This window comes from Choristoneura fumiferana, chromosome 9 (assembly GCF_025370935.1).
Source record: "Choristoneura fumiferana chromosome 9, NRCan_CFum_1, whole genome shotgun sequence".
NCBI classification, from domain to species: Eukaryota; Metazoa; Arthropoda; class Insecta; order Lepidoptera; family Tortricidae; genus Choristoneura; species Choristoneura fumiferana.
In genome coordinates, this window is record NC_133480.1 from 1284530 (window position 1) to 1356618 (window position 72089).

General features: G+C 44.0%; 3 protein-coding genes across 3 annotated transcripts; all 3 read left to right on the top strand.

Moving 5' to 3' along the window:
* The first annotated feature begins 24251 nt into the window (after positions 1-24251).
* LOC141430924 (uncharacterized) lies at positions 24252-50310 on the top strand. Its single transcript, XM_074091812.1, has 2 exons — positions 24252-24445; positions 47147-50310. The coding sequence occupies exon 2, from the start codon at positions 47150-47152 to the stop codon at positions 48884-48886; it is 1737 nt and encodes a 578-aa protein (XP_073947913.1). The 5' UTR covers positions 24252-24445; positions 47147-47149; the 3' UTR covers positions 48887-50310.
* A 3808-nt stretch (positions 50311-54118) lies between these two features.
* LOC141430930 (uncharacterized) lies at positions 54119-57049 on the top strand. Its single transcript, XM_074091819.1, has 4 exons — positions 54119-54229; positions 54731-54800; positions 55819-56023; positions 56658-57049. The coding sequence occupies exons 1-4, from the start codon at positions 54179-54181 to the stop codon at positions 56944-56946; spliced, it is 615 nt and encodes a 204-aa protein (XP_073947920.1). The 5' UTR covers positions 54119-54178; the 3' UTR covers positions 56947-57049.
* Positions 57050-67555: 10506 nt separating this feature from the next.
* LOC141430921 (apolipophorin-3-like) lies at positions 67556-70793 on the top strand. Its single transcript, XM_074091811.1, has 3 exons — positions 67556-67667; positions 67943-68152; positions 70428-70793. The coding sequence occupies exons 1-3, from the start codon at positions 67626-67628 to the stop codon at positions 70737-70739; spliced, it is 564 nt and encodes a 187-aa protein (XP_073947912.1). The 5' UTR covers positions 67556-67625; the 3' UTR covers positions 70740-70793.
* Positions 70794-72089: the final 1296 nt, after the last annotated feature.

A 72089-nucleotide genomic window follows, 5' to 3' on the forward strand; every position in this document is an offset into this window, starting at 1 on the left:
GCGTGGAGAGCAAGACAGCCGGTGAAATTACAGGCACTTGAGGTATCCCATCTTAGGCCTCTAGGTTGGCAATCCCCCTGGTGTTGCAGGTGTCTATGGGCGGTGGTGATCTCTTACCATCAGGAGACCCACTTGCTCATTTGCCATTCAGTCGAATAAAAAATAAAATAAAAATAAAAACTTCAATAAACCGGCATACACCGTTGTGACTTGATTAATTACCAGCATCGTTAGCCATTACTCCATTGCTGGACATACACCTCCCTCAGAAAACACCACATGTAACGCAATTGACCATAATGTCCGTCCGGTCCTGCGGCGCCCACATCCATCGGATTCCAGCGACCTTCATTAAATCATTGTTCTATCTTGCGGAGAGCCTCCCTCCTGCGTCTTCCTGATAAGTATGATCGCCACTCAAGAACACATTGAGCCGAGCGGCCATCAGATCTTCAAGCAATGCCCCGCTTACTGCTGCTTAAGTTTGGAGATTCCCTCGGGGTATTCACTGAGTAACTAAGCTGTGAACTGGAGGCCAGCTGGTGGCGGTGTAGCCATCGTTTTCTCTGTTCATTGCGTGTGTTGCCAGATGACCACTGTGCGGCGAGCCTCTCGGACGCGCAATGAACAGAATGAAAACAAACAAACCGGCAGAAAATGGATCATTATCCGTTTAATTAGCTTACTTAATTAGCTAGGTGTTAAGTTTGCGATGTGTGTAAGCGACTGACGAATGATTTGTGGGATTGAAATGTCTTCTTTCATGATGTCAAAGCTGCATAGTTTTCTAGCTTTTTCAAATAGAGGCTTGGGCATTTAAAATTAGGGACGTTAGACTCCAGAGGCAAATGATTTCCAAACGTCAACAAATCCACACACACACAGCCGGTGAAATTCCTGGGACGTGAGGTATCCCATCTTAGGCCTCTAGGTTGGCAACGCGTCTGCAATACCCCTGGTGTTGCAGATGTTTATGGGCGGTGGTGATCTCTTACCATCAGGAGACCCACTTGTTCGTTTTCCATCCAGTCGAATAAAAAAAAAAAAAATATGCACTAGGACAATATTACAAACTTTAATTATCTAAGATTACAAATAACAAAAGATTTTATGGCCTGGAAACTGCGTCCTTTAAGCACAGAATAAGTAATAGTACTAGCCTGGATAAAATACCTGGGGCGATGGGGTCGTCCGTCACATTTCAATTACAATTATTATTGCGTCTATCGCGTCACTGCAGCCTTGTTCAATATGCTGGGCCTTATTCCCACAATGGTCATAATAGATTTAAGTATAGTAAAGCGTCTGCTTCGTATTCAATAGGCAAAATTAGCTACTTACAATACCCACAACGTCTGCTGGTAAACATGCTATTGTATTTATTGGTTCTCAACAAAAGTTGCAGTTGTATCAGCACGTACATTATGTAAATGTGTGTTTTGGCGCGGCCTTACCAGTACCAGTATACACACTCTCATCTATGGCGGCCTGTTTGAGACTAAGCGGTGTCATTATCGCGGCGTGTCAGTCAAGGGGGCGCGGGCGCGTGATGCGCGTGCGTCGGCTGCGGGTTACGGCTTGGAGCGACCCTGCGCTGCGCGGCGGTGGCATCCTGGCGGCGCAGCGACGTAGCGTACCTAATACTTAACATAACTAGTGAGGAACGAATAAATGGAGATCGTTCTTTCAAACTACTGTCGAACAAACTGAATCATGTACAGGCTGGAACCTTTGTGCTACTAATGTCATGTTGACTCCATACTTTTGTCAAGGAAATCATATTTATTATTGAAAGGTTCATCCTGGTACATGAATCTGTTTGTTCGACTGTACCCTGGACCTTCCTGTGTACAGGTGGCGAAGATATCGATGGACGCAAATAGAAAAAATAGCCCGCCAGGTGCATCGCAGTCAACTGTCGCGCGCGCGTAGAGAGTGGAGTCATTTTAGATAGGTTAATTACTGTCGCATTTAGGCAGACAGACATTAGAAATTAAGATTTTCGAACCTATTTTATTGGTTTGTGCTATAAGGCTACCTCATAAAAAATGACAAAATGACCACTGGAGGTACCGTTGACTTTTGATCGCGTTGACTTTGTTTGTTACTCTGCTCCAACTCCAAGGGGTAGCAGACTTGAGTAATTTCTTGCCAGATTGGTACCTCCACGCGTTCCAGAAATGAGCGTCTTGACAGAAGGACAACATATATTTAGAAGCCTATAGAGGTGTCCCACTGCTGGGCAAAGGCCTCCCCCCATGTCCTCCATTCTACCCGTTCTTGGGCGATCTCTGACCAGCTGCGAAGAAAGGCGTCCAGATCGTCCCGCCATCGACGCCTGGGTCTGCCACGCCGCCGAAGTCCGTTTTGTGGTATCCAGTCTGTGGCTATTTTAGCCTACCTATTGGGTTCCATACGACTGACGTGGCCTGCCCAGTCCCATTTCAGCCTGGCAGTCTTGACACCCACATCAGCAATGCGTGTTTTGGACAACAATTCAATTTTTTTAAGGTAGGTACGGAACGTTTAAAAACAGTCAGTTTAAGTAGGTACCAGCACATTTGGTACAACAGAGCGTGCATAAATGTCTGATATATGACTCTATGTAGAGCCGGTTACTGGTTAGGCTTGTCAAATATTTTTGCATGGCCGCTGTGGCAGGTGATTGTACCCCCTTATTTTTCTGACATTATCCATCTCATCTACGACGACGTCGCGCGTCGGATCGGGTCGGGCGGCGGCATTAATCAACTGTTCGCGTATCTTGCGAGACCAAATTACTATGTATACAAGGTGTATTAAAATGGTTGAACATTTCAGAAGATTAACTGAACACCTCTGAAGGTTTTTCAATCGATTTTTTAATTTATAATAATAAATAATAATTTATTGCATCCGTAATTTGTTAGTAACTATAGGACAGAATCAAACTTATACGTATGTTATTATGTAGGTATATTGTGTGAATATTTTTTATAGGTACACTTTTTGATTTGGGGTACTTTGAAAGTCGACCATTGTATGGAAATATTTGTCAAACATAATTAAATAATCATTCCTGAAAAGAGTTTAAATGACGTTTAATCAATCTTCTGAAATAAACCCACTAATATTATAAATGCGAAAGTTTGTTGGTCTGTTTGTTTGTTTGTTTGCTACCTCATCACGTCTAAACCGCTGAACTGATTTAGATGAAATTTACTAATACAGATAGTTTGAATCCCGGGAAAGGACATGGAATAGTTTTATCCCAGATAATTGCATAGTTTCCGCGGGATAGCGATAAAAGTTCTACGCGGACCGAGTCGCGGGCAACAGGCTAGTCCAGATTAATTTAAAAACAGCTTGTATATAGATTAAGCGGCCCGGGTTAGTTAGTAGAGCTAGTTAAAGTAACCGTGAAGTGGTCGTGGGGGGGGGCGCCGGGCAGCGGGGGCCGCGGGAGCAGCGCCCGCGCCGCCGCTGCAGCACAGAAGCCCAACAGAGACCTAGCTTCGTACAACCGCTATGATAGCATACTGTTTCATGCCATGCTTGCAATGGTTTGACCTATGGCGTCTCAAGCAGAGGGTGGCTTCAAATCCGGGCTCGCACCTCTGAGTAGCATTTGAAACTTACCATGAGCTTTATGTTGAAGGAAAATATCGTGAAAAAACCTGCATAGCCTGCGAAGTAATTTACTTCCTATGTGGTAGGTATTAAATGGGATATCTTAACATTTAAGCGTATATAGGTAGTTCAGGTGACAATACACATTAGGTAGTACAATATTATCGAGCTGATCTAATAATGGAGCCAGAAGGTAGGCACTAGAACACCAAGACAGAATACGAGTCTCAGGGTGCTTTGACCAAGAATGGTACCCAGGGTCTGATGATGGAGCAGTCAGGCAAGTTTACCATTACAGAGTGTTTTTAATTATTCAATTTAATTGTCCTGTTCCAATCCCATCAGAATATACAGGTACCTATAGGTAATTTATGCACGCTTTTAAAACCTTAGTCCTGTTCCGCGTCTCCACTCGTGCGCCGCTATAATTATAAACATAGGGAAATTACATTGCTTACCAAATACTTAGCAAATACCGGTGCTTCACATGTGATCAAATATGTGTTCAAACATTTGTGCTATATGTGGCGCCGGCTCTAGAGTGAATGAATAAACACATACTCGCACACACATACCCACAAACTTTCGCATTTACAATATTAGCAGGATGTAGACATATCACTGTTTACAATTTATTAATTTTAATAGCAGCTATAAAGCTTTAATTAAGTTTTGGAATGCTTAAGTGTTAGTTAACATCAAGTTTGTCAAAGTATACGAGTTACCTTTGCAGCGACGCGTTGCGAAACTCGCGTGTCATCACACGATGGGCTCATTAGCATCGGTCCCGTGTCAGCTAAAAGTTCAGGGGGCACTGGGCAGGGCAGAGCAGACGAACACGCTAACTGTTCCAACAACCAAGGAAGATGGCAATAAAAATCGTGTTACACCTGCATTAATATCTGCCACATCGGAGCGGTAAAAATATCTGACACCCCTACCAGCCCTAGAAATAGTCGAATCTGATATTTATGCACGCTGTGTTGTGTCAGATATTGGTGCTAACTGTACCTGCCAGAGCAGGTTGTTCGTGATAAATCTCAAACACACCTTTTCCTATGATAAAACCAAGCTAAGATCGATTGTTCGTCAAGAAGATATTTAAGTAAATTAGTTAGTTGTGTCTTTTGTGTCAGTTATCGCTACTGTTTTTGTTACTAACACGATATGGATCTCGCATTTTAAATAAACAACAGTGCCCTAACAGGGTAAATGTTGAGCGTTCATACTTTTTAAGATATTATCATAACATTGAGCGCAATAAAGAGTTTGAGTTTGAAATGAGTTTTTTTTATAAAAAACCCAGTACCGTAAACTGCTTCAACTTTGCCTTCTGGCCCCAACATTGCCTGATTCGATTTAGAGTCGATAACTTAGCATAGGTTTTAAACTTTTATTTACACGGGAATTATCATTACGGGGGATAAAAGTTTAAAAACCTAGAAGGGTGCTAGTTATCGACTCTAAATCGAATCAGGCAATGTTGGGGCCAGAGGGCAAAGTTGAAGCAGTTTACGGTATGAAATTTTCAGTATATTGATTACACCTTGTATAGACGTAGGCGCAGGCGAGGGCAGCTTAAATGTATTCGTTTAACAAAACGTGCGCCGCCGCATCAGGAAATATCTGAGACATGTCTATTGAAAACTAGAGCAAGGTCCGTCTCAATTAGATTCAAGGCGCTCGCAATCATTGCCGATTTCGACGGAAGAAAGTGGCCGTTCCCAGTACATTGACACGCGGATTGTAATAACGTCGTTATAAATAGCACATGTGTGGATTGTGCGTGGCGGCGGCGGCGCACTAGCGGGGGCACTGCCCGCCTGCCCCTGGCGGCGCCAGCATAAACAATAGGATAGTGTCCCAAAAAATATAATTAGTCAGTCAGATAGATTCATCACCATCATCATCTTAGCCGTAGGACGTCCACAGTTGGGCATAGGCCTCCCCCATAGACTTCCAGTTGCTTCAGTTGGAAGCGGCTTGTATCCACAGTGAACCCGCGGCTTTAACCACGTCATCCGTCCGTCTTGTTGGTGGACGCCCTACGCTGCGCTTGCCGATCCGTGGTCTCCATTCGAGGACCGAGTCATTTAGATCATCAGAGTCATTTAGAGACCGAAGATTCGATTACTAGAAAATATTCAACGCGTATTTTTTTCCTTTGTCAATTAAACAAAAAATATAAAGAAAAAAAATACGTCGATTATCTGGTCTTCAAGTTACAAAACATGGCCTGGAATTCAAGAGACAATTTATTTATGAGGAGAGGTCATGCGGCAGTAACAAAAATATCAGTAGGTCGTGCTCGAGAGTTAAATGGATGCCATACTCGTAGCAGCAGCAACACTTTATTTGACAATTGCTTGATGTGATGACACATTTTTCTAGACCTCTTAGCGCGAATGGAGGCCTGCGCAGTAGAATAGTAGTTGTATTGACTGTCAACATTGCAAAGGTGCTTTCACGAACGCAATAACTTCGCACCGACAGGCGAGGTGCGTTGGGCAACAGACGTCTTTGTAGAGAAATATACAAAGAGAGAACCTTTGAATTTATGCCGGGAAAATTTCCAGTCTCAACGACTCACCCATCTGTTTATACAGGACAATAGAATGTTAATGTCGCTCGGGAGTCGTCGGTTTTCTTCGTTTTCTTAATGATTGAAATGAGAAAGAAAAAGGAAACCGCGATCCTTTGTTTCGAGTTCCGAATGACATTAGCAATATATAGACATTAACAATATAATAGCGACAGTGTATAAGAATATACTTACATAGAATTTGGAGTTAGATAGAGGCACGGTAAGGAGAAAGTTCTGAGAGAATCGAATAGAAGTTACGTAGCTACATCGCTCTTTGAGGTAGCGAGGAGTTGCAGGGTTAAAGAGAATGCCGTAAAGAAGGTGGAGAATGTGAGAGTTACGGCGAAAGCGGATGGGAGCCACTTGAGCTATATTATGTTAAAACGGATTGTCATTAATAAGAGCACATAACCGTCGCAAGCACTGTTACTGATACATAGTAATGAGCGGTGGTGCATTTGCATGTCGCCGGGTCCCGCGGCGGTGGGCGTGGCGCGGGGGCGGCGCCCGCGCACGCGGCGACCGCGACCTGCGGGGACGAGTCCCTTGCAGGGCAATTACAACTCGGGAAACTAAATAAAGCATACCATTCTTTATTGGAAATCTTTGAACACCCTGCATTCTTGAGGAATAAACTAATAGTTATTTGTGTCACAAGGGAGCAAAATGGTGTATTTACGGCGAGGGCGTATATTGAATCCAGAATGTAGCGAAGGATTCTACAATAGAATCCTGAGTGTAGCGAGGGATTCTAAAGTAGAATCCTGAGCGTAATGAGGGATTCAAGTGTTAACGCCCAAGATGAAAATAATTTTGCTCCCGAGTGGCTCATACAACTTTTCACACCAAGCATTAAGAAACTTCAAAAAAATGTCTAAATATAATTAAAAAACAACCAGCATAGATAATGGCGTGGCTTTACAATTATCAACTTCAAAAAATGGCATTTGCAATAAAACACTTAGAAAAGCCTTGAACAGAAAAGTTGCACTTTGCTCCCTCTCAACAGGGAGGAAAAGTTACTTTTCTGAAGGAGAGGTGTGAAATAGTTGTAGGTACACTGAAAAAAAAGACTTACTAACAGTAACAAAAAAAAAATGTTGCTTGTAACATAATATTAACTTGAGTGACTACAAAACTAAGACTTACTATTTTTTGCATTTTTTTTTATTTCTAATAGCTGGCAAACGAGCATGCGGGTCACCGATGGTAAGTGATCACCGCCGCCCATGGACACCTACAGCATTATTAGGACTGCGTGTGCGTTGCCGGCATAAAAGCGGGGCTAAAGCGAGGCGGGGGGAGAGGGGGGAGGGTAGTTGGGTCCTACTAGTAGCTAAAAGTTAGGTGATGTCTTACAAATTCAGTTTTGCAATATTAGGATTATTTTGGTTCCATTAGTAAATTTTGACCGAACGTCAAGTAGCCTAACTATCCTTTTTTTCAGAGTAAATGTGTTGTTACTCCTACGAGCTAAAAGGGTAGTCTGACTTATAAGAAACTTGGTATGTAGCTGGGTACATCTCGAAAATGATACATAGGTAGGTACGCTACTTGTTATCCCGGTACTCCAATGGGATCGGAATCGGAATGTGCGAGGAACTTGAGTGCAAGAGTTGGTCCCCGCCCCGCCCCGGGGGCACCCCACGCCCCTCGCTGCTTGCCGGAATCAAACCATCTGACATCAGCATCAAACGGCGCCTGACGCAACGCCACGGCGCGTCTCCGGCCACTTCAGAACTTCCGACAGCATCGTTATATTCGATTGTACAATCCATTCGCTCACTACATAATCCAGATTATAATCATTTTCATTTCCTTATTTTTAGGGTTCCGTAAGCCCTAACTATGAACTCTTATTGCCACCATGTGTGGCTGTTTGTCCGCCGTCGTCGTCGTACCAGAAAGTTGTTATTTTGCAAGAGTAGATCCATAGACAATAGAAGGAGCTAGAAAATTTGATGCGGATATGTCCAGTCTGTTAAATATCCAAATAGGACCAATAAAAATCATAAATTGTGTAAGTTTTACTTGATTTGAAAATTATGTTGTTCCATACAAAAGTAACAATTTTATTTACACTTAAAAAAAGCGATTATAACGCAAGTGATTAGAACAATCAACCGATAACTGTACGTGCTAATTCTTCAGGGTAGGTAGTGTCCCGTCGCCCCTGACAGGGGCTTATAACTATCGCTTGGAAATTTCTCAAAAAAATAACAAGAGTCTGTCTTAATTTAAAACACCTTGCCGGTAATTATTACGGAATCCCACTACGCACGGCTCGACACACACTTGACCGGTTCTTTCAGAGCTTTTAGACGTAGGCGTGCCTACTTTTGTTTTGACCTAATTTAGAGCACCTAATGCGAGTTGAGCAACTTGCCACGCTCCAAGTGAAGTAACAGTTAAGTGTTCGATACCGCTCACTGGCGATAGTCTCGACGCTGCACGATAATTGCAGCGATTATGGCCATTCATATAAACAATTAAAACGATGAGTGCGATATATGCCTTCTGTGAGATATGTCGTCAGCTAGGCAAGGCCATCTTGGAACTATCAGGGGACTCTTGAGCCCTTTACGAGTAGGGTAATGGGGCCAAGATTTACACCCGCACCCCCTCCATCCCGCTATGCGTAACATTGCAGAACACTATTATAGGATACATATTCTGAGAGTTTATTTTTATAGTCGCTCGCAGGGCGCGGACCACGTGCGTGCAAGCCCAGAGTGCCCCGAGGAAGAGTGGACCTAGCGTATGGTCCGTCTACGCAACGTCCTGTCAATAATTCAACCCCCCCCCCCCCCCCCTAATGTTCTCACAGTAAGTTTTAGCATGCTTCCGCTTGTCTAGCAATGCGAATGTCACTATGACTTTTTATGTGAAATGATTTCATAGGTCACGATTCCGCGTCACGTCACGAGCTTTGCACAAGAGGTGTCACCCGCGACACTATTTACTTACGACATATAACATGGGTCCCGAGGCCTTAGGCTTATTGTCTAACACACATGGACCCACAACCGTTTTCACAACTTTTTTCCCTCACACGGTGTAGGATGGAGGTAGAAAGAGATGGTGAATGCGAGCGTGAGCATCAGGGGGCTACTACGAAATTCGAAAATTGAAATTCGTATCGTAGGTAAGGTAGGTACCGTAACGTCCCTCTCACTCTATAAATGCGAAAATATGTGTGTTTGTATGTTTGTCCGTCTTTCACGTAGAAACGGAGCGACGGATCGACGTGATTTTTTGGTAGAAATAGTTTATGGGCCAGAGAATGACATAGGCTACTTTTAATCCCGGAAAATGCACAGTTCCCGAGGGAACAGCGCGCGATAACCGAATTGCACGCGGGCGAAGCCGCGGGCAAAAGCTAGTTTTAAATAATACAGCGTCAGCGGGACGGCAAGATTCGAAATTTTCACTCCGTAGTAGGTATAGTATAGGGCCAGAGCATTAGACAATACGGGCACCGGAGTCATATGCCTGTCCTGGTAAATAATGACAAAGGTCAGGACCGCGGCGGCGACGCGAGAAACGTATCGTGTCGTGCCGTTGTTGCATAAATACCATATACCACGTTTTGTCTCTTTCTCTTATGTCGCAAAGTGAATGGTGCTTTGAAAACGTTAAAAGCTGAATAAGCACTAGGCTTTACCCGTGACTTCGCTGGCGTGAACCGTTAAGTCTGACAGTTGAATTAAAATCTCGGGATAGTACTGAATTTCCACAGGAATTAAAAAAAATACATCATGAAATTCGTGAATCTAGACCTAGCGGTTAAGGTTTTGTAATACGAAAATCACAATCCCACGTGAATATCGGGTTAAAATCAACTTAGGTACCATTCCAGGAGCCAAAGCTATCTAGAAGCCAAATCGGCTCGGGAGAAGCAGCTTTTAGAAAAGAATACCCACTGAACTGTCTTGTCTTTCAATGATCTAATTTGATATTTTATTTATAGTAACAGCGACCAGACCAAATAAAAAATGCTACACTGAAGCAAACGGCAAAATGAGGCCGGTCTAAACTACGCCTCGCGTACGCGTGTGCGTATCTCAACTAGGTTCGGTTACACTTGTGTGTGTGCGTGCAACTGCGTGTACAGTCGCGGAATGAAAACGTTAACCACGTTAAGGTCTGTTTTTGCTTGGTCAATATAATTTGTCAGTATCTGTCACACAGTTCAAAAAGCTAACATGCTTGCAACGTGTAAATGAATGTATTTGAAAACTGGTCAACCTTTTCATTCCGCCACTGTACACGGCCGGCAGCCTCACTTTGCTGTTCATAAAAAATCTTATTTACTTTTTATTAAGTCTGAGAACGCGACGCAAGGCCACTGACCCGGCTGAACCGAACGGAACGTCAGCACTCTGTCACAATAACATATTGTCAGCCAAAACCGCCCGCTCACTCTGACCCACATAATTTAGCTAACTCACAAATTTGAGAAGCAGTAAATAAACCTGTGCTTACATCATGTGAGTCATGTGCTGACGTAAACTGTGCACTGCAGCGCCAGCTTTGGAAGCTATAAAAGTGTATTTGCATTTGTATTGACTGACAATAGTTTCAACACAATAGTTGCGATGTGATGTGTCCTTTCTGATCCTTTGTAGCGTTTGTCGTGAAAGGCGGTGTCGTGTTGCACAATACGTGTTACATTTCCGACAGCACTCGCAGTAATCTGCGGCCGCTCTCAGTGCGATAATGTCTTAATGTAGAGGTAGGAAGGAGATCTTGTGGCAACGAGGGCTAAGTATAATATAATCCAAAGTAATATTATAAATGTGAGAGTGTGTGTGTTTCTGTGTTTGTATGTCCGCCTTTCACGTCGAAATGGAGCGACGGATCGAAGTGATTTTTGGCATAGAGATATAGTTTATATCCATGGGCCAGAGAGTAACATAGGCTACTTTTTATCCCGGAAAATGCAGTTCCCGAGGGAACAGCGCGCGATAACCGAATTCCACGCGGGCGGAGCCGCGGGCAAAAGCTAGTATTACATATTGGCAAAATGAGGTAGGCTTTTAATCCCTACATTCAGCCGCCGCTATAATCACGATCCTTTGTTTGATGATTGGTTTTTTATTGCAAATAAATGTTCGAGATGATGGAAAACCGGTTTTATTTACGTTAAGTTGACAAAAATACCTCTCTACGAAAAATTTCTTTTTGATTATTGTGTTTAATCTTGCGGGTTTCCGGTAAACAATTAAGTATCTTACATAAATATACTGTGACTGAACACATGAACCGTCTTCATGGACTCGAGACGTGTGCTGTATTCCTACACTATACTTCAAAGCTTACCTATTTCACAATGAAATTTCTCAATGTGCTCTCGAAACAGGTATAAAAATGTCATTACATAGTTTTTTTGTTCATATTTGTTATTTTAGATGTCCGAATTCGGGAAATTAATCTGGGGCTGGCCATGACACTCAACGGAGCTGTTTTTGCTGACGGTAAGTTTTAAATATGTGCCGACACCCGAAGGTCGGTTTAAAGAGTTGTAAGTATTCTTCGACGGAACCACTCTTTTCCAGTTGCGCAGCCGCAGCGTGTAATAAAAGTACAGTCGAGCAAGAACCGCAGCCCATGAATGCTGCCAACGACACGACACGATTACACTGTATCTAGTATCTATCTAAACACTTTAAACCTTATTGGGGAGACCGCTTCCAACCTCTATAATTTACTGAAGTATCTTGCGGCAACTAGGCCACTTACATCGCTGTCAACTGATTCTAAGTTTGCAAATACTAATTACTCCGGTGTCAAATGCGTGCGCGCCGATTGGCCGCGAAGGTCACCGCGATCAATTGCGCGTGCCACTGCTCGATAAAGTGGCTTGCTCACGCGTTCCAAACGACCGACGACCGCAAACGAATACCAATGAGTAAGCAATGCTAATTCGCGGTAATTATCCCCATTTAGTTTGATAAAAAGCGTTTTTTTTTAGAATGTGACTTCGATCATCAGTCATTCATATTCCATACCATTAGCGTGAGGAAACCTGCAAACGCGCGGCCTTCAGAGGTTACGCGACACGGCGAAGGTCGCACGGATTAAAAAAATAAAACAATGCTATCTTATGTTTGGAGACGTGTCGTGTGCGTTACGCGGCGTTAGGGCGACAATGCGCGCGTTCACGGGAGAGCGCTTCTCAAGAGATTTGCGTCTTTTGGCGACCGGACATGACTGACATTGCTGTTACTGGCATGGCTTCGTGAAACACTGCGGAGATACAGTGTGACAAAGTTCTTTTAATATGGCAAAAACGTTTTTTTAGTTTACCGCGAATGTCGTTATTTGTACCTATGTTTTGTCCATGTTTTTATTTTTTGGCATATTTTGAGAGTAAACGGCTGATAGTTTAAAGCTTTAAACAACAATTTAATAAAGTTCTTTGTCGCACTGCGGTTAGATCTCTAGCGAAGCGACCGGCAGAAACTTTAGCCAGCTGCAGTTGCGTTTTCGTGAAGCACCACCCGCACCCGCACGGTGTTATAACATAACCTTTGGCATTACTTGTCATCACTAACGCCACGTAAAATAATTGGAAATAGGCAATAATTTTTTTACTTGTTCCAAATCCAATATAATCTTTATTTCTGTCAACATTGTCGACAATTCTGTTATTTTTTTTTCGGTTTGTTTTTCTTTATTGTTTGACAAACAAAAATATTTTTTGAAATATCTTGAAAAAAGTACGAAAATATAGAAGTTTTCAATTGTCAAATTAGACTGAGATCCTAAAACGGACTATGACGTCATGACACGCCAGCCAAGTCCATACTAAATTAAATTTTCTGTAAAAAGATGAAATGCTAAATGGGAACGCTAATGAAATCTATCTTTGTAGGTATCTCCATGTTTTTCAAGAGATAATCATGATCAAGCATGATCTAATTCCTCCGTCTCCATTTTGCCAACGGACTGCCAGGCGGGGGAGCGCCTTCACCCTTATGTAGTTAGTGTTCCATTGGCCCGCACGTCATTTGTTTTATTTTTTAGTTTTGTATCACGAAGTTATTGAAGAGATTATTAGGAAACTCGGAGCGAATCAGTTGCTTGCTCGCTCGCGGCCTAACTTCCCAATGTCACTGTTTAATACAGAGTAGCTTAATACAAGAAACATTTTCTCATTTGGTTGGGTTTTGCATATCACAGGTCAACACGGCACAGTCAAGACAAGTTGCCTAGGATTACAATACAAGGCTCGCAGCGTAACCGTCACCCATCCCGAAGGTTACCACTTGCGACGACACATGATACGGAGCGCAATTAGCCGCGTAAAGCCCCGTCCACACTCCGCTTGTAGTTACATAGTTATACCTCTGCCTCCATCGCGAGGCAGTGAGCTGGTGGTACTGGTAACGGTCTTGATCGCAAACTTTGACAGGATGTAACACTTTGTTCATGTATCATTTTAACATGATTATTAGCCCATGTTTGGGTTCTCGCTATCGTTAACGTATCAATAAACGAAGGATTTCTTTTTTTGAACAGTTGGTTAGGTTAGGTTAGGTTAAACAACAACAACAATATCACGCCTGTATTCTCAAATGGGATAGGCAGAGCACACGAAACTTGACCGCTTCGGAGCCACTTTTAGCAATTTTAGGTTTTAAGGTTAGGTTAGATATAGATAAATGAAAAATTAAGCAACAAAAAGTGTTTAAAGTAGACGTCGAAGTGCTTATTATTGTCGCAGTAGTTGCCATATCTAAATGACTGGACGGATTTAGATGAAATTTGACATGCAGGTATGGAACTCCGAAATAACATACACAAGCTAATTTAATTACTTAAGATTCCTGGTCTTGCCATCACTGCGTCCTATTCAGTGGACTGTTACTCTGCACACAACTTGCTACGCACAGCTCTCTGGTGAATCCACAGACCGAAGCGGGGTCGGATGATAATGTTAATAGAGCAGACGCACTCCGACCGCAAAGCTGCTGCCGAAACCGCAGATCCAGTGTGAATAAACAAATAGACAAATAGATGCCGTGCTAGTGCAGCCATTTAGGAATAAGTCTAAAAAGTGACTCATAAATTAATCACGTTGCGCTATGAGAAGTTCCTTTTATTCAGTAGTGCTAAAGACTAAGGGGCTGTTTCACCATCCATTGATTAGCGTTAACCGACGGTTAAATGTGCATTCGAACAAAACAAATAGAGACGGCATCACACCTAACCGCCAGTTAACACTAATCAATGGATGGTGAAACAGCCCCTAAGTCTACGAAGTTTTGTATCATTCGGGGTTGACACCTGGAGTGACACTAGTCAAAGAGACTGACGACGACCACGGGAACCGAAGAGCTGACTTTGCGCTACAGCGAGGAAACGCTGCGCTTAGCATCGGATCGTTGGGTCCATGGTCCACGCCGCAGACGAGTTCTTTTATAGGTGTACTCGTAATGTAATCTATTCATTTATCTTATGTTTATCTTTAAGCAGGTGCAAGGTAGCAAGAAAGTGAAAATTATAGGTACTTAATTTTCTAATCTAGTTTATTGTAAATTTATTTTCTCAGTAAATGAATATTTTATAGAGCGTGTATTTTCGATACAAACGCAAATAGTAACCAGACGATGATTTTAGTGCAGCGAAGCGATATTGCAATCATTAACTCGCACGTCGTAATAAATTTTTGTTTTTTTTTCGAGCAGTAAATAAAGTGCGTACAATAATTTGACACGAGAAAGAGAAAAGTTAAATAAAATAAATAAATAAATATCATCGGACACTTGACACCAATTGATCTAGTCCCATTGCCCAAACTAAGCAAAGCTGTGTTGTTGTAGCTTGTGTCGTTGTTGTAGAAAAGAGTAATAGGGGCTGCAGTCCCATCCCAAGCCCAAATCGCTGCCACGTTTTAAGTATCAATTGAATGCCCGCAGCTGCCAGTCAGCGAGGAAAGTATTGACTCACGTGTCGGGTCAGATGTTATGGTTTACCTTGACGACTTTGTATGAATGACGGCGCGGCCTAACGACGCATTGTCCGCCGTGTTTACATGCGCATGCGACGCTCCGCGGAGACTGATCCTTGATGACAGGAAAGGTTACCACGACGCAAAGATACCTGCTTGGGAGCTATTGTTATTGTTACGTTTTTCAATTAATCACTAGTATTTTTGATGGTTGGTGAATAGAAATGCCTATCTTATATACCGTCACAGACAACAACAAAAAGCTTGAACTCCATATTTTGTGGTTGACGAAATAAGTGCTTCAGTATTTTGTGAAATTTCCTGCATCAGAAATAAAACAATACCTATGACTGATTGCGACATTGACTTGCCCGGAAAATGGAATTTAAAAATTCATTACCTGTGCTATAATGTATTAAATATAACATATATTATATTTCATACCAAGAACTTTCAATCTCTGTGTTATATCCATTACAATGATCAGATGAAATGGACCTGCAGTGGTGTGCTGCCGTAACCACTCAATCCTTTCCAATAATTAATAATCAATAACTTTTTAAGATCTTCATCAAGTCTTCATCATAACATTTAACGCAGAGTTTGAGTTAATCGCTATCGAGTTCCCTAAGTATTACTGATGGGTGCACATGAGTACAGAAGTGGCATGGCGACGTCTTCGGCTGACGGACAACGGCTGGTATAGGGGCCGGTCCGATGGCGGCGAGCGGCACTGGTCAAGGGCGAATATTCACCGTTTTCCAGCCTTTTTTGTCATAAGGGTCTTCTCAGGTGTTATAAAAACAGGTAATGCCCAGGGTTATTTTTTAAGAAACTTTAAAACCATTTTAAAACAATACCGATGCTGAATTTAGGGTTGATTAAAATTCTTGTTAGATACTTGTCTTTCCGTTGTGCCAATAAACGTGGAACCGGCCGGACCGGCACCTGATCACGGCCTGTCCGGCAACACCGGCGAATAGCAGCACTGTTACTCTAACCGGTCCGGCACCAACGCCGACACACCACTCTGAGTCTTGGCGCTATCATTCCCGCTTCCAATTAAACTTTCCGAAGGTTTATTGTCCCGGGTTTCAAGATAACTCGATTGAATCGGCGAACGCTCATGCGGCTCGCGTTGATGTCTTTTCAAGGAGAAAGCTTGAGATTTTTGTCGCACTTTGAGATGGAATTAAAATTGAGATTTAATGAGACACAAACGGCAGTTAGTGAGTATAGTGAGTCGGTACACAGTCAGGCGGTGGGCGGCAACGGGCGCTATTCTGGTGCGCGTTGTTGTGATGCGGCGGGAGGTAATGAACTCGTCGCCAAACTGTTTATAGGTCAGTGCGGGGGCGGGGGGGGGGGGGTGGCGGCGCCGGCACAGACGCCGCGACGCTCATCCATCACTCAGCCGCTAGATCAACTAGATATTATTAAACATCGACGCACGCACCCACGCCGCTAATGTCGTGTGTTGTAAGACCAGGTCTAAACCTCAGGAGGCATTTAATTATAATCGTAGCTGTTGATTTTAAGGGTCAATCTGTATGATTTAGCTAAAATAAGACACCTGCGCGTACGTTTAAGCGGACTTGAACAGATCACATTTAACAATTATTTTTTTAACCTCGCCCCATCCAAGCCACCCTCATAATCAACTTACCATCACTTAATTTATTGAATCTGGCGTTACTTTGCGGAGGTCCATATCAATGAACTAAATGAATTTCCTTGCTATCGTAAGGTCGTGGGTGAGCAAGGAAATTCATTTAGTTCATTACCATCACTTTCTTTTTATTAGACTGGCTGGCAAACGAGCAAGTTGGTCTCCTGATGGTAAGAGATCACCACCGCCCATAGACACCTGCAACACCAGGGGTATTGCAGATGCGTTGCCAACCCAGAAGCCTAAGATGGATGGAATACCTTAAGTGCCAGTAATTTCACCGGCTGTTTTACTCTCCACGCCGAAACACAACAGTGCAAGCACTGCTGCTTCATGGCAGGATTAGCGAGCAAGATTGTGGTAGCAATCCGGGCGGACCTTGCACAAGGTCCTACCCTACCACCTGCAAAAAAAAACTTGTCACCAGAAAATCTGATTCTCATATTAAGTGTTCCGATGAAGGAGTTTCGCCTCTAATAATTCTTAATTCAAAAACGGCGGCAACACACAAGTTGAAGCAGTAGGTATCAACAGCGCACAGTGGCGGAGCGGAGGGCATCGTATCGGCAGATTGCGCGACCCACTTCACTGCGGATACAGATTATCCTGATAACAGACAAGCCGCCAGATAACGCGTGTCACACAGTTCTAGCTCAACAAACAATTACCAAAAAACGTGATGATGATGTAACGCAAGCCAATTTCGGCTACACGGCGGCTGCTGCGTGATCTGTGCCCTAATCAGAACAGCTCTATGGCTAATGCAATTCTTCTGGATAATTTTGGCTGGGAAGCACGGGGATAATGCAGACACGTGTACGGCACCTACGAGTAACGGATGTTGGCTGATCTGCTTGTTGTTAGTTCGCCCTTTGCCATACAATTTCACTTCTCTCTTCTTCAAACGCGGATATATTTTCCCGTTGCATTTCTTCGTATGTTGAACGTCCTCAAATCTGAGAAACAGCCTCCTAGCTTGCAATAATACCAACCCAGGCAAGTGAACCTCACTACTGTGACTATTTCTATAATGCACAGTAGCACGCGCTTGACACCATGCCGTCGTAAACAAAGACATTGGTCGGTCTATGTTGCTGTTTGACAAAGCACAGACTAATTGACAGATGTCATGTTCCGGCGACATCCCGCGACGCTTCCGGCAGCCGCCGCGCGCCGCGCGTCTCACGCGTCTCGTGTCGCGTGTCGCCGCGGCGTTGAGTGACAACCGGCACACGGCACACGGCTCGCTCCATTTGCTTTGAACTTATCCAATCAACCCGTGTATTCTTTTACAACCATGTAGTTCAAAACGGCCAAACCAGGTCACTATCTTCAAATCTACAGTGACTTTCACTAATGCATACAAATGGTTCCCGCTTGATTCGTATTAACATCCGTCACGCTCAATTGATGTCGTTTGCGAGAAGGTCAGCGGAGTGGGCATAGATCACGGGGACGATTGGACGCGCCGCCGCGAGCCCCATCGAATAAAGTATAGCTGTTCAAAGTGCCAGATAGACCTACGATACGAGCAAGTTCACGTGGCTTGGCAAGCTTCTCGCGAACTTAGGTTTGTCACCCGTTTCGTTCGTTTGCCTGTCGCGAGCCCTCCACACGCCGCGACCTCCTGTCGGGACCAAAACGGATCTATCACGCGTATGTTAGGCATACAAAGCAATGATAATTAATGTGATGGCGCAGATATTTGTCTCGCAAATGCCGCGGCCTCGGTCCATTGTCTCGCTGCTCTAGCGCCGAATCGCGCTAATAAGTGCGCGTTGTCAACGTGTTTCTGCGCCGATACACGCTTGCGCAACATCGCGCGATGCATGCGGCCTTTGCTGATTGCATTACGCGCGGCGCGATGGGTATTATTGGACGACGCGAGTGGCATCAACAACTGCGTGTCATCATTGTGTGCACTACCAACTGGCAACTCAGTCTGAACGCGAGGCTGCTTACTTTAAATTATATTTTGAGAATTTTTGCGACAATATGTTGATTTGGTATGTTGATGTTGTCTCCGGGCGTTCAGGCATTTGATCCCAGGCTCTCAAATGTACCTTAGGTAAAACGTTATTTACTGTAATACCACTAGTTTGCTAAAATTCTTAATGCGCCGGAAGAATATAATAAAAGTATTGTTTTCCTAAATATTTGCATGTCCCATAGCCAAAGTTCTTCAAGAGCTACTTACACCTTCTTAAACTACTCCTTAAGTATTTTTTTTTTCTAATAATGCTTGGTCCCTTCATTTACAAATTTGTCTTCTCCGTAGTTGGCAGAGCACGAGTGCATTCTTGGAACTAGGGCATGAATTTTGACGAACAGATTCCGATGGAGCAGGGCAGCAAACAGTGGCTGATTAAGCTGGATTATCAGATTACGTCGTATAAGCGTTAATATTAGCACTGTAGATACCGCGCCGCGGGTGTTTGCGCCGGAGATGTGCCGCTCTCTTACGAGTGCCCATTGTGTTGGTCGGAAGACCGCCGGTTGTGGTCAGTAGGTATACTTCCAGCCGTAAATTCCAGCGAAGTCTGGATAAACTTTCCATTGTTTGCTTCACAATGTATGTCCTATTGATGTTTACTATGTCATGTTCGCTGTAATTATCCTACGATTTCTCCGTATGCTACAATTTCTACGATTATGTTACTGAATGAACGAAGAATTAGCCAACTTGTTACCTATAACAATACACAGCTCAGCTCAGGTTAGAATTAGAAATCATGTTAAGATAAATAATTTACAAGCACACAAGTAATAAAGAATAATACCTACTAGGAGAAATAGAAAAGTTATTTTATGTACCATCAGCGAAATATGTGGTCTATCCATTTTTAAACAAGTTCATATCAAATAAATATGTCGCTTAAGTCGAACTTTCAAGTTGACAGACACGTCTATTGGCATTGTTGTTTTATGACATGCAAACGATTATCACCTTTAGGGTGGTAGACCACATATTTGGCTGATGGTATCTAGTTACCTACTACTTTTTGCCTACCAAGTTTTCGTCTGCCACAAATTCGTTTGTTTGTACTACATCGATAGAAACTATCTAGTAATAATATTTTTGACAAGACTAAAAAAATTGCCTTTGAATGCTTCAGCGGTATGTGCCTGTATATGCAGCGCTGGACGTGCAGGTTCACCTTTTAATGTTCACGAGTTTTAACTCGTGATTAATTTTGCATTGAATTGAAAAATTCAGAGTAATTGTAGCTAAGAGTAAATATCGCAAAAAATAAAAAAAATACCTAATTGCACCTAGTTGTAAATACTAGTTTGTTGTGATCGAGGCATGAAGCATGGACGGTGAAACAATAGACAAGATTTTGTTTACAAAAATGATTGCGCAATGATGAGCGCAAAGTGTCGACTTAGGTACTGCTTGCTCGCTATGCCGCAGCCGCAGCAACAACTCTATTCAACTGAATTGCCTAAATTTAGGTGATGTTGACTACGGCAATGGCGGTGTTAACCTGCGCTGCGAGGTTTCTTTCACACTCCGAGTTGTCTCACGAATATTCTGCTGGAACACACAAATTTTAACATTTTCGAATGGTTGCCTAGTAATTTGATTACAAAAATTGGTCCCCTGTTCGCGCTTGATCACCGATCATAACACTACCAACTACGCCGAACGAATCTCATCAGGGCTAATCATATTTGATTAAGGCACAATCGGCAGGAAGTCGTTAGCAGCGGCGCGATGTTGATCGCAGATGTTTGCGGGTACACATGTGATGTCTTTTTGTAACCGAAACGTTTATTAACAAAGACTTATTATGAAACATAAAAGAGAGAGGCAAACTTTGAACTCTCGAGTCACAACACGGGAGACTTCTAGGACACGACGAATCATAAGCAACCTCGGCTTATTTTTGGTCACAGTGCCAGTGCTTATTCGCGAATAACTCGACGCGTAGAATAAAGGCCATCCATCCATCTAGCCACCATTTACCTGTCTCCACGCCACACCAGCCGGCAGCGGCTAGACACGATTCGTGCTAAAAATACGATATGTTCGAATGGTTCCTTAGAGAAGATATATTCAGTGAGGCGAGAATCAATATCGAATTCCTTGCGTTTTATTTCATTCAATAATGTCTTCCACGTTCACGAGACTGCTGTGGGTTCGTTCGGCGCTTACATTGTGTGTCGGTTCACGCGCGACATGTTTCCTTTCGGTGTTTCTCAGTAAGCAAATCTTTTGTTTTAAATTTTAACAATGGCTCATTTAAAACATAGCGGCGCTGCGATCACTTCCTCATAGTGCTTATTTAATGATGTTTAGTACAAGCGGCGGCGCTGTCGTTCTCCTACCGCGCCCGTTGGATTATACTCGTACGTAATGTCCAAGCGCCGCGCGCGCAGCACACGATGAGCGCGGCGCCTGCGCACGCCACGCCGCGCCGCCGCCGCGCCGCCAGCGCCGCCCGCCCGCCGCCCGGCCCGCTCCGCGCTGAAGACACGGTATGGGCGTTTCCATTAGCCGGCCCGGCACCGGCACGGCACCGACATGGCCGTGCACCGGCACCGGCGCCGGGGCTTCGTTTTTCCACTGCGCCGGTGTCGATGCCGGTTTACGCCCGGTGAGCGGTACAGTACTGACTAGGGCGTCCAGTCTCGGGAATAATTTTGAGTCTCGGGACTGAGACGAGACTTATCTTCAGTCCCGACTGAAAAACTTTAGTAAACATTTTCAAAAACTTACTAAGAAAATTTAGCATGTGTCCAAAACCATGACATTTCTCTTTATGATCTCTAAGATCGCATAATCTTCTTCTATCCGTTTTTATGGTTTAGTTAGCGACTGCAATGCAATGAATCCGCTTGGGGTACGTAGATTACGAAATACAATTTCTTCCATGCATCGTCGTTAAGTACTATCATGGAACAACATAATCATCACAGTATATATAACTTCACCTAGCTAACGTATAGTGGATTTTATGAGGTACTTACATTTGATTTTGCTTATGTCTGTGTGGCCTGTACATAAGTTAAAGTGTCTTGATTCCGAATTTTCAAACAGATACATACTAGGTACTGTCTACTGCCGAATAACGCATTGTCCGTCTCCGCACAATCGTCCGGTCTTGCTGGACTGAATATAATAAGTCTCGAAGTCTTCACCGGACTGGAACTTCAGAGTGGGACCGATGGTTCGAGACTCTCGGAACACCGAGTCTCGATTCCCGGGATGGAAGCCCTAGTACTGACACGGACTTCAGCACAATTCATACACAATATACAGTTTTGCCGGGCCGGCACCGACTGGGAAGCTTGCTTATGCATGCACGAGTGCTCCCGTCAAACCTTCCTGACGCTGCCAAAACCTTCATATAACTCTTTAGCTAAACTAATAACTACTAGACCTGGTCTGTCCAATTCAAGCCTTCTATGAGTATATACTTGATCCTCTCAAGAGTAGATTTTGTAGCTCCAGGTGTCGCCTGTATTAGTTCATAATTTATTTCTTTATTTATATACTTTTATACCATACATACTTGTCACTTCTGGGGATTGTATTTTTCTGTAATGCTAATCATATCAGTGTCTCCAGGAGTGAATATTTTCCGCGAGTCACGACGAATCGACTTTATTATTTAGAAGTCGTCCCCTGTGCGTGCAGCTATAATTCTATCGTAAGCAAAATGTCAGCATCTCTAAATAATCCCTCTTATGATAGATAACATAATCTGTTTTTTCCCAGTAGCACTCCGTGGTTGGAAATTAGAGTACTTAGGTACACCTGTCAATAAATACACACACCAATGAAATTTTTCATTTAATCCGAAGTCATTTTTTCATCGTTTAAGCCGCAGAAATGTTTGTTTATTAGTCATCAAATCAGTTATCTCATCGTCAATGATAGCAGTCCATAAATCGGAATCAGCTGAGAAATTTTGAATTTGTCTTAAATGGTCAAAACCAGTAAAGAAATCCAAGCGGAAGGCAACCGGTTATTTAATTTTGCTGTAGGCGATATTATTTCAATACCTTTGTCCCTTTGCGGAAATGCAGGTTCTTGTAGCTGTAGCTGAGCACAACTCTTTGTGCTGGCAACTCTGCTGACTGTTGAATCTGCGATGCAACACTTGACATCGCCAAACCTTCAGGTTGTCGAACGTCGGATGTTTAATTTGGTCTTCGCAGCACATTCTCCATTTACAAACAGGCGGCAAACCTGATTCAGGCGATGACTTTACAAGGTTCTTGAAAACAACAGAATATCCAGTTATGACTATAGGCTCTTCAAAATAATCGTGATTGATAAAGTATCTTACGCTATCAATCGTCTCTTATCTCAAGGTGGAGTAAACTCGATACCTATGTTAGAATCCTTTTAATTTGTCAATGGCGTATTCTCAATTATTTTATTACACAGGGAATGTGTTAAGACAGTTCTGGAACCCTTACCTCGCATTAATTTGCTGAGTGTGCCTACAGGCTAGGTATACATAGACATTAGTTGGACCACATTACCTAGGCAGAATATTGCTTACCTACGTCAAGTTTCAGGTTCGTGTTGATATAGCACTTTTTATACAATTGTAAGTTTTGCAATAGAAAAAATAAAATGAACTGAATACTAAAGCATTCTTTCTTAATTTTTACACCGAAAAGTATACCGCAAAAGGATTTGAACCGAAACACAGAGATCTTTGCATTTTTGCGAAGCGAAGCGTTTCTTACTGAGAAGCCGCAGAATGTGCCGCCGCGTTGGTCCTTTGTGCGGCTGCGCCGGAGTCGCCGCTATAAATAAACGAAGCATCCGTCAAGGAGCGCGTCCCGCCGCGTCGCCCGGCCTGACTCATGCTCCTGCGCATAGTCCGTAGGTACTTACGCGGACAGGACACGATTCCCAATCCCAATGCATATTGGCCTTATTATTGTATGCAGTACCTTGTTTAATTACAGCGTGACCAAACTGTCGTGTTCAAGAAAACTCATGTTTTGCTAAATACCTATTACTCACCTATCTGCAGGAAATGATCTTAAGTTGGCGGTTTTTTTAGCCGTTGCTAATAATCGCCAGATGGAAATTTGCTGAGTATGGCAGGGTAATAAAACATACGTTACGCATCGGAAGACTTGCGACTTAGTTTAATAGTCAATAGTGTCACTAGTCAACAGTCGTCACTTACGGTAATGATTTGGTAATCTTTCACATAGATCTACCGACTGCTCGCTCTCCCATGAGATAAGAGTAACGTCGCACATTTTTTTTCATTGCCTCGTTCTGTCTCGGAGATGGGGCGAACGAAATGAACGGAGCGCTAAAGGCAAAAACATATCGTTTGTTGATATCTCGTCATCCGGTCGGGATGGAGGAGCCGGTGCCGGTCCGGGCGCCGGGCGCCGGGCGGTCGGCGGCGGCGGGGTGCAGCGCGGATGCGCCCGCGCAGGACGCAGGCAGTCTGTCCCGCGCGCCGCCGCAGAGCGGACGTCCCGACCGTGCACAGTGACAGTAAGCAACAGTGCAGTGCGCCCGTGACAGTGGAGTGCCCGCAGCCCCCGCGAGCAGGAGCCGCCGCCCGGGTCGTCGACCGCGGCATGCGCGTGCCGCGCCGCTGCAGCCCCGCGCACTGACAGCGCCGACACACAGCCACAGGTGAGACCGCGGCCCGACTCCCGACACCCTCGCTCCCTGACGCCCTTTCGTTCGCGTCCGGCCACCTGCCACGTACCGGAGAGCTAACATTACCACAAGATATCAGAGGATAGTTTCCGAGCACATATTTTCCTATCGCCGATCGCGAACGATCTAATCGCGGGCCCAACGGGTGACTAAAGAGATGCAAAGTTATTCCGATAACGGTAATATTATCTTGGGCTCGAATTAACGTCGCACTCACCTGGTAGAATGGTGTTGACCTCCGCGGGCGCGGTGCCGGCGCGCGCGCCGCGAGGCCCCGCGCCCGCGCGACGCCGGACAAGAGCTGGAGCCGCTTCAACACTTAGAGCTCGGCGGAGGGCGTAGACTTCTGATTAGAATTCAGATAGGCTCATCGACCTGAATATGCGCATATTCTTGCGACAGCCGCGGGTTGCTCCACCCGCGCCGCGGAGGCTGCGACGCCGAAACCGCGGCGCGTCGTGATGCGCTCCCCCCCCCCCCCCGGCACCCGGCAGCTGCAACACCTACTGCCTGGTCTATTTCATAAATAGGGAAGTTCTCGGACTCCGAAGGCAGGGCAGGCGGGCTGCGCGGCTGGAGACGGGTGCGGGGAAGGCGACGTTATGGCAGGAAGCTAACGAGTCGTTTTTAGGGTTCCGTAGCCAAAATGGCAAAAACGGAACCCTTATACTCGTAGTTTCGCCATGTCTGTCTGTCTCTCTGTCTGTCCGTCCGCGGCTAGAAAGCTGTAATTTTGCACGAATTATATGTAAACTATGCCGACAAAATGGTACAATCAAAAATTTTATAAAAAAAAACAGATTACCTCCCATAATAGACGTAAAGTGGGGGTGTTTTTTTTTTTCATCCAATCTTGTAGTGGGGGGTATCGTTCGATAGGTCTTCTTTAAAACCATTAGGGGGTTGCTACAACAATTTTTCGATTCAGTGATGTGTTTGCAAAATATTCAACTTTAAGGTGCAAATTTTCATTAAAATCGAGCGTTCCCCCCTCTAAAATCTAAACCGGTGGGTGGAAAAATTTCAAAAAATTCAGGATGGTACGTATATCAAATTTACAAGGAAAACTATAACGGTAAAGTTTGCTTGAGAATTATTAGTACTTAGTTTAAGAGTAAATAGCAGCCTAAGGTATAAAATATACCTAAAGCCATACTTATGTAGATCATTCAAAACTGGTATCTTACAGAAGAGTTAATTGTTTGCTAAGATACCTAAATAAATAAATATACCCATGTAGAGCACTCATGTCAATTAGTAATAGTACAAGTTTAGGTACTCTAAGGGCACGTATTTAAACTTGAACATCGAAATTTAAAATATCTAAAGTTAAAACATCGACGGTCAAAATATCGAAAATCAAAATATCGAATGATCTAAACATCTACTATCATTATATCGACGTCTGGAATTCCTAAAACCGAAATATCGAACGGCTAAAATATCGAAAGTTCAAAATATCTACAACCCAATGATCGATATATGTTAATATCGAAACACAAAATATCAACCATCAAAAAACCAAATATTAAAATATCGAAAATTGAAATAGCGATGTATCTTAAAATCAAGAAAAATGCATAGAACTCTATTCTGGCGTACTTACCTATCTGCTGTATCAGTAATCGACTATTGTACCCTTCGGTATTATAGACATTCGATATTTAGAATTTCGACCTTAGAATCGCTCGAAATTTATACTTTCGACATTTTGAATTTTGACCTTATGATCATTCGACATTCTGATTTTCGATATTTTGACCGTCAACGTTTTAACCTTAGATATTTTAAATTTCGATATTCAAATACGTGCCCGTACTCTAAATACTCTAATTAGGCGTGGTTTGAACAATTGCTAATGGAAGGAAAACTATTCCGAAGAAAATCGCACGCAAAAGCTAGGTACCTATCTACCTAGTACCTATGTTTTCAGAACAAAAGATTATTCTTAAATTTTACTACATCATCTCTCGCTCAGCTCAATGTAATCATGTAGAAACCCGATACTAAACTCATTAACAATTACATGATTACGAATTTTATTCTTGTTATCACAAACGCTTAACCATTATTACTGCGTTATGACTAATGTCTAATTCGTCACGGATGCAAACGCGCCGCCCGCCGCTGCGCGCGCATAGCGAGGGTTCAATCAACCTTGAAATATTTACGTCGAAAGGAAATTTCGAGGAAAGGCTTTTGACGCAATACAAAGACGAAATGGATGCGAAAGGATAACTGTTGTGATCTGCGCACGAGTCGCTCGGCGCTCCAGTTGCGGCGGGGGCGGGACTCCGAGCGCCGTTAGCCGCCGCCGCCGGCGCACTCACAGTTATCTTCTAGTGCCAAATATGTCAACCGGTTACCTAAGATGCGCAACTTCTGCGCCATTCCAATCCATCTGCCCGCCGCGCGTATTCCGTCCAAGTCCGACTGAACAAGGACTTTCACAAGCGGATTGCTATAGCCTCCAGCTAAATTACAGAATTCACACAGACCCTGGCGGTTATTCTTATGTGCAAAGTTTACTTACATGAAACTATTAATATGCCCCTCCAAACATAAATTGAACAAAAAAATGAAATGATTTGAATTTGAAAAAAAAAACCTTTTTAACTTTGCGTACTCTGAATCTAAACACAAGACAGTTAAACTTTTCGAGCTTCGAGTTTCTTAGTAGCCCTGCTGACGTCATCGTATGCAGTAACATCTGATAATATCTTAACAGATGGAGGCCTGAGAAAATATGTCCGAGCTGATTCATTGTTGCGACGTTCACTCGCGTTTCTTTCATCTGCCATTAGAGAACCCCCCCCCCCCCACCGGCCGCAGGACACGTCCTTGCGCGGGCGCACGTGGCCACGGAAGTGGGTCGCCGGCGAGATACAACGCGCGTCTATTAGGTAGTCTATTTACAGCGTCTTTAGATTGATCAACTCGATTGTTAGTGTTTGTACTAAGCGAAGGGTAAATCTTGTTCTTGTAACCTCGTCATCCCAGCCTCCCAGCTCACGAGTATACATCCCACTGGTTGGCACAGGCCTTTCAGAATGAGATGAATGAATGGATGGATGGATGAATGGGATTGGGAACTCCACACACAACGTAGAATTCCCACAACTACTTCACCTACCTTTACTTACATATAAATATACCGATACCAATCGCATGGAACCAAAACATATCCACCCGGTCACCAACAGATCTCTTCAAACTCAACATTTCTTGAATCCTTTCCTCATGTGAAAGTTTTCCCAGCATAACGAATTAGCGACGGCGTATTAGACTAAAATCGCAGCTAGAAAACGCCTGCGTCCTAGCGGGAGCCACTCCCGGGAGCGATGCGTGAGGCTTGCGCAAGAGCGGAAGCGGTGTATGTCTGCCTGCGCAAACAGAAGTAATCAGTGTTTGCGCAGAGTCACAAATATATCCGCGGCTTCGCTGAACTTTCTCGCGCCCGCGCCGCGTGCAGTTATGCAAGGCGACCCTCGCGACGCGGGCGCGGGAGCGGGACGTCATGCTCATGCGATTAGACGCCGAATTCATTGTTTTACGCGACCGATAGAAAAGCTTGAGCATAGAGATACTGGACGCCTGGTAACGTGATGTTGTAATTAGACCGATACGTCAGCTTTGGCTAAATGGTCGATCTGAAATGACTAAGTCCAACTGGCGAGGTCGTTAACAAACTAGCAATTACTCTCGACGACAGCGACCGGCCGTTCACGGATCACGGCTCGAGCACGCTCGAGTGACTGGTCGTACCTACGCCGACGCCGCTTGACTAATACATACATAAGCTATAACCGAGTGCAGTATTGCAGCGACGTTAAGTGTAGAGTTACACTGCAAAGTTTGTGTACGTCAGCCAGCTTCAGCAGCCACATCCATTGGAGCATCTAGAGCCATTTTGTAGGGAACTGGCACCTGTGATGCCATGACCGATGCGACGAAGCAGAGTCGACGCTCAAATCCCCAGGATCAGACCATTCTGGAGTGGATAAAGTCCCAACTGTACACGTCTATACATATTATGAACACATCAACGCTGTTCTCATTTGTACCTACGAGTATGTAGAAAGTAGTTACTTTAGCCTAGCTTTAGCGGCTGGGAGAGATAATTTAACAGAGGATAGGATTGAGGTTGCGGCGGGAACAGGCCGGCGCGTACCGGAGTGACGACACTCGCACGCAACGCTGATGATCGCCGGCGCCGCCCACCGCGCTCCACTTTACTTCGCAGATGCAATCTCAAAACTGCTATTAAAATTAAAGAGGGCGCAGCTAATGTCTGTGAAACACAATTTGAATGCATTAAAAAGTCAATTGGCCCGCATGAAAGTGGTTTCGCCGCGTTAATTGTCGCAGAGGCCAGAGCATCTCGCACCAATGTCAGACAGCTCCGAATCCGATGCTCTTCAGAAGAAATGTAAACATTCGTTGATGCATGTGAACATTGTGAACGAAGTGACCAGCTTTAATGAATGATGCCCGATGGTTGGACGAGAACAGAAAAGGAAATGTTTGGAAAGGTAATTCTTGGTATGGCATGCATCTGTTGCGGGGGGCTTTCCTACATGTTCGATCGGTTATTTGATGTTTACACAAAGCAAAGCCTCCTTCCTGGCAATGGAAAGAACGAAAGAAAACCCAACTGGTCTCTGTTTTTTGAATTAGAAGGAATCTTGAGACGGTGTAGCCTCGCGATCCTTGAAGTCGCGCAAAGATGCGAAACTTGGATATAATAAGTTTTAACCTCATTTACCACGACTATCTAAATATGTATTGCTAAAAATACCTTGACGTTTCGACCACATCATAGCGGCCGTGATCGTGATAAGTCCCGGGTGATATTAGTTATGATATGAGTGAGAATCGCGAAAGTTGAAAACATTATCCCGTATACCTCAATTAGGATCAGCAAACGATGTAGCAGGCGTGATCTAATGGGGACATAGTCCGACGTGGATGGGATCAATGGGATGAGATGAGAGCCGTCGCGCTGCTAGCGGAGCGGAGCGCCGGGGCCGGCCGTGGCCTCCGCGCGTTCCGGTGGCCGACGACGCCGACGCCGGATCCGCGCTAATTATATTATTACTAGCTTATGCCGCGACTACGTCTGCGCGGATCTAGGTTATCGCGCGGTGGCGCTCTCTACCGGAATAAAAGGTATCCTATGTTGATCCTTGGTTTAAACTACCTATATACCAAATTTCATCAAAATCGGTTCAGTGGTTCCGACGTGAAAGGGTAACAGACAGACAGACAGACAGACAGACAGAGTTACTTTCGCATTTATAATATTAGTAGGGATTTATCGCTGTAGGTAATTGATATTATCAACCAACCACACGATAAGTAGCATTAACGTTTTAATGTTTGCTAGCTGTTGCGACTGTTGCGAGTAGAATTCCTTTGCGAAAAATTCGTTTATTTATCGCCTGCCCTGAAACTACCTACTTACTAATTTTTCAAGGATAAAAGCTACCTATTCTGTTATTATTATTTTAAGAACACATACGGTCATACATTAATGAGTATACAAGTAAACCAAAAACAATATAAAGACCTCAAGGTTCATAAATATGTAATAGATATATATTTATTTTATTCTCGTATTCGTAACCCTACCTATGCAAAATTTTATAGCAATCGGTTCTATAGTTGAGATGTGAGGGAGGATAGTGAGTAAGGATTACCATTACAAGCTTTTTTTATATTTTGTCTGATTTTATGTATTGTGATCATAAACTGCACAAGCCGCGGTTGTACTCGTATACCGAACGGTTGTGTAGTAATTTTATAATTTATTAAAACCATAGTTAAAACTTGATTAAAGTTATTTAATCCGTAATCCTCCTGCGGATAAATAGAGGATGGCATCTTTCCACGATCAAGTTGAGCTGTCAGTTCAGTTCTACGTTTTACTGTTTGTATTTTTTATGTATGTTCACCGATTACTCAGTCAATTGTGGACCGATTTTCAAAATTCTTTTTTTATTTGAAAGAGTACTCTTCTGAGGTGGTCCCACTGTCACCAAGTCAAGATCTGATGATGTGATCCTAAGGAAATCGAAGGCAAAACTCAAATTTTATAGGCACACCAACGAGTAAGTATAGCGATTTTGGCATTTTTAGCATTAACATAAGCATTTACATTCTGAAAGTATCATTTGATGAACTACCTGATGAAGAGGACCGTAGATGGCCAATAGAACTCGTCAAAGCTAAGTAATGCTCGCGCGTTTAAAACGATCGTGATTAATATACCAACATAAAAGCGACTAAGAAGAAGCTTTAAGTTAATGATTCTTTCGAACTGATCTGATACTGAAGCCGGAAGGTAGACAACGGAACTCTGTTATAAAGCAACGTAACTAAGCCCTGTTTAAGCTGGCTTAATGGAATCGTTGAGATATACTTTGGCTAACAATCACTAAAAAGTGAGAAATAAAGAAAAATTAAAACCGACTCCAAAAAAGTTTTAACAAAAACCTTGAAAATTATTTTCTAGGTACCTACTAGCTTGAAGTTGGTGCCTCAGCACGTACCTAAAAAAAAAATCATGGTTTTTGTAGTCAGTTCCATTTTTGTTAAGACAAAAATCTAACCACACAAAACAGTATTGTATTAGTTGATCATAGCAATACTAATTGAAATGGAAATAATTTGTAGTCAAGACAAAGTTTGCCAAACGGCGCCGGCGCACATTCCACTAATCCGATCCCAAAGGCCAGCAGATGTCACGGCCGGATGTACCTACGGCAGTGGAATAATACATTACATTAGACATGTCATCCAATCGTAACTCGCCGCGGTTATGATACCTACCTTACCTACCCAATTTGAATGAAACCAACGTTACAGCACGTTAACGTTACAGCTTCTCTGGCAGCAACTGCGAAGTACTTACTCGTAAACTGTGTGTTTCAAATAACACCAGGATTAATAGTGGGTGAAATGTTTGTAATATTTACAAAATGTGCCGTCATGATGGGTCGTGATTTTGGTAAAAAAAATGTTATCAAAGTACGTCAAAGCCGTAAACATATGGTACGTTACCGAGATGACAAAAATATCTGGACCTACATCTTTATGCTACCAACCAACCATAAGGTCGATGTATATCATGTATACATTATGTGTATGTACTTATTAGACGCTATGGCTGTTGCACCTATAGATAATTGGGCCGTCGACTGTGCAAGTTATTTACCTGTACATTTACATAAATGTATACATATATCCTCCAAATGTATACATATGTCCTTGCCTATCTTTAAGTCTATGCTTAGAGAGCACTATCTGTCATCTTGCGTATGAATGTTATAGTTAGCTTATTTATATGTTGTTATGGCATCTATCTACCTATCTATCTGTTTAGATTTGTTGTGTACTCGTATGTGTATAGTGTGTGTTAGTTTTATGTATTCTTGATAAGTATCTAATTAGAAAAACAGTAACAACATAAATACGCTAACAATTATGTATGTTTACCACAAATTAAGTTATTAACTAACTATAAACAATACTGAAGGTGCATGCAAAAAAGTAAACAAGTTTATGTGCGAATGTGTATGCGAGCGCGAATATGTGTATGTAAGTGAGTGTATGTGGGTGTAGGAGTGTATGTGTGTGTCTAGTCCCGATGTATACCTGTGTTTTCTGTACTGTTTACCTACTGTATTGGTGTGCAATAAAGAGTTATTGTATTGTATTGTATAACCACACCACACCACACCATAAGTACCACCACAGTCTCTCTGCATCTTGTACCGCATATATCATGGGGAGTGTTCAGATGAATTACTTATTCAGATTGTTGCCTGCAGGCTGCAGCCAGGTTTCACTACCGTACTTCAAGCAGGCGTCAGTCATTTCATCCTCACCGTGTTTCCGGACTCCGGAGCGGTACAACTTGGGGATCTTTAAAAAACGAGCCTATCAGTCTCTCAAAGGGCCGGCAACGCACCTGTGATACCCCTCGTGTTGACAGGTGTCCATGGGCGGCGGTGATTGCTTCACCATCAGGTGAACCGCATGCTCGTTTTCCCCCTCTTTTATAAAACAGTGCCTACTTTTTGAATGAAAAATATGACAGTGTGCAAAAAAATGCAAACGAATTACTTAAGCTCTTTATGAAGCGGGTTAAAAAAATATATTCCGAAACGAAATAACACAATTAACGGCTGGTAACTCTAAAATTGACAAATGGCGCATGAAGTGTCAATAAATCCAATCCTAACGTTCACTGAACCGCATAGTAAACAAACCGCTTGTCGCGAAACGAGAACTATGTATCCAGGGGGGGACAGTCGCCTATACCGTACTAATTCATGTCGATAGCGCCGCCATCTCCTTTATCTAACCTAAAATAAAACAGATTGTTGTCGTTTGTTTCAGATAGATGTCACTGAAAGCTTGAGATCACAAAATTTTATTTATTAAAAAATATTTTGTCGTTGATAATTACCGCAAAAATGAACTTTATTTTCGAAATTGACAATCGTATTGTAATTTCTAATATAAAAGTCACATAATTGTATCCGCTCAGTCGTTACAAATATTTTTTGTGTAGCAACCCTCTATGTCAGGCCAGGCGTCTATTCGCGCTCAACAAGGAACAAGATGGCTACGTTGCAATCGAAACTCGTGCACATCGTCCACATAAAAAGTAAAGACAGTGCTGCAAACGGAAAATTGAGGCTGGTTTAAACTTAAGAAGACTGAATTCAAGCGGTCTCACTTCTCTTTGCAGCCGTTTTTAGTTTTTATGTGGTTTGAGCTGGTAAGCAAATCCAGTAAAGTAAAAGAATACCTGTGACTATTAATAGCTATACGTATGGATGGATATATACATCAATGGTACTAGTTAGGAAATGCAGACGGCGCTTCAAAACAGTCTGCATGAATGAGACGAGAGAGGGCTCTCTTTTCCCGTATATTATACTACTCTTTGTATGTATCTGCGCAGGAACGATCGATCGCGAAGCTTGTTAGAAGGCGGGGTGGGGGGGCGGGCAGGGCAGGATGCACTTGTGCTATTCCTGTCAAGCCTCCCCCCCCCCGGGACCAATTGCGGTGCGGGCGCAAGATTCAAGTACCTACCTGTCTGCAGGAATGCTGAGAGATTACTGACGCTCGCGCTCGCCTTGTTTGCTGGATATTGTACTATTTTATTCATACTCTGACGGTCTGACGCGCATGCGCGTGATACGGTGCGAATACTTTCCATATAAGCACAAGGTATGTAGGGACACTACACAGCGGAAATTATAATTGAACCATTTGCTATTATGTACCTAAGATAGATACAGACAGACGGACAACAACGTGATCTTATAAGGGTTTAATTTTATGCTTTTGATGTCCGAAACCCTAAATATAAAATCAATGAAACAGTATCAAACAAGAATGTGCGATTGCGAAGCGCCGGAATCAGAATGGTTGACGTACTTAAGAGGCTGACAAGACCTAATTTTGTTGAAATTGATGTTATTTAAGCAGTTTTTTAAGAAAAACTATTTGTTCTAGCGCATCAAAAAAAATATATGTTAATATTCATCATATTTCAAAGGCATTGGATTAAATCGAGTTTAAATTTCTTAGACAAATCGGTTAACCATAATCAAAGCGGTTAACTTTATTATATACTAGCTTTTACCCGCGGCTTCGCACGCGTAAACTATTCGGTGTGGTTAGCTGCAATTTAAATTTTCGGGATTTTACAAAATTCCCCTGGAAATTTCCAATATTTATATCGTGGTCTTCATTGAGGTTGTGTTGTGAATGACTGTACAAAATTCAAGACTCCCAGTGCTGAAGTTTCAAATTTTTGCCTATCCAAATTCAAATGCAAAATTCAAATTCAAATCATTTATTCAGTAAATAGGCCGCAATGGGCACTTTTACACTTCATTTTTTATACTACCAGCGCTTTCGGAAAGACCATCATTGCCAAGAAGAATGCGCCGCAAGAAACTTGGCAGAAAGTCATTTTTTCAAAATAAAATAATTAGAAATAAAATACTTAAAAACTACAGTATACAATTAAAGAAAAAAATACGAAATAATAATAATAATACAGGGATGTATGGGGTCCCTTAGTTACAAAACTATACCGTGGGAATATCGGGATAAAAAGTAGCGAACTTATAATATGTGTTATTCCAGACATACGGCTACCTACATCCAAATTTCATGCCTCTAAGCTCAGCGGTTAATATTTCAAGATTTTATCCCTATCCCGTGGGAATATCAGGGTAAAAAAAGATTGTGTTATTCCAGAGGTCCAGCTACCTACATACCAAATTTCATGGCTCTAAGCCCAGTGGTTGTTATTTCGAGATTTTATCCCTAGGTATCCCGTGAGAATATCGGGTCAAAAAGTCGCTTATGTAAAAAAGATTGTGTTATTCCAGACGTCTAGCTACCTACATACCAAATTTCATGACTCTAAGCCAGCGGTATTATTTCAAGATTTTATTCCTATCCCGTGGAATATCGGGATAAAAATTAGCCTGTGTGTTATTACAGAGGTCCAGCTACCTACATACCAAAATTCATGGCTCTAAATCCAGTGGTTGTTATTTCGAGATTTTATCCCTAGGTATCCCGTGGGAATATCGAGTCAAAAAGTCCCTTACGTGTTATTCCAGACGTCCAGTTACCTTTTTTTTTTCAATTTATTTAAATAAAAATGCAAATACATTACCCAACAAACACACCCTACCCTACATACCAAATTTCATGACTCTAAGCCCAGCGGTTATTATTTCAAGATTTTATCCCTATCCCGGGGGAATATCGGGATAAAAAGTAGCTTATGTGTTTATCCAAAGGTCCAGCTACCTACAAACTAAATTTCATGGCTTTAAGCCCTGCGGTTGTTATTTCAAGATTTTATCCCTAGGTATCCCGTGGGAATATCGGGTCAAAAAGTCACTTATCTGTTATTCCAAACGTCCAACTACCTACATACCAAATTTCATGACTCTAAGCCCAGAGGTTGTTATTTCGAGATTTTATCCCTATCCCGTGGGAATACCGGGATAAAAAGTATCCTATGTTTTAATCCAGGTTATAAACTAACTTTTCGCCAAATTTTATCCAAATCCGCCTAGCCATTTCAGCGTGAAAGAGTAACAAACATACTCACTCACTCACTCACTCACAAACTTTCGCATTTATAATATTAGTAGGATAGGATTCTGTGCTTCTGTCTTAAAATTATTGGCTCAGGCCTGAAATATCCGTTTTCCTAAAATGTATTTTTCGCAAAATGTCTTCTTTTCAGAATGTCAACACGTCTTTTGCATAATGTCAGCTTCTCAAAATATCAGCTATTTAAAATTGCCTGTCTCCAAGAATGACAGTTTTTGTATAATGTTCGCTTTTCAGAAAGTGCTTATTCTCAAAATGTCTGCAACCTCAAAACATCCGCCTTCTTATAACGTTGGCATTCCAGAAAAGTCTTATTCCCAAAATGTCTCAAATCATGGTTTTTCATCTAAATCGGTTCAGCGGTATTTTATATTAGGTATAGATATTTATGTTATCAAAGAGTAAGTATGCAAGCAATTAAACCTTTTACATTAAGAACATTGATTTGAAAATAAAGCAGACATTATGGGAAACAACCATAACAAGACTATAGCCTATTTAAAAAAGTGAACATAACGTAAAAGCAGAAATTATGGTAATGCTAATATTATAGGAATGTCAACATTATGAATAGACGACTTCCTGAGATTGTACACATTTTTAATAGCAGACATTTCGAGAAAGCTGACGAAAATAGAAGTGCTAACATTGTGAAAACGCAGACGTTTTGAGAATTGTACATTTTAGGAAAACAGACATTTCAGGCTGAGCCAAATTATTAAACCATCGGTTCACGGAATATCGGGTGCATTGCTGATTCATAATTAAGGTGGTCGGTTTTCCTGCTGGCAAAAATAACAAAATAACCTTGTTACAGATACTTGTTGTATTACAATATTTAACTACAAGGTGTTAAATAAATGAAAACCTGGAGAGGGAGGTGAATCAATAACAAGGTCAATTACACGACTTATCTTTAAACCAGGTTACCTTTTTTAAATCCTTCTCTTATTCTGCCCAGTCTAAAAGTTTAGAAATACGACATGCAAATCCAATTGTCTTTGTGAGGTTGCATACTATTTGCGTAATTTAATAATAGTAGAACTAGTAATCAAGTAGGTAGAACTACAGACTTAGCAAAACATGCGAATATTTTTTTGAATAATTAAGGTCTTCGTAAGTAGGTAATAATAATTATGCATTAATCAAACTAACGCAAAATAAAAAATACAGTTAGGGTTTCTGGGGTTCTCAGTTCAATAATTCACACCCTATACAGGGTTATTTGTAATTCACTAGCATCAGCATCAGCATCCCCTCAACCCCAATGGAAACTCCCACCACTCAAACAAATGTCTGTTTTACGGCTCCATTTTAAAAAGTCGTAAAACAAAAAACATTTGTTTAAGTGGCAGGAGTTCAGGGTTAAAAGGAAGCCAGAGAATTACAAATAACCCTGTATTATGTATTACTATGTTGCTAAAGTGTGACGGGGCGGGGTGACCATCTAGCTATCGTGTCGTGATCAGGCGCCGGACGATATTTGGGTTTGGTGTTGATGATGAAACTACATACATAGGTACACAAGAAAGCTAGTTTATGTTTTCGTCATAACTCGCAAACTTAATTTTTTTGATATGGAGGTTAGTAATAGGCAATAAAATAATTACAAACCGTAGTCACTACAGTATAGGATAGGTGTACTCGAGTCGGGTGATTTGTCACTTGTATCTATGTATGTCCTCTCACTGTCTCAAATCGATTGAGCGGTTTAAGCGTGAAAAGGTAACAGACAGACAGACAGAGTTACTTTCGTTTTTATAATATTAGTAAGGAAAGGATTAGGATTAGAAATGTATGTTTAATCATCATCATGGAAAACGTAGAAGAAACTGGTCGGATGCTACACTGCAGCCGCGCGCGGCGCGACGGACAGCGCTTTCCAATAGAAATGCAGCACAGTAGGTACAGCGCAAATGCGCCCGCGCCGCGCATCTCCCGCGCCGCCGTCAGACTGTAAGAGTAACACACACTCAACCAGCGTGTCAACGCGAGGTTCGCGACACCCCGGCCCCGGGGGTCGTCAATCCTCAGTTATAAAGAAAGCAATAAGTAATTAAAAAATAACCTAAAAGTCAGTTGAAAAGGAAAGGTGGAACTGAAATATTAATTTCTGGATCAAAGTTCCGTAATAAATAAAGATCTTAAAGAAAGGTCAATGTTATATTAATAAACATAAATAAATCTTTAAAAATATCAATGAGTCATACTTATGCACATTTGTAAAAAAATGTTCTATAATTAGATTTGATAATTAAATCGTAAGATAGACTTAAACTTTAATCATAACTATACTAAACCCGCGGACGTTAGGGAGTTACGAAAAAAGTTTAGGTATATTTGAAAAGAATTTTGGCGATTTGTGACACAAGAAAATAATTGCTATTTTCATAAGGGAACTATATTTTCTGTCACTTAAATTTAGAGTTGTCACTAAACTGCGATACCCTAATTATAATATCTATCCCTAAGAAATATATTAGTCATCATATTAATCAAAATTGTCTCTAAGTATGAGTCATCAGATTAATGTAAACCTGTATCCTAAATTATAGTTTGATCATCAAAATTCGATCACCAAAATAATAGATCTGTCAATAAATAAATAGATCAGCAGGGCTACTACGAAACTCGACACTCGAAGTTCGTATCGTACCGTCCCTCTCGCTCTCGTATTAAATAGTATAAGTGTCAGAGGGACCGCACTACACGAACTGCGAGTTTCGTAGTAGCATCACAAGTACATCACAAGTATTTAACACAACTTTATTTTTAATACAGTAGGTTCGCTATTTGAAGGGATCACTAATGCGGATCGGAATTATTTCCAAATATCCCTGTCCATGATAATTATAATCATTAACTTTATAATACGCCTTTGATATTAATGTCTTCTTGACAATAGATCTGAATTTTGTATCCATTTCATTTATAATATTCTTTGGAATTTTATTATAAAAACGTATGCAATTTCCCAGAATCGACTTTTTGGTTTTAGCCAGTCTGTAAGATGGAACTTTAAGCTTCCCTGTGTTTCTAGTAGCCTTTGGCTTATCGACGTTAGTGGGAAAATCACATATGTTCTTCCTTACATACATGATTATTTCAAAAACATAAAGCGACGGCAGGGTTAGAATACCTGTTTCCTTGCGTCTTCAAATTATAAATTGCTCTAATTGCTCTCTTTTGTAAGATAAAAATTGACTCAATGTCTGCAGCAGATCCCCATAAAATAAGGCCGTACCGAAGTGACAGAAGTGCCAGAACCGAACATTTTTTGCTAATACTTGTATGATGAGTACAAAGTTTGTAGTAGGTACTTGAGTCTTGTATGTTTGTATGTAAGTATTTAGGTATATGTGTGTGTATGTATGTCTACCCGTTGTTTAGCACCCATAGAACAAACTTTGCTTAGTTTGGGGCTGGGTCAATTGGCATAATTTGTGAGAGGATATTATTATTATTATTATTTCATTCAGTGTATATCATTATCGTCAAACTTCAGTTCAATCAGGTAGTTGATGTTCAATATTATTTTCCAGTTATTATAATTAATTTTTAGGTAGCCATTTCTATACGTTTCATTTCATGTCATAATATCAAACGTCTTAAAACAGGTAGTTCTTGCTTATTAAGAAACGCAAAACTAAAACTCATTCGAGCGTGAAATTGCCGAGATTAGTTCCTAATAACGGCCTATTATTATTTCGAAAAAAAACAAGTTTTTTTAGTGATCTTTCTTGATCAACTAAAATTGATAATATTAGCTATGCTATGGTCAAATATAAACAAGTGCGCCGAGCCTGGCGTGGCGAGGTCCCGCGCGGCGTGTAATCGTTGTAGCAATGCTAAAATAGGCACGTCGAGTACCTACCTACCTACCTACCTACGTGAGTAGGTGCCAATGTTTCTGATTGTTTATTAGGTGGTGCTCTATAAACAGTTATTGTGTTGTACCAAAAATGGTAGAAGGAAAATAAACAGGCGGTTTACCCGATGGAAGGCAATCGCAGCCGCCCGCTGCACGCTGGACACCGGTACCGCCATATTTTTCCATCCCTACAAGTTTCAGTAGTTCTTCTGCGCGTGATTTGCGGCACGCACGCTGATTTGATACATTTTTGCGCTCGTCAAACATGATCCAAACGGAGCCCCGCAATTTGTGGAGCCATTTGTAATTGATCAATTTAGTTTTTTGTTGATCCTTTGTGAGTAACTCAACTATACTTACGCCATTACGGAAAAACAATGTCCGATTGCCAGTGTTCTATTCAATTAAGTATGTAGATATGTGTGTGATGTAAAAAAGCCATGGTTAATTTTAGCTAGTGGTTTCAACTACGGCCTCTCGACCATAAGTTCATAGCTTCGCGCCTGGATTTCCGCCTCCGATTTTCGGATTTTACGTGCAAAATTACATTGAGCCATGATCTTTTCGCCGGAGAAAAACTTGGAACTTGGAGGTCAGCTGTGTGTGGAACAGCCCAAGATCTCTCATCCTGAGAGGAGAACTACTGTGATCGGCAGCTGTATACGCTATAGGCCAGCGCCTGGTACGTTTGTGTCGTAGCGTTGCCGGCGCCGACGCTGTGTCGTGCACATAATACAGCAAGGCTACTATGTGTACTTAGGTAGTAAGTAGATCAAACTTATAGGAAAACTATAACGCCTAAGTTTGCTTGAGAATTATTAGTAGTTAAGAGTAAATAGCAGCCTAAGGTACAAAATATCCCTAAACTTGGAAGATTCCGTATAAAATACGAAATCCTTAGAAAAATATTACTTAATTTTTTCGTAATGGCTACGGAACCCTATTTTGAGCGTGTCCAACACGCTCTTGGTCGGTTTTTTTGAAATCGGTTAATAAAATTCGGCGGCATCGATACCGGGAAACAATACACACGAAAACATTCCTATGAAAGAAAGAACTAATGATAAGCCGAATTCCTCTCACGCATGGGGTGGAGGCTCCCCGCTGTTGCACCCCCGCCCCGCGACCTCCGCTACGCCTGCGCCGGCGCAGCGGCCGGTTCAAGGCTCTAAATCGAAACAAAATACAGTTCATCGAACGGACAACCAACGTAAAAGGTCACCTAAGATATTTATATTTACCTGCCTCGTCACAGTATTTTCCAAATGATCCGTACCTATACATCAGTGACGTGGCGCTACAATCAATCAATTTTAACCGGGTTGCCTAAATTATTTACGTGACGTCAGTGATGAGTGATGACAGAGAATAGATAGTGATGATAACTAAGTATGGCAAAGCATGTGTAGGTACAGTAGTAACTCCGAGGTGTTACGTTACGTTCAAAGACGTATCCCACGATTCTTTCACTCTCCGGGTTGTCTAACGAAAATCTTCACGGTACCGATGCATCTATATCTACTGAGAGCCACGCCCGCCACATGGCTCCCTGTCTGTACTCCGGTCGGTTTCGGCTGGAGACTGCAGTGAAAGCAACGCTCTCCGTGCCCTTTGCGATAGGGCACAGCGAGAGAAACGAACCGTTATGCACTCCACGTATATTTGTGGGCATGCAATGCATACGGACTGGAGGGGGGGGGGGGCTCATCGTGCACTAAACTCGCATGTACATTACATTATATTGCGAAATCTTCTCTTATTCTGCCAGCATCGGTTACACAACATAGGTCTGCGATCCATCCGCAATATCCGTATAGCTATCACTAAAGTTTACATTTACAATTTGGTTGTGTAAACGTTTCATTTGTTTCGTTTGGAAAAGATTATTAGTCGTAAATACTTGCTCACGCGGTAGATAGTGGGATGGGATGCGGGCAGCGGGCCATCGCTTGGGAAACGGGTGCTCCACTGACACAGTTGGCGCTCGCGGCGGCCGCGCCCGCTGCACCCGCCTCCCGCCTCGCGGGAAGCTAAATTGGACGGCGGTTGCGCCACAGGCCGAGTGGACTGCAGCCGAGGCCGGCAGCACCGGGCTGGCCCCGGCACCCGGCGCACCCGACCACGTACTGTTTACTGGTCGCGAGCCCAAGCCTGCCCCGCCGTCGCGCGCAGCAACACGCGCCGCTCCACGCTCTCTTGTTATGAAAACAGTAATTAAAGAGCGCATTGAGCGAGCCGGATGCGTCGCGCGGCGCCGCCGCGGTATCACCAACACGCAGTTTTAAACTATAGCACCTAGTTTAATGCTGCTGCAGTTATTAGCTCTTCTAGTGCACTACAATCTCGACAGAGTGGCCGTGGTCGTCGTTTGAGGATGAGTTGGCTTTCGAGACAGAGAACGACGACTTTCTAGAAGAAATAGTGTGATAATTATCGTATAATTATCCAAGTGTTGGAATGGATTATTTTTCCGCGTGGTATGCACTATGAACCGTCTCGGGTCGGGTGCAAGCAAGGTGACTGACAGCACGCAATCAGGAGCCGGCAGTGGCAGAGACTGCTCGCGGCTCAACTCTTGACGTCAAGACTTACCCCCGTCAAGACGTACACTCGTTCTTAGTCATCGTACGATCAACATCGTTTACAATGATACTTAAGTAGTTTTACTGAAGACTGACTCACAAACGACTATTAATTTCCCTCGCCATACAACCTTGATTGATCTGTAGTGCCTGATGACTGATTGATCTCTAGTGCGATCATAAAAGTCATTTCCAAATTGTCCGTACACGTAACAATTCCGTAGACGTAAAATTTGAGTACGATGATGTTACAGATTTCGACATGTAAAACAGTGTGTTTAGTTTGGTTCACTTTCGAGTGATTAGTGAAAGACGGGCACGGGACCAGAGAGTGGCTATTTACGTGTGGGCTTCCTTCTGCACTTGTTGCGGGTAATACATATGTATTTATTTAGTGCATACATCGCACAACATCGTCGGAGCGGATTTGGCTCGGGTCCACGGTCAGTTCCGTATTGGTGCGCCCGCGCCTTCCCGGCTGTGTGCGGTGTGTGCTCTCGGCTCGGATGCAGCGACAATATTAACATGACACGTCACATCCTAAAAACGTGTAGGTAGGTAAGTACAAATACTGGTAGGTAAAATGCGTATGTATATAGGTACATAAATATAGATAAGTAGTAAAATTAAAGTTCGGCCTGAGTCTCCTTATTACAAGCTTTTATTTAGTTTCAACGGTCCCGTTGTCTGTCTGTCTGTAGTCAAATCTTGCAAGTTAAATTTGATCAACTTCCAGTAGTCAGATTGTCTTGAAATTTGGAATACTTATGTAAATCGCCGTGGCGAGCCGTGGTGGCCGACTGGTTTGACATATGGCCTCTCAAGCAGAGGGTCGTGGGTTCAAACCCCGGCTCGCACCTCTGAGTTTTTCGAAATTCATGTGCGGAATTACATTTGAAATTTACCACGAGCTTTACGGTGAAGGAAAACATCGTGAGGAAACCTGCACAAACCTGCGAAGCAATTCAACGGTATGTGTGAAGTTCCCAATCCGCACTGGGCCCGCGTGGGAACTACTGTCCAAGCCCTCTCATTCTGAGGGGAGGCCTGTGCCCTGCAGTGGGACGTATATAGGCTGGGCTGGGATGATGATGATGATGATGTAAATCGCGTGACAATACAATAATCTAGTAGTGATATCCTGGTAGTCCAGCCAGGATCGTCTCCGCAGGACGGAACTCTTCAACGGTTAATACTCGTAGCATCGACTTGAAATTTGGTATGCAAATGTAGTTTGGGTGACAATGCAAGAACAGTCAACAAAAAGTACAGTCAGCAAAAAAAGCTTGTATTAAAAATGAAATCCTTGTATTAAAAATGGAAGCCTAGCAGACCCTTCACGTTGCCGGCGACTTCCTGCAGTGACCCCGGTGATCCGAGGTGTAGTGCCCTGTACCTGTAGTTCGCTACACCAGAGCATTCCAGAAGGATGTGAGTGGCTGTCTCTTCTGCCTCCATGCATGCTCTGCTCTGCACAGGGGGCTGTCTGTAACACCTACCTAGACTATGTAAGTGCTTGTTTAGCAACGCATACGCATTGTCCAGTTAGAGCACCGACTAGCAGTCGAAGTTGATCCCTCCTAAGTCCGCGAAACTTGCGGGACAATCCGGGGTTGACCGTCGGGAGGGCTTCTCTGGTTTGCCTGCATGTATCTAGGTTTGTCCAATATTGTTGGTTGGTGCATTACCTTGGTGTTGTGTCGCAGTTTGCCGCGCAGCCATCCAAAGGGTAGCGGTAGGATGGGTTCGGGTCCGAAGACCTTCATCTCGACCCCCCTCTAGCCAATCGGTCGGTTGATTGATTCAGGCTTTATTTTGCGGAGGCTCATATCAGTGAACTAATCAGTTGTTTTATAGTATGTCCGACACTTGTGTCCAAGTGTTTGTAATCTCATATTTCTAGCAGGTAGGTACTTACTGAGACACACCTGCTACAGCCGCGAAACGACTCACGTTTGTTTGTCCGTTTCATTAGTACTACATTCGTAACAAAGTAACGGCAATTAGGTGGTTCTCATTCTACGATTGTGTGTAGTTAGCCGTCGTTGTCGCCGGCTGCCGGAGGCCGGACCGGACCCTCCGTAGCCTCGCGGCTGCCGGCCCGGCGCTGCGCGTGCGCCGGAGAAAGGCGGCCTCATCTGCGCCGCATCTCCGCGCGTTGTGTAACCGCCATCTTTGTTGCCGTCACTCGCCGATACCCCGTAATTGTGACCATTTGTTTACCGAGCGAGCTGAGCAGTGCCAGCGCGGTGTTTGGCCGCACGCGCCCAGGAGCCCGGTCACCACGGGTGTGTGTGTGTGTGTGCCGTGTCGTGTGGCCACAGTCGGACGGTAGATCGACTTTGGGATTTGCGATTTAACCATCGGTGGCCCTAGTCGAACGGACGGACATTTAAAAATCGTTTTTTTCCGTGCGCCGAAAGTCACATAAACTAAACACATAAACCGCGTATAAACTGCGCATGCTCAGGACCTAACCGGTTTACCGCGTGCAGCGCGGTGCCAACTATTGTCATTGTTTATTGAATTCAAACCTCAAATTTAAATGTTAGGTACGTACTCGTAGACGTATAGCGCATAAAACCCAACAGACGACGGAGCGAAATGAAATGATTGCAAGCAAAGTGGTTTCGCAAGCAACCGGGAGAACTGGTCCTGCGCCGCGGAGGAACTGCTTCGCGCACCCGGAGGGGGGGGGGGGGGGGCGTTGACCCCGGCCCTGCGCGCGCATGCATAATGCGCGGACTTCCGCCGCGCCGCCGTGCGTGCGCACCCCGCGTGCACCGATCAGCAGGGCTACTACGAAACTCGAAGTTCGTGTCGTGCGGTCCCTCTGACACTTACACTATTTAATACGAGAGCGAGAGGGACCGCACGACACGAACTTCGAGTTTCGACTTTCGTAGTAGCCCTGCAGGCGCGGGCGCTTCATACACTCGTTACTATTCACACATCGCGAGACAAAGTGATTCCGTCCACGGCAATCACAACCCGGAAGGGCCTGGGCGCGTCTGTACTCCGTAGCGGTCGGGTCGATGCAGGATGTTCTATTCGAAGCTGGACAATAACCTAAATGTAATGGGCAATTCACTCTTTGTTTGAAGAGAGAATACAATGTTACCTACATAGTGTATTAGCACCAGACTAAGCAAGAGCAACGACCAACGCCGTATTTCAAAACATTGTTATCCTAATTGAGATCCCGATAGTGTCACTCATGGCACTATCTTAGTTTGTATCTTGGAATGCAATATCGCCTTATTTCCGCGTTGATTGTGCGCGGCCCGCGGAGTGTGACCGCGCCGACGCGGATGGCTCGGGCGGGATACGGGAAGGGGGGCGCGGCCGGCGCCGGCGCACGAGGGGGGTCCAGCAACTTCCCTTTCTGAAAACAAAGCTCCTGTAATAAACAGAAACAGCCACCTAATTGAAACCTCTCCGAGACTTGAAGAGGTTTCAATTGCTTTACCTACGTGTTGACTAAATAAAAAGTTGTCGGACTAATTTTCCCCTTTAGAAAGCTGTAGAGTAAGTATCAGATAAATACGACGGGAGTAAACACCTAAGTCGTAGTATCTACCTACTTGAGTGGCACATCCATTCATCTTCACAATAAACTTTAATGAATCGCATAGATACGGCGTGTCGTCATAATCTACGAATAGACCTACTCGTCACGTTTTTATGGGTAGGTACAAGCTTATCGTGCTTGAGATCCTCAAATAGCTACGATCAAAAAACGATACCGTACTTAATAACCATCTTATAACCAACTCACAGGCGTGGTTTGGGGATATAATATTAATGTGTCAAATACACTTTGATTTTGATTTCTTACCATAGTTAACCGATCTCATCATTTACCTGGCAAAGTAAAATATCGATCTTGTCGCAGTTAACTGTAGCAGGAATACCGACCCCGAAGCTACGATCGTCTTACAATTATTATTTCCTAATTTTTTACAATTACAGTTTTCCCGGCTCGCTCCAAAAGATCAATCAAGGAAATAGATCGTAACATAATATTTACCACCAGTTTGATTAAAAAGTCACGTAAGAACTAGATAAATGTTTTAGCTAAAAGGGAAGCCTTTATCTAAAGCGTCATCAGATAGCGAGGATTGGCGTAATAAAATAACAGCAGAGGACACGCAGCCGCGCCGTGCAAGCGCCAAGGTCGCGGCGCCGGAGGGCCGGGCGCCGCCGCCGGCCCGCCGGGCGCCCGCGCCGCCACACATTTTTGTTTTTTGCACCGCAGTAGGTCCGACGGCCGGGCTACCGTTGCGCGCCGTTACCGCCGCGGGCGCCGAGGCCGCGCTTTTTGCGCTCGTAAAACAGTTCCTAGCTTCGAGAAAAACACCGGACGGCTCGAGACGATCGAATGAATCGCTCCGAGGGCCATCTCTAACTGGAGCCGCGTATCTGGAGTGTGAAGCGGGCCACTTGCGCGCTCGTAAATGTTCATTTCTCACGCCATCACACATCGCCGCGGCCTTTCTAGCGGCCGGGTCCGCTTACAGCGAAGCACCTCGTACCACTTAACAGTCGGAACAGAATTCATACAAGATTTAAAAATATTAACACGCTACAGTACCGAATGAATGCTAGCTGAGAGATCGCGCAGTAGAATTGCGATGCACTTTTGGAGATAAACCTTTTTTATCTCTGATATATGTCTCGATGAACCTTTTATAGTTTCTGTCACCCGTTGACGTCATTGTCATTGAGTAAATTTACGAAGCCGCAGAGGTAGTCGGAGCTAATCATTGTCGGCGACATGGTGCGCGTCGCGCGACTCGCTCCGTGGACGGCGGCATCGGCGCCGGCGGCCCCCGCGCCCCCCGCGCCCCCCGCGCCCCGCGCCGCAGCGCACTCCGCGAGCCTCCGGCGTAGGACGGCGCCGGGGGCGCGCCCCGCCAGCTGGCGAAGCGGCGGCGCGCGGGCCGCGGGGCCCGGACTCCCGTACGTCGCGCCTCGTATTTATTTAAGTGTCGCGATGAAGCGTCGCCGTATGTACGATGACTGTGAGAGTGACGCGATTCCGTTTGCGTTTTGCAGGTGATGCGCGTGCTGGGCGGCATGTGGGTCGTGTGCGGCGGCTGGCGCGGCGCGCGCGTGCTGCTGGCGCTGGTGTGCTGGGCCGCGCTGGCGGCGCTGTGGCTGCCGCGCCTGGCGCCGCCCGCCGCGCCGCGCCCGCCCGCGCGCCAGCTGCTGCAGTCGGACGCGTCCACCGGCACCCCCGCCACCGCCGCCCCCCACCCCGCCCTCCCCGCGCTGCCCGCCGTGGACACGCGCGTGCGCAGCGAGGCCGAGCTGCGCGCCGACGCCGAGCGCGCGCTGCCGTCGCTGCCGCTGTCCTACTGGCACGAGCACCGCAACGACAAGAACAAGTTCTACAAGAAGAAGGAGTGCGCGCCGTTCCCGTCCGTGTTCGACCTGGAGTTCCACAACACGTACTGGCAGACGCTGCGCACGAGCGAGGGCGTGTTCCATCTGTACGGCGCGTACCTGGACGCGCGGAACACGTCGGCGCTCGGCCCGGCCGTGCGGCTGCTGGCCGTGCACGACCGCATCAAGCCGACGCTGGCCACGCACTGCCAGCTCTGGTTCGACGAGCGGCCCGAGCCGGCCGTCGTGCGCGTGCTCGAGTACAAGTACGTGTGGAACAGCAAATGGGGCAACTACCGCGACGGCGTGCTGCAGCCGTACCTGCTGGCGTGCGTGCTGCCGGCCGACGTGCGCGGGCGCATCCCGCGCGCCGTCTCGCTCGTGGAGCGGCCCTGCGACCGCGCGCCCAACTGCCTGCGCGTGCACCACGACCCGCCCGCGCCGCCCGAGCGCCAGCACGAGTTCGCCGTCTGCGTCAAGGGACTCGACTTCCAGCACGAGGACCTGTCGGTGCGCCTCGTGGAGTGGATCGAGCTGGTGCGGCTGCTCGGCGCGCACAAGGTGTTCTTCTACTCGCTGCAGGTGCATCCCAACATCACCAAGGTGCTGCGGTACTACGAGGCGCGCGGCGCGGCCGCCGTCACGCCGCTCACGCTGCCCGGCGGCCAGCCCAACCTGCCCGGCCTGCAGCACATGTACCTCAAGAAGAAGACCACGCACAAGCGCCAGATGGAGGTCATCCCCTACAACGACTGCCTCTACCGCAACCTGTACCGCTACCGGCGCCTGGCGCTGCTCGACGTGGACGAGGTGATCGTGCCGCTGCAGGACCCCGACTGGGCCGGGCTCATGCGGCGCGTGCTGCCGCTGGCGACGCCGGCCCCGGGCAAGCCGCCGCGCTCGTCGTACCACGCGTCCAACGTGTACTACCTGGACTCGCTGCGCCACGCCCACGCGTGGGAGGCGGGCGCGCCGCGCTACATGCACATGCTGCAGCACGTGTACCGCACGCGCAACTTCACGAAGCCGGGCCAGTACGTGAAGGCGTTCCACGAGACGGCGCGCGTGCTCACGCTGCACAACCACTTCCCGTTCGCGTGTCTCGGCGCCGCGTGCTCGTCGTACGCGCTGGACACGGCCACGGCGCGCCTGCAGCACTACCGCGCCGACTGCGTCACGGCGCTCAGCAAGAGCTGCCGCGAGCTGCGCGCCGAGCCCGTCCGCGACGCCGCGCTCTGGCGCTGGCGGGACGCGCTGGTGCCGCGCGTCACGCGCGCGCTCGCCGACCTCGGCTTCCTGCCGCCCGCGCCCGCGCCGCGCCCGCGCCCGCGCCCGACGCGCCGCAGGAGCCCCCGCGGTGACGCCCCGCCTCGGGCCCGGGACCCGGACCTTTTCCTGTTACTGAATTAGCCAGAAATTGATTATACTTTTCTAAGCATTTATCTCTATTCCTATTTATTGTATTACTAGTTTACGAGACGAGAGGAGTCATATCCGTTTGTCGGACGACGCGGTCCGTGAACGTAGTGTTAGGGCGCGCGGCGAGACCCGGCGCCCCCGACGATCCCGGCGATAGATCCCGCCGGCGGGGGCCGGGGACGATAGTCCTTCAGACGAGACCGTCCTTCCTCTCGGTCGAGCTGACCGGTCGGATCGGCCGACATTCCTCAAAATTGATATCGAACGCGCAGCGCTCGTTTTTTAATTCTACTCGTACGTAGTAGGTATATTTTTGCCAATCAACAGACGGCCCGCCCTTTAGGCGACTCTGTAAAGACGCGAATGATCTACATATTAACAGTATGATTACTTGGAGTTAACACTTGACAGATGGGCGTGCCTTCAGTCAATTTTCAACTTTGACGTCATAAAAATAAAGCCATTTTTAGTATACCGCTACTCACGTTTACAGATTATGTAAAAACTATTTTATTTATATGACGTCAAAGTTGAAAATTGACTGAAGGCACGCCCATCTGTCAAGTGTTAACTCCAAGTAATTTTAACTGTCCTCGTGCCTACATCCTTCCTTTGGGAAGGACGTAAGAAATAATTATAATTGGACACTGACGGCCTTTGTAAAGTACACAGTGAAAAACTAGTAGGAAAAGCCGGAGATTTTTTCCTCTATTTTCCCTGAACACCATAAGCTCTAAGCAATATAATTTGAAAGTTTCAAAAAGATATTCTAAAAAGTACCTTTGGTAGGCAGGAGGGTATAGTTTATTGACTACTACTCGATTGGATATGAGTGATATGACTTTTCGATGTCTATTCGTGTGACGCCATTTAGTGGCAATGATAGATAAAATGTGGAGCCGAGCCGTCGCGTCACCGCAGCGGCACGCGGCGTGCTTCGAGCGATCCATTGGTGCCGTCGAGATCGACGTCTATCGTGAGGTTTCCAGTCGAACGCGACTCTATGCGATCTCGCCATCGACTTTGATCTCGATGCATCAAAAATGAGTTTGACTCAGTGTGTGACGACGAGTGGGCCGGCGCCAGCGCGCGACGACGGAGAGACACTCCGTGCGAGCGTCTTCGGCGACTGGCGCTTGCCACGAGTGACCACGACTCGCTTGGTCGCTATGACCATCCCTTTCTAACTAGTTAAGTAGAAGGGGGAAGGAAACGTCCTGCGTGACGATAATAATGACGTGCTAACCGTCACCCCCGACTAGCTGCCAGCCGGCGTCAGAACAAACGTATACGCATATTATGTTTGAGGCTGGTTGTTTGATGTGATCTACTGCTGGTGAATGTCAATAGATCGTAAGAAACTGCGGGAGTTTGAAAATAAAGCGTGATCGATCGCAACAACTTGTTTTTATTTAAACCATAACCCGCTCATGGATTAAACAAACATATAATTATAGATGAGATGCGCTAAGCAGCCATCTTGAAGAAGGGTTCAAGCCTTAAGTTCAAGCTGAGGGTTCAAGTTTAAAACAGAGACAGAGCACAAAATAGTAGACAACGGATGGGAAAGGGTAACAGTTTTTCGATCACATACCTTCACGTCCATTCACGATAACATTGGCACATTGGACTCTATAGACTATAGTCCATTTAGGATAACATTGGACTCTAGAATGTCACAGAAGAATAATGATGATGATGATGAATAAAAGAAGTAATAAGATGAAGTCATAATTACGTTTACTTTGTAAGTAGATTAATACGTATATGTACCTACTTACTTACAAAATAACACAATATTAATACGTAATTTGCTACATAATATTAATTCGATTTATTAGGGTTCGATTTATATTAGGTATACATAATTTAATAACTGTTTCGTGGACTCATCCGCTTTCATTCCCTGTTTTATAAAATATTCTACTCGTAGTTTCTGCTATGAAGCTCAAGCTTTGTTCAATTCCAAATTTTATCAAATTTGGTGCAGGCTTTAGTTGTGAAAAGTTAACCATTCGTATGTGATTAAAGGTCATCACATTTTGATCCAAAGTGACGATTAAAAACTATATAAATAATGTACAGTAGGTACAGAATATTTCTTGAGTTAACAATATTAATAAACGTTTTGTTTCTTGCAGAATGTTCTTACCTCTGCCTCTTTAGGAATTTTATAGGAAGACGTTATTGTTTTAAATTATGATATGACAAATAGCAAAGTTAATCTCACTAATAATTGCGAAAATTTGCAAGTCTGTATGTTTGTTTGTTACCTACCACTTCACGTCTTAACCGCTGAACCGATTTAGTTGAAATTCGGTATAGCAATAGTACCTACAAGTCCCGAGAAAGGACAGAAGGAAAAATGCATAGTTCCCGCGGGGTAGCAGGAAACGGATTGTACGTGAACGGAGTCGCGGGCAACAGTTAGTTAATGAATAATTGAAATTAATATTGACGTCTTCGATATTTTAATTAGAATTAAGTTTAGACCAGCCGTACACTAAAAAAATGCAATTTTATTTATCAAATGACTTTCTAAAGCATGCATTAAGTATAAAGAACTATATTTTCCTTCTGTCCATTCCTATATCGAACAGACTGTACTTGTGCTGAAAAATAGTTATACCTAAGTTTTAATTCGTTGTAAATTAATAAAATTTAGCCCGAATAGAATAAATGAAGCTAAATTAAATATTATACACATTACACCGACCGTATCATGCCACGACCGTAATGGGATCGTGTCAGACGGAGTGACGAATCGGGTGTTTTGAGACTACCACGTGTATACCACGTACCACGTATAAAAGTTAGGGTATTGCGGGAATGGGCAAGGGATATTTTGTGAATCAGATTATGTAGATCAGTAACACTATTGAAAATTCGTTCGTTATGAGAATAGGTATTTTTAGATATTAGCTATAAAGTAAGTTAACTAAAGTAGTAAAGTAAAGTAGTAGTAGTAGTAATTTGGGTTTAATGCCAAATGGACCGGAAAGGTCACCTCACCTTTTTTCTACTTTTCGATATTGTACCTACAAAGAATATAGGAACATATTTTTGCCATTTTTTATGGGCAGGCCATACTTATAGCACGGAGAACAGATGGCCGTTGGGGCCGAAAAGTTGTCGAGTGGAGACCGCGGATTGGCAAGCGCAGCGTAGGACGTCCACCAACGAGATGGACGGATGATCTGGTTAAAGCCGCGGGTTCACGGTGGATGCAGGCCGCTGCCAACTGAAGCGACTGGAGGTCTTTGAGGGAGGCCTATGTCCAACGGTGGACGTCCTACGGCTGAGATGATGATGATATCTTTGTCAATTTTACCACGAAACAAAATTCCAATTTTGATGATATTCATGATGGACTGTTATCCATGTTGCTTGGGCGTATAATTTCGAGTTTTCTATTTTCAATTTGTACTTTATGACAGTAATAAATTCTCAAAATTGTTACAGTCGAGTTCATAAACTTGTGAGCAAAAATTTGATCAAAAATATCTGAACACGACTATTGTAGTTACGGCGTAGAAGCGCGTTCAGATATTTTTGATCAAACTTTTGCTCACAACTTTATGAACTCTGTACATATTCTAGTATTTTACGTCAACAATACACTATTTTTAACCCCCGGCGCAAAAAGGGACAACGGCGCAGAAAAGGGGTATGAGTGTGTATGCAAATACTTCAGAAACAACCAAAGCAGCTCTACGCTCGCCTAGAGCCGTATTTACACGGTGCAGGGAATATCCTGCAAGTTTCGTTGTGTAAGCGATCAAGCATCGACAGCAGTGTACTGCAACTAACTTGCTCCGTATTAATGAGTAGCAGAACAACTACAGGAGAAACTGTAGCAGAGCGACTTGAACTCAAAATTACACCCAAAACTGAAATATTTCTTACCAGGATGAGTTTGGTAAGTAGCTACACAATGCAGTAGGTATACGAGAATTGTCAGCAAAGGGGACCCTATGGAACGAGGGGATCTAAAAAATAAGGACTAAAACAAGTTAATAAATTTTATAACGATCCTGGCGTTTGTTCTTGATGCGACGTTGTTGCTATTACATTTTAGTAGGCGCAATATCTAACACGCCTTTAAACGGCTTCTGCTAAAGATTTTTTCTTTAAACTAGCCTGTTGCCCGCGGCTCCGTCTGCGTAGAATTAGTTTATCGCTATCCCGCGGGAACTATGATTTTCCGGGATAAAACTATCCCATGTCCTTGCCCAGGACTCTGAACTAAATATCTGTATACCGATTTCATTTAAATCGGTTTAGTGGTTTAGACGTGATCAAGTAACAAACAAACAACTACACACACTTACAAACTTTCGCAGTTATAATAATAGTGGGATATCAAATGATTACTTAGTGGCATGTGCTTCCTCCTCCCTTTCAGCTAAATGGCTGTTTTTGAGGTCGGGAAAAAATTCATGACAGTGTCAGTATCTTGTTACTGCACCGAACTCCGCAAACTTCTCTTGCCAGGCCTGTGCGCAAACGTGTCGCTCTCGCATCGGTCTAGTCAGCTACAAAAGACGTTGTGTACAGGCAACACGTCAAAATTCCTAGGCCTAAATGATGAGCACACCTATTAGAATGAGGGCTATCGCGTATGAATTCGCCACTAGAGGCGCTAGTGTAGCGTGAGGTCTCCGAAATGTCAAATCTCATAGTTTTTGGGTGAGCTACGCGAGTTTATTTATAACTAGAATAATTTTGTGAATATTTTGCAATATCTGAAATTAATTATGGCAAATATGCGTTCCGGGGCAATGAATGTCTGTGTTTTGAGACAGTTTTGTCTTTCGGAAACCTTTGTCGTCCCTTTTTTCCGAACAAAACGGGGACTATGCAACACTGTGGCATGCTCGATAATCTAATGGTACGGTTTTAAGGTGTATTAGGTAAATATGATTTTAATCTAAACTTTGTTTTCACGCCCGTAATAACAGACTTTGAAAGCCATACTTAAAAACCTCACGCAACAGTGCGCCATCTAGTGAGACAAAAAACGATAGCCCTCATTAGGTTTATGCTGCTAATTGCACTCCAAAAATGCAAACACACAGCATCTGAAAGGTCGGATGCAGCGCAGCAGGGTGCAACACGGGCTGTTGACAAACACCGCTGACACCGTTCACCTCGCGCGGAATGTGTTATGACTTTTGACTTGCTACAAGCAGATGCGCGTACGCGGGACTACGGTATATAGCAGGTGCGCCGCAAGGCAGACCGCACTCTGAAGACGGTGGTGCGGACGACAAAAAAAACAAAATGAATATCCTTTTGAATATCGTAATGATGGCGGTACTTAAAGAAATTGAGGTAAGTTTGTCATTTTCCTCTTACAAGCGGAAAGCCGGGAAAGGCGTCCTACGGCGGCCCTATGTAGTAAGTATTATTTTCAAGCGATTCGCTTCCTTATTAATGCGAACTGCTAAGGAATGGGATGCGCTCCCGCCGTCGTCTGTATTTCCGGATAGATGCAGCCTAGAGCCTAGGGCTCTTCAAAGTAGACGTGAGTAAGGCTGCGTTCCAACCAGGGATGTGCGAAGAATGTGATTTTCACGAACCAGAATGCTCCTTTACCTACCTCGCCTCGCTCCGCTCAGCTGTTTCCACTAGAGCGGTGCTGTGCGAGGATAAGTAAATGAAGCGTTTCTATTGGTTCATGAAAAACACACACACATCCTCGCACGTCTTTGGTGGAAACGCAGCCTAATGGCGGGTCTGTGGTCTAGTGAAAAAGGTGGATAGTGAGCAAATATGAGCTGACGTAACTTATGTGTGTGGTTCAGCTGATACAGTAGTCCCGTTGCGTTGCAGTGCGCGATGCCGGGCTCGTTCTTCTGGAAGCCGCGGATGGCCATCGACCTGCGCGCTGCGGAGAAGGCTGGTGAGTGTCCGTACAACGCGTGCTCCTGAGGCGAGGAGACCACTGCAGTGGCCGCAGCCCGACCACCCGAGCGCCCGAGCGCTGGCGATCGCATTACCATCTAGCTCTACCCTCACCGACCGTGTGACAGAAACAAGTGGTGAAAATCGGAATGCATTAAACAACAAGGCCTCGGGTCAATTTAGATGGATGAGTATGGGTGTGCGGTTAAATACGACCTGTAACTGTTGCCCCGGAACTAATAATCGGGCTAAAAAGCGGTGCTGGTCTGGTGGTTTGACCAATGTTCTCTCAAGCACAGGATCGTGGGTTTAAAAACGCGCTATAGCTACTCTCAGGTTTTGAAATTCATGTGCGAAATTATATTTGAAATTGACCACGAGATTTACGGTGAAGTGAAATATCATGAGGAGCCTGTACAAACCTGTGAAGCAATTCAATAGTGTTTGTGACCCCATACCGCGTACATTTTGTTTGAAGGGTTTCCGCTAACACGGATATTCATAGATACCTACAAAGTACGGAACCTTCGGTGCGCTAGTCTGACTCGTACTCGGCCGGTTTTTTATCGTCGGCCTGACTCACTGCCGACTGGCGAGTGTCTTGATCAACAGTTACAAGCTTGATCTGATCATTTCATAATATATTGTAAGAGTTTAAGTAAGTAAGTATATCCACAGCGATTATAATAGGTAGGCTATATTCTTAAAAAAACATAAGATAAACGTACTGACAAGTGCTCGTCACTCTCCCAAAAGTTGCCATTTTTAACTTTGTGTCATTAGCAATACAGGTGACAGCAGTGTGTCATCTATTGGGCTGGTCAACTACCAGAACATGTAGTCTCAGCACAGCACTGAATGTGAATCAATGAACCGGCTAGACCATCACATCAATGTTACATAAGAAATGTCAGCAAGGATTGTTGTGCGATCGTTCAGTTGATAGGTTAAATTGGTGGCCTCGCATATTTTGTTCGTTCTTTCTTTTACCCAGAAAATAATCCAATTATTTCCAGATCAAGCGAAAGTAGTCCAAGCGATGACTAAGAAGAACATCCGCGAGGGGCGCGTGGCGCTGATCGCCGGCTACCGCGTGGGCGCGTCCATGATCGCGCTGGGCAGCGTCGGCATGCGCACGCGCCCGCACTACCCGCAGATGGACGTCACCTCCAGCAGCTTCTACACTGACGTCTACCGGTGGACTCTGCGCGCCCTCAACCTGTGAGTACACGCGGCGCGCGACTCTACTCGTAGCGTTCAAGTAGTACACTTGAACCATTTGATTCCTGCCCCACCCGTAAAACGTTCTCACAGTAAGTGTCATACCGTACATAATAGAGTCCCTTATCATTATCAAGCAATGCGATGTCACTGAGTTTTTCTACGAAACTACAGGTCACGATTAAGTTGGTTAGACTGTATAATCACAGTCACCTGTGTTAATTATATCGCCACAGCGGAGCTTGCAAAAATACCTGGCACGACCGGCCCTAGAAATAGAGTCGTATCAGATATTTATGCACGCTTGTTGTGTCGGATATTGGTGCCGGTAAGTGTGCGAAGGTATTGTGTGGGTGTCAACAAATTATCGGTCAGCGCTACACTTACGTGCCGCGAGCCGTTTGTTTGTATATACTTCCAGTTGTCCTAGAAACTTGAAATATGGTATGAAGGTAGCCAATTTGGTCGAAGACAACAAATAAGAAAAGTTTTTAAAAATCTATATTTCTTAGTCTGTCTATGTCAGTAACTAATCTAAAAATTATTCCACACTACGTACATTTTGCTCTGAAGGTGTTCTGCTGACAGACACTACTACTGCAACCCGATACTAATTTACCATTATTTTTAACAGTATACCGGAATGGATGACCGGCGACGCAGGGACCTATGCGAATACGCACAAAGTGTGGATCAAGCGATTTCATCATATGAACGATCAAGTGCCCCAGTGGCTGCGGTCGCTGCTGTTCTACGTCGATGACTGGGACGAACAAGAATGGGTGATGAAAAGGTTCGATCACTACGCGAGACCTTCGTTCGACAAGCACCTGCGGTATCCGTCGACTAAACCTCGCGATGGATTTGCTTCTTTCGATAATACCAAGGAAACTGTCCCGAATATAGACGACTCTCCGGAGTAGATTCCATTCATCCAGACACGGGCCACAGGCCACAGGCCACAGGCCTACGGTGTCGGAGTACGCTACAACGACAAAACATATCGTGGATTGTTTCCATATGGCATTTTACATAAATAAATATATTATTTTTTAATATTTTATTTGTTATTTTTTATTTAAATACCTATTTACAAAATAAAATAAAGCACAAAAAAGTAGAGGAAAATAAGTGAGTACCTAGTTTAAAAAAAAACAAAAAAAAACCGCTTTGATCATAACCATAACTGCTCCAAAATCACACCGTGGAAAACCTTTACACCCTAAAACCTTTCTAACAAGTCCTAACACGGCTACGACACGTTGCTCCAAATTCAAATTCAAAATTCAGTAATAGGCCGCAATGGCACTCACGTTTAACTAAGCGCTTTCGCCTATACATCAGCTCAGAAAGTTCATCATCTCCAAATACTACTGGATTCCATCCAATGCCTAGTTCATCCACTTTGATGGTATATCCGAGTCAAACGAAATCATAGCTGAACGTCCTTTTGGTACATAACTTGGCGGTCGTCGCGGACAGTTTTATTCAGGTCGCCCTAATGTTAGCTGCCTTTTAAGTGAGGTATATTATGCTAATATGCATCCGACACATTTGTCGTTCTGGTAAAACTGTCGGTCCGACCTGGTGTGAAGCTAGCAGAACTGGCTGTGGCTGTGGCTGACGCGCAGGCCAGCGCCGCCTCGGCTCTGGAAGGCGCTGCGCGGGGCGGCGGGCGGCGGCGGCGGGCGGCGGGCGCGGGGCGGCGGGCGGCGGGCGGCGGGCGGCGGGCGGCGGGCGGCGGGCGGCGGGCGGCGGGCGCCTGCCGCGCGGCGGCTGCACGCCGCAGCCACGCGCGCGCGCCGACGCAGGGTCGCAGGCGCAGCTTATCTAACTTCTCGTGTCATTCTGGCCAGTACGAATAAAAGAAAGTGAAAGCTTTTACTTCTAATATACTACTTTCAGAATAAAAATGGCCACTTTCTAAGTTTAAGAGTTTGCACGGAGCGGGTGAAAGCCTAATGACAAATAGTATATGAGCATATGTACCAGCTGACGTTGCGGTGGATGGATACTATCAGGAGTACGATTTAAGTAGATCGTGAAAGGCACGTCTCATAACTATATTAGCGCCTGCCTGCATTATCAGCTCCTACCTTTCAGTAGCGTGAAGTGGCTGTTTTCTGTAGGCAATTCGAGATGGCAGCATATGTAGGTATAAGCCAGAAATTATGTCTTCGGATCGGGAGTCATTTTGCTGTATTTAAGTTTATTACAGACGGACTGCATTCCAGCTGCAACATCCTGCATACATTTTCCATTGCATTCACATTGGAGTTGGCAAAATTGCACACAAACTGCACGCTAGCTGACAGTCGGCAGTTGCAGTTACGTCGCGGTTAAAATGGATTCCGTCTGTAACGTTCTTGGTTATTGCCATGATTGTCATCAGCCACTAACATCGCGTAAAAAATGAAGGCAATCCCGTAAAAATGTGTTATTAAGGCAACAGGGTCAGACCTATTGTTGTACAGTCGAACCATTTTGATTCCTGACCCATCGTAGAACATTCTCATAGTAAGTATCATCTAGGTACTTATCATCATAATTTCCTTGTCTAGCAATGCGATGTCACTATGACTTTTTTTCGAATAGGTGGTTCGAGTGTACCATCTACCATCAGCCAGATAAGTGGTCTATCAATCAAAGTTCCTATCAAATGAATATGTCGCTCAAGTCGAACTTTCAAGTTGACAGACACGTCTATTGGCATTATTGTTTTATGACATGCAAACGATTATCAACTTTAGGGTAGTAGACTACATATTTGGCCGATGGTACATAAATTTATGTAGGTACCCGGAGGTAGGTACCTATAAAGTCCACTGAACAATAGATTATTTTTCTATGCTCATGAACTCGTAAGTACATTAAGTACATACTTACTAATGAAGTAATGACATTGGCGATATTGTTATGCAACAATGTATGCAGCCATCATTAGTTACTTTTACATACTTAGTACTTACTGTTAAGTATTACTATAAAAGGTGCTGCGGTCACTCGTAAAACATCTCAGGTAGGCGACGAAAACAAACGCACCTAGGTACTGAACGAAACCAACCTCGCGGCTCCCCCTCTGGTCGGCAACCGCTAAGTATAATAAGGAAGTGATTGTCGCGTCGATAACTGTCGGGATGGATACGCGTCCATTGTGCGTCCTGCGTAGTAGTGCCGCGCCATAAAGCGCGCGTGTCCTCGCCTCGCGCGCCGCAGCGCCCAGCGGAGACCCGACCGGCGCCCGCGCCGCGCTGCCGGCGGCCAAGTTCGGCAACGGCAACGACCAATACGTTGATATAGTTACCTATTTGACAGGTCTGTGGACAATTTGTGTACATCACTTTCGGGCGATCTGGGTTAAATAAAAGGCACTGGTTTTCGGTGGTATAAACAAAAAAGTATATTAAATCATATATCAAAAATCACAGACAATAAAAAATACTTTAAGGCTAAAGGATTCAAAAGGTCGTGCAATGTTGCACAACTTCAATGGAGCTGGAGTGTCTCACGGGTGCCCTGGGCCACCGGCCGCGCGCACTGCCGCGCCCCGCGCCCCGCTCGGCATGCGCGGCGCGGCGCGCCCGGGACAGCCCCAAGCCAAGCCGTTTTGGGCAGCCGCCGCCATTGTCACTTGATTATACCATGCTTATCACTAATATGGACGTAGCTGCGCGCCAGGGCTGCCAGGGGCTTAATGTTTGAACTCGTCAACACACAAATAAACAACAAAGGATTTTGACAAAAACTAAATTATCAAAGGGTTCACAGGGTTTGGTTGACATTATTATAGTTAGTGCATCTGACTTCTTAGGTATTATTGCTAGAAGACAACAAAACTAGAAAAAAACGCTGGAGCCGGGAATCGAACCCGCGTCTTCGCCAGTCCGAGGAGTTACTGTAAAGTTGGGAATTTCACAGTGAACTGGAAACTTGGAGGCACATAAGATAAGCATGCAAAAAACCCGCCCCCCAGAGGAGCCGTGGATGTGGATGCACATTACCCCCTACCCGCACCATGCAGCTTAAGGTTCCACCGAGGGCAGTTGGGCTCGCTCTGTTGGCAGTTGGGTTGGTAAAACTGCACGCAAGCTGCGATTGAAATGCATGCGCCGGCAGTCGAACTTGGAATGCAGCCCGTCTTTACTAAGACAGAGCGAGGAGGTAGGGGCTTTACACTTATAACTTAGCGCGATTCAAAAAAATATACATAATAATCAAAAAAGATATACACGAATTCGTAAACCTCGTGGTAAATTTCTAATGACATTTCGCGCACGAATTCTGAAAAACTCAAGGTGCGAGCCTGGATTTAAACCCACGATTCTCTGCTGGAGAGGCCAATGGTCAAACTCCTACGCTATAACAGCTTTTTACACACACATACGAGTATGTACCAAATTTCAATCGGTCCAGTAGTTTCGGAGCAAATTATAACAGACGGACAGACAGACACACAAGTGAAACTATAACTAAGTATAAGGGTTCCGTTTTTCTTTTGAGGTACAAAACAATAATTAGATGGTTCCATCCCATCGTCCCAGAGGGGTCTATATGCATGTGGCCAGGGAGGGCAACCCTGGCACCGCAGCGCCGGCGGCGCCCGCGCAGCGCTACCGACCGGCCACCGCCAGCCGCCAGCCGCCAGCCGCCCGCGCCGCCGCCTGAACGACTCGCTATTGTAAGCTTTTATTTAATTTTGTCTGTTGGATTAAAATCTCACACGTCGCATTTCACCCACAAGTTTGTGATCAGATTGATTTGTTTGTAACGGATGTGTAGTTTGAGCGACAGAGCAAGTTACGTTCAGCAAAAAAGTTAATATTTAAATTACATTTTATTACAGAGCTAACGCGAACCAATTAACTACACTTTTATTTGCATAATTTAGAATTTATTGCATTGCAACGCCAATCACGAAAAGTTGCCATTCGCTTTGGGAGTAATTTAATTTTGTAGGATGGCCTTACGAGGGGTATATAGCAAATATCTGTGTGACAGTGTGAGAGCTATAGGATAGCTGATAATAAAAATACAACCGAATTGATAACCTCCACCTTTTTTCAAGTCGGTTAAAAAGTGAATCCGTATTCAAAAAAGATCTTTTACGTAAGTATATCAAACTAGCCGTTACCCGCGACTCCGTCCGCACATATTTAGTTTTTCGCTCTCCCGCGGGAACTATTCAATTTTCCGGGATAAAAACTATTCTATGTCTTTCTCCGTGACTCAAACTATCTGTATACTGAATTTCATCTAAATCGGTTCAGCGGTTTAGACGTGATGAAGTAACAAACAAACAAACCGACTTACAAACTTTGCATTCCGTATACGTATACTATAGTTGTTATCCGTATACGGACAAAGACTGACGTGTGTGTGCTAGTTTAGTATGTACCTAGGTAGTTCTTTTGTTTGTTGTCGAACTCCGGGCTGGAGAATAAATAGTTGCAAGCTTACGGCGAAGCAACTGTCATGGCCCAAGATAAGTCGGTTCCAATTGTCTTTATCGTTTCCCTTCCAACGTTTATTTTGCTTCTAGTAACAGGGCGATAACTAGGCCATGCGCATTGTTTGCGGCGGTTATCGCCGGACGAGATAATCCTCTAATTACTTGGCTTTTGTGATTTAATGGAAAGCTTTCACTAAAGAATTTTTATTTTCCTCGCACAAAGATTACTAAAATTGGAAGTAAAGTTTATCTAATCTTCAAGCATTTGTTTACCTGGCAATCTACCTGAGCTGAGGGATGACTGAGCCGCCAGTTATCTTCGTAACCGAACTTGAGGTTTTACCGTACTTACCTGCTCTTGGTGTGTCTCGGTCTAGCGGCGGCGACCCTCTCTGTTCGTTAAATACGTACTTATATATATCCGTTTCAGCCTCTAATCTTGACTTTTTTTAATTATTATTTACTAGCCTGATACCCGCGGCTCCGTCTGCGTAGAATTCATTTATCGCTATCCCGCGCGGGAACTATTTTCCGGGATAAAAACTATCATAATATGATATCATAATAGGACATATTATGTCCTTACCCGAGACTCAAACTATCTGTATACCGAATTTCATCTAAATCGATTCAGCGGTTTAGGTTTAGACGTGAAGATGTAACAAACAAACAGGCTTACAATACAAACTTTCGCATAATAAATTATAATACGAGTATTAATAGGATTATACTTAGATTGATATTTAAGAAATTTAAATAGATGTCCTCCAATATAGATGTCCTCCTGGGACAATGGGGTGGACGGAGCTCGAAACGTGGACATTCGTTTGGTACGAGTGAGTACCTGCTAAGTAATAGTCAAGTTATTATCAAACGCGACGTCACAATAAATGAAGCATCGCATACCTACATTAGCTCCCGTGTCCCGTCCAGTGTCCTAGGTTTCCTCACAGTGCCCAGTGCGCCTGATAGGTACTAGGTGTGTAGTGTAGTGTACACCGTCCTTTGCAAAAATCCGATGGCTTGAAGTTAGTAAAATTGGACTTGTAAGATTTGACTCGAATAAACAAACATTGAAAATGAAATAAAAACTTACAAAACAATATTTTCTAATTGCCACCTTGCCTACTTACAGTTTTTATTTTTTTGGTTTTCATAATAATCATTATTATTCCTAAATATGAAAACGTTCGGAAGTCCATATGATGGTGGTGAGAAGACTACTACAGCGTATATAGAGGGACATAAAGAATGCAGAAGCGTACCATCAGCCAAATAAGTGGTCTATACATTTTTAAACAAGTTGCTATCAAATGAATATGTCGCTAAAGTCGAACTTTCAAGTTGACAGACACGTCTATTGGCATTATTGTTTTATGACATGCAAACGATTATCAACTTTAGGGTGTTAGACCACATATTTGGCTGATGGTACCAAGTTACATTAAGTATGACATTGTCCGTGCATCCAGGGGTCCTTGATATTGACCCGTTATCGCTCGGAACAATAATATTATCGGCTCGGGAGGGGTTGTGTTTGTGGCTCCGCCGGGCGCCCTTATCACGACCTTTCATTTTACCTACTTATTGCGGAAGTATCATATCAGTGATGGTTTTTACTCGGATTAGCTAATTAACAACTATTGAACGATTAATTAAGCTATCGACGACAACAAGAACGTGTCACTGAGGTTAAATAATCAATTAAAATATAATGAGACGTATCTCCTCATCCCTCACTGGCTCTGTCCCGCGGCTTTGCTCCCGTTGAATAGTAAAACATTGACTTATAGTTCTCTGGCTCGTCGCCGCGGCATTACGGAACATCCCTTGTTTGAAGTACATTTCATGTTCCTGAGCTTCAGTGGTTTAGGCTGCGTGCGTGTCTTTGTCAGCCAGTCGCGTTACTCTTTTATAGCTAGGTAGAGTCGTTCACGATGACGCGTGCCGTGGTTTTTATTACATTGTCATTAATGTCTAATTTTGACAAAATCACGCGTCTTCGTGGATGGCACTAGGTATACTCGTATAATCGTGAGATAACATTATCATTACCAGCTTGGCGAGCACATTAGGTACCTACTCAAATTTGGTTTTACACTGTTGCCTAGTGATTATGACAATGAGATAAAACGACTGACCTCGACTTTAACGAGGTCGCGCATTCGCAGCTGACGAATTAATAGAGATTGTTAAGGCCCTGCTGGCTTCTCTGACCACCCACCACTGGTGACCGACGCGCGCCCGCGACCGATGACGTTCGAATGATTTGTTCGGGAATGTTTCTGAGCGGCGTGTAGGTCGACAACGCCGGTGTCGTTTCAGAGAAACCACCCTCAAACATTCCCGAACAAAACATTCGAACGTCGTTGGTCGCGGACACGCGTCGGTCACCGGTCCCCGGTCAGAGGAACCAGTACCACTACCATGAGTTACAGTGATCGTACTCGATAGCGACGGCGTAAATTATTTTTATGGACAATTGTACAGCGCCTCTACAAATAATTTACGCCGTCGCTATCGAGTACGGTCACTGTAAACTCATGGTAGTGGTAGTGGTACAAGGCCTGAGAGTTGGTAGCGCGCTGCGCCCGCGCCGGCACAGTGTAAGAAAATGTTAAATATGTTAAATCTTAGACTTTGACTGCGGGCACCAGCAACTAACACCTCATACAAAGTATTAATTAAATAGCTGAAAACCTTAGACACCCTCAATTTTTTTAATTAACACCTGACGCGAAGTGATATAAGCTTGAAGCCATGTCTGTCTCTCTCTCTCTCTCTCTCTCTCTCTCTCTGTCGTTCCCTGAGCGACCTTAGGCGAGTGGACGCTGCACTGAGGTGCAACATCTCGGCTTTTTATTAGGCCAAGATTACGCTGGGCGACTCCGGCGCAGCCCCCGCAGCGCCGCGCGGGGTCGGGGCCGCGCCTTATCAACCACATTTTAATGATAATAACTTTTCGCCGAACTTGCATGCTTACAGCATAATAAAAACATTTTGTTGGCAAAAATTCCCAGAAATTACGGAGTAGAGAAGCTCCGTGCGAACGGCACGGGATCATTTTGTCAGTATGTTATCTTCTCTCCGCCCATTTGTTTACGTACTTAATCCTATGAGGCTACGAATAATAAGGTAAGGAATTTTATTAAAAAGTTAGCTTATAAGAATGTTCTCGGGGGAGGTGTTTTTTTATTTAAATGGGACCAACGGGACGTACCTACACCCATCTTCGGGCAGTCGGTAAAACAGGGGATTTTATAGATCGGATTTAAAATCACGGAGTTCTGAGATTAAGTAGGTATCGGTATTAACGCGATAGCAATATCAGGGTGGCTCATTTTGAACGGTCAGTAGGTATGGGGAAGTTTGAAACTATAAGACATATGAAGATCTGTTCTTAGGAACCATGACATCAATTTTAGTAACAAGTAAATTTAAAAATACATGTGAGTACCTACTCAGTTCGGGAATCGAACCCGGTCTTTTGAAAAATAAAACTTACATTATTTCTATTTAGATATCGGTAGTTAGGTCACAAGCAATAAATATGTTAGCTGCTATGACATAGGTACGGTATCAAGAATGAATAAAAAGCATTATATACTTATTTCATATTTTTAATAATGTAAGTTTTATTTTTCAAAACGTCCGGGTTCGATTCCCGGACTGAGTACAAGTTTTTTTTTTAATAAATGAATGCAGTTTTTCTTGTTACTAAAATCGATGACATGGTTCCTAAGAACAGATCTTCGTATGTCTTATAGTTTCAGACTTTCCCATACTGACCGATCTAAATGAGCCATCCTGTATGGTAAATAATTCTCATCGGAGGAAATGTTATAATATAACTTAATGAGAATAATTACTTTTCTGATTTAGATTCATTATAAAAAAATATATAAAAAAAACCGTGGTAAGAACAGAGGGAATTGATTAAGTACGTTGATTAAGTACTTTGCAAGACATCAAAATGAGCACCGGGTCTTCCTAAAATCGAAAAACATGACTTGGGGTCTATAAGTTTATATTTATAATTTTACAAAGTATTGTATAGATATACAAGACATAATGTTTGGCAACTTCGAATTTATTTCTTTAGAGTATAGAATTTTCTTCTAAGTGTAAGTGCTGCCAAATTAATTCCTTGCGATTTATTTACGAAAATAATTGGGAAAGTCAGCAACCGTTTCTATTTTCCGTCAGATTTTACGTAAGAAGAACTAACAACAAGAATCTTAGAAAAAAGTACCCTTACTGATGGCTTCGGAATACCTGCTTACCTAAGTTGTTGGTGGGTGGTGGGATTATGGTGTGTGCCGACGGCGGCGCGCGCGCGACTGCCGCGCCGGCGCCGCGCCGATTGCGCGACCTGCGACCAGCGACCAGCGACCCGCGACCCGCGACCCGCGACCCGCGACCCGCGACGCGACCGCGCGCTCCCGGACGCGCCCGCGGGCCCAACCAGGTGCCCACTTGCCCAGTGCCCGCTGACACTGCCACGCTACTTATCTTTGATAAACAATACCTACGCCTCACACATGACAAATGGCACAGAATGGCACAGAATAAGAACAGCGTAGGTATAATTTGTCGACCCGAAAATGAATGGAGTAGGTACGACCTGATAATTGAAAAATATTCATGCATTTGCCGTAAGGGTGGGGGTCTGAATTATCAGGTCGTGTATAATTTTCGTTCATTTTTGAAAGACAAAGACGGTGTCGTACACTAACCTACTATCAGTAATAACCTAGTGTAACCTCATTCAAATACTTACCTAAATAAAAAAATTACGACTTCTTTAATCGTTCTATCGCAGCCCGCAGGAGGAAGGGTGCCTGATCGATTTGAGTCATACTCGTAGTGGCAAGAAAGAAATCACTATCGCCCGTTCCTGTGCAAACAGATACACTTACTCATTTGACTAACGAGGTCGATAGTATTTAGCTGATGAGACGGGGCGAGGCCAGAAGGTTAATGACACTTGTGTTCATTTGGCCAATGCTTCAATAGCGAGCTAGATCAACTCGTGTTATTATTTGATTCTATTTTTTTTATTTAATAACACCAACGAAGCTAATTCATTTTATGGATGACTCACGAATTAGCAGCGGTTCCAAGAAACTATTTTTTGAATGGTTATCAAGAAATATTTAACGCAGAGCTAAACTCAAAACATATTTTATCTGCTTCTTTTAAATAGGTAGTTATTTTGATCAGGAAAATAAAAACTGTAAAACACGCACTAGGGTAAATGTCCACTCAACCTCTGAACAGTTAGGTATGTAATCGTAAATTGAAATTACTTGTTTACACTATTTTTAAAATTTTTGACGTTATTTATCGTCAAGCTGGTAAAGCAAGGCGGTGGTTGTACTATTAGGTACTTATTCTGTGGCGGTGGTTGCCCGCCATCAGGTAGCCCACTTGCTCGTTTTGTGCCGCACTTTGTATGCAAAGTAAGAAAACATTTGAATAATGTATACGAGTACTTGTTTAGCTGCGAAATACAGATACAGTCTGATCACACTTCGCCCACTTAGAGGTCTAAGGTTTGATAAGCTTTTGCGGAATCTGAAAATATTTCCATCAGTCAAGGTGGCGTGATGCAATACTACGACATGTACTGTTACATTAACTTCTAAGTAATACAGTAATTAATGGACAAGCAAATAGAAAATAAGATAATTGTGATAAGTAGGTAACCTAATGTCAAGTAGAGGTGACAGCAGAGGCGATTAAGATATATATACTATTGATAATTCGAAACTATCAAACCCCGTAACACGGGATGCGACAAGGGAAGTCTTTGAGGACCCACAAAGAGCAACCCCGAAACGGCGAGGACCCCCTTGGGGCGCAGCACCGGGTCGTGTGACAAGAGGCGGAACATCCTGGTGCGAACTCCGCGCTGATTGCAGCGGTCAGGGCCGAGGGTTATCGCCGGCGCAGGGATGCATCGCAAGCAAACAAGCTCGGAGGGCGCAGGGCGGCCACCCCGCCTCCCGGCCCGCGCCCCGCGCCCCCGCCCCACCCCGCACCCGCCGTTCGCGCTATATAACGCGCCGCCGCACTCCCGGTTATCATTCTCGCTCTGTTGCAGCCCCGAGTGACTCCGCAGAGAAACCCGACATCCGTCCCTCTACAGCAATGGTGGCCAAGCTCGTCGTTTTCGTCGCCTTCGTGGCTCTGGTGAGTTCGCCGTCCGACACGTCAGCGGTGTACCTGCCTGTACAGTCGTCGGTTTCTATCACGTGTATCGATCGTGAAAGAAATGGTTCGACCCGTGGCCTCTCGAGCAGAGGATCGTGGGCTCAAATCCAGGCTCGCACTTTTGAGTTCTTGCGTGATAACATTTGTAATTTTCCACGAGTTTTACAGTGAAGGAAAATATCTTTAGGCAATCTGAAACTTATTATAATAAGTATAGATCGTGATATATTGTGACATGTGGTGTGTGTGCGCAGGCGCACGGCATGGTGCGTCGCGAGGCGTCGACGCAGTCGCCGCTGCAGGAAGTGGAGAAGCACGCGGCCGAGTTCCAGAAGACCATCACGGAGCAGTGGAGCGCCCTCCTCAACAGCAAGAACACGCAGGCCGTCAACAAGGCGCTCAAGGAGGGCTCCGACTCCGTGCTGCAGCAGCTCTCGCAGCTCTCCACCAGCCTGCAGGGCGCCGTGAGTACACTACCCCCCACCCCCACCCCTCACATCTTGAAAGGGTAAACCACATCGTTTAAAAAATATCGTCCCGGAGTTGTGTAAAATTATGCTGAATTTGAAATACGAACAGATTATCTTTTGTAGTACGTAGTAATTTTAAATTGTTCCGGGCCGCCTGTAGGTTTATTATGTTTCTGTGTTGATTACAATGAGGGCTATCGTTTTTTGTCTCACTAGATGGCGCACTGTTGCGTGAGGTTTTTAAGTGTGGCTTTCAGAGTCTGTTATTACGGGCGTTAAAACAAAGTTTAGATTAAAATCATATTTAAAACACCTTAAAACCGTACCATAAAAATATCCAGCCACCACAGTGTTGCTTAGTCCCGTTTTGTTCGGAAAAAAAGGGAGGATAAAAGTTTCCGAAAGACAAAACTGTCTCAAAACACAGACATTCATTGCCCCGTAACGCATAATTGCCATAATTAATTTCAGGTAATGCAAAATATTCACAAAAAAATTCTAATTATAAATAAACCCGCGTAGCTCACCCAAAAACTATGAGATTTGACATTACGGAGACCTCACGCTACACTAGCGCCTCTAGCGGCGAATTCATTTGCGATAGCCCTCATTGGGAAAACACGCGATTGGGAAAATAAGCTTCACTAAAAAAGCTCATTGGGAAAAAAAGCGTTTAGGAAAAAATGCGAATGGATGCTACTAGGAAATAACGATTCTGGTATATTGATGTAACCAACCGTATTTATCTATTTTTCATTGTAAACTCACGTACCATCAGTCAAATATGTGGTGATTGTCGTATGCGTATTGCCTGTTATAAAACAATACCTAATGACTATTTAATAGTTCGCCATTACCGACATGTTCATTGTTAATTTGACTGAAAGTTGCTTAAAATTCGATGGACCACTTGTGTATTTGGCTGTTGGCTGTTTATTTATATTTACACATTATATTTTCGAGTACCTAATGCGGCTTTAAGAATCGATTCCTCATGCGGTGGTGGCATTTAGTGACGTGTCCCGTAACTTGAAGTGCCCGCCACCTTGTTGAGATAAGATAGCTCCATGGAAATCTATAAAAAATGATCCAAATTTATTGTGGCCATTTTAATACCTAACCGTGGGGATTTCTTCAAACCCCTTCTGAGTTCTTTTCTAAGATAGGAATACGATTCTAAATGATTGGCAAACATTTATTTATAGCCAAATTTCAAGTCTCCAACTCTAGCAACTTACTGTATGCTACTACAGTGATACTTTTTTGTGCACGGTCCTTTATTTTAGTGGATGACGTCTATCGTCTATCTTGGGAGTCTTAACAACGTCCTGATTTTGTTTTTGGGGGCATAATTGAGTTTTAAGTATTATCAGCTGCGCATGCGCATGTTGCTACGAAGCGGCCACGTTGAACTGAAGATAAAATAGTAGTTTGTTTTATCCCAAGAGTTAGTTCATATTTTAGAGTAAGATGTTTGAGGCAGTATAAAAACTGAACACACAATGCGTCCTTTATAATCTCTAAGAGCAAAGACACGTGTGGCTGTGGAGCAGCGGGGCTTACCCGACCTTTCATTACACCTGATGCTACCTGCAGGTAGCCTGTTGTCCCACAGATATGAACTGGCTCCTTTGATACACGTGCTTTCAAATTATTAATAATTATTGTAGTAAAATATTGCTCGAGAAACAGAATTTTTTGGAATTATAGATATTATAGATTTTTTATCCGTCCGACTAAATTTTAGTCCTTCGGATAAAAATTAAGAGACCAGATAATTTAATAATCTCTGTTTATTTTCTCCTTAATCTTAAATTTTATTTAAAGCAAGAATTTTATATGCAAAGAAAACTTATTTCATTTATTTAAAGGTTAACTGGATGGAATAGATAGATCCCTTCAAGGGATAAGTTCGCTTCTGTACATGTATCTCGTTATATTGCTAATGAAAAGTTATACAATACAATAGTTATTATACAATTAAAATTCAAGAATCGGTGAAGCCCCACGCTATCTTTAGCCGAGTTAAAAATCGTAGTATAAGTAAGTAAGTTTTATCTGGCTCAAATATTATAGCTGCACTCAAACGTCTACCAGCTCTAGCATTATGTGCGAATCAGAGTATCTTAAGCATAGGCGGTTGACAGTACACATATTTCGACTATCTACCTACCGAAGTAATTTAAAAAAAAGTACAAGTGCGCCATCCACTTGAATAAAAATCCGTGGTAGTTTAATGATTGACGGGTAATTAATCGGGTGTCCTCAGATCAGCGACGCGAACGGCAAGGCTAAGGAAGCTCTGGAGACGACCCGCGCCAACCTCGAGAAGGCGGCCGCCGAGCTCCGCAAGGCGCACCCCGAGGTCGAGCAGCAGGCGGGCCAGCTCCGCGACCGGCTGCAGGCCGCCGTCAGCACCGGCGTCGCCGAGACACAGAAGCTGGCGCAGGAGGTCGCCGCGCACGTCGACCAGGCCAACACCAAGCTGGCGCCGCAGATCAAGCAGGCCTACGACGACTTCACCAAGCAGGTCGAGGTCGTGCAGAAGAAGCTGCACGAGGCCGCCAACAAGCCGCAGTAAACACCCCCCCACCCCCTCCCCCTCCCTCTTTAATAAACACTTAGTTGAACCCTAGCAGCGTGTATCATTGCGCCCGCGCCTTGACCCCGCTATCTCCCGCTATCGCCGCCGCGGCGCTGATGTAACTTTCTAGCGGGCTCAACCTCTAGTTGGCTACTAAAAATGCGACAAAATTTTCAACTTATTCCACTTTCCATGTACAGTCAAGTGCAAAAATAAAAGTATATATTCGAACTACTCAAAAATATGTTACTACGGCCTTTGGTCGGAATAAGAGTATGTGATACTTATATTGAAACTTTGAATAAGTTAAATTTTTACCCTTGACTGTACCTTTTACTACTCAAAATTCAATGATTATGTGTGTAGGTGATTAAAGTGAATATTTAATAAAGCATCTCTAAACCTAAACGTAAATAATTTCGGACAGTTTTGTTCTAGCCCAAAAACAAAGCGAAGCTAATAATTAAGAATGTTTCCTAAGTAACTTTGTTACTCTTTGACAAAATCGCTAAACGAATGTTCTTACAATTTGTCACACCGATAAGATTGATACGACTTAGTACAACACATATTTTTTGATTTCGTTTTCTATTTTTAACCCCCGACGCAAAACGTGGGGTGTTATAAGGTTGACCGCTATGTGTGTCTGTGTGTCTGTCTGTGGCACCGTAGCTCTTATAACGGGTGGACCGATTTGAATGCGGTTTTTTTTATTTGAAATCAGATTTTCTAGCGATGGTTCTTAGACACGTTTCATCAAAATCGGTTGAGCCGTTTTTGAGGTATTGAAATTTGAATCGATGAGTCGGTTTTTCTAACTTTTCGTTGGTTAGGTTATTACAACTTAATAACCCATTTGTCGGGTCAAATCTTAATTTTGCACGTTCACATCACAGTTCATTTTTGACCCACTTCAAGCTAATGGTCGAATTGACTTGAAAATCGGTATAAGTTGGATGACAATGCAAGTACAGTCGGCAAAAAGCTTGTATTAAAAATGTGTTTTTTTAACAGAAACTTAATTAAAACCTAAATGCATTTGGAGCACGCAAATGTTGTCAGTTCCGGGTTAACTCACGCGCGCCCGAGAAACTGACAGCTGTGCAATGAGCCACTTTTCGGCAGGAACCGTCTCGTAGTTCCTAATCAACCGCGACAGACCTTTTTATCCAGAAATATACCTCATCATTGTTCTGAGAGGAGGCCTGTGCCCAGCAGTGGGACGTATAATAGGCTGGGATGATGATGATGATGATGACCGTCATTGCTATCAGATAATGTATCAGATAGACTTCAGATTGTTTATCACATGGGCATCATCACAAACTGACGAAACTGACCTTTCTT

Coding starts and splice junctions, on each gene's coding strand:
- LOC141430921 (XM_074091811.1), top strand. CDS start 67,626: ATGGTGGCCAAGCTCGTCGTTTTCGTCGCCTTCGTGGCTCTG. Junction 67,668..67,942: donor TCGTCGCCTTCGTGGCTCTG/GTGAGTTCGCCG, acceptor GTGTGTGCGCAG/GCGCACGGCATGGTGCGTCG. Junction 68,153..70,427: donor CCACCAGCCTGCAGGGCGCC/GTGAGTACACTA, acceptor GGGTGTCCTCAG/ATCAGCGACGCGAACGGCAA.
- LOC141430924 (XM_074091812.1), top strand. CDS start 47,150: ATGCGCGTGCTGGGCGGCATGTGGGTCGTGTGCGGCGGCTGGCGCGGC.
- LOC141430930 (XM_074091819.1), top strand. CDS start 54,179: ATGAATATCCTTTTGAATATCGTAATGATGGCGGTACTTAAAGAAATT. Junction 54,230..54,730: donor CGGTACTTAAAGAAATTGAG/GTAAGTTTGTCA, acceptor GTTGCGTTGCAG/TGCGCGATGCCGGGCTCGTT. Junction 56,024..56,657: donor ACTCTGCGCGCCCTCAACCT/GTGAGTACACGC, acceptor TATTTTTAACAG/TATACCGGAATGGATGACCG.